At 45.7% G+C, this 60,948-nt stretch overlaps 1 long non-coding RNA gene across 1 annotated transcript; it reads right to left on the bottom strand.

Moving 5' to 3' along the window:
- Nucleotides 1-23,725: 23,725 nt before the first annotated feature.
- On the bottom strand, nucleotides 23,726-36,515 carry LOC125750685 (uncharacterized). Its single transcript, XR_007400396.1, has 6 exons — nucleotides 36,402-36,515; nucleotides 34,923-35,127; nucleotides 33,118-33,297; nucleotides 28,214-28,280; nucleotides 26,094-27,266; nucleotides 23,726-25,634 (listed from the first exon to the last, which is right to left on the bottom strand). It is a non-coding gene; the product is annotated as an uncharacterized LOC125750685 (long non-coding RNA).
- Between the last annotated feature and the right edge of the window lie 24,433 nt (nucleotides 36,516-60,948).

Raw genomic sequence — 60,948 nt, 5'->3', positions numbered from 1 at the left:
CTTCGCCAGCAAACTGCACGCACTGCACGCACTGCACCGCCAATGGAGATGTACTTCACTGCACTTTCAAATTTTTTTAAACCATGCTGCTAAGTATACATTACAAACCTTATTGTTTTTTTTTGTCCACGTGATGAATTATATATGCATCAAACAGAAAGCCTTAGGCCTTTGGGGGGAGTGGGGCAGGGGGACATCTTAACAGCATTTCTTTCCAAATCGGGTCTCTGTGTGGGTCTGTCTCATTCTTAACAAGAGCAGCCTTTCCGGTTTTTTATGTAACCGCTTTGTGTTATGTGACACTACTACTGCACATGTCCCCCTTCAGGCTGGTTTCGGCATTACAAGAGAGGTGCTTTGTAATTAAAGGCTATTATTATTATCGCGATTAGATGTTTATGATAGCTCCTGGTGGCCGTGGGGTGCGGCGGGGGGGGGGGGGGGGGGATGCGTGCTGGCACTGCACTATGGACTGAGGTTCTGCCAGGCTGGAGGACACCAGGGTGACTCGTCTGCCAGGAGAGACCCCCCCCGGTGACATATGGATGCATCGAGGGGTAGAAGGGTAAAGGGTGGGGGGGGGGGGGTGACTGATGAGTGGACACTGGGGCCTGAGGAGGCAGGGTGGGGCGAGGGGGGTGGCGATGGATCGGCGCACTGGGCCGAAACAACATTTGATGGACTGATGGCATTGTCCGGTGTATAACGGACCCCATCTATTAACATAATGGGCTTTCGATGTAAGAAGGATGGAGAAGAAAGCAGAACAAGCAGAGAGAGAGAGAGGGAGCGGGAGAGAGAGACAGAACGAGAGAAAGTGAGCGGGAGAGAGAGAGAGGGAGCGAGAGAAAGAGAGACATTGTGTTTGTTACACGAAGTGCATTTGATCTGGGAACACAAATGTCAACAGAATCATTGGAATTTAAATTTGAAACCGATAAAAAGTAACTCTGTCTGGCAGGAAATAGCATGTGACTTACATGCCAGGCAAGATGATTGGCTGGGAGACGGTATCCAATATGTGAGGTCAGGTGACAATCATGTGACCGCCGCAATCCTCCCCTCTGCTTGAGTACTTCAGGCCCCAGCTGTTAAAAATATATTATAAGGCTGAATTTATCACAGGTGCCCCATCTGTCAAAGGTCAAACTGCAGAGCCTTGGGAACGAGACAATGAAAGGGTGAGCTTTTTCATTTCAAAATCAAGTCCTGCTGGATGGAACGACTCTAAGACTCACATGGTATCCCTTCTGAGAGGTGAGGCTACCTCAGAAGCCGTCAAAGCAGACACTGATGAAACTCCACCCCATGTGACGCTAGCCATGTCCGACAGTGTAAAAGCTCGCCAGATGAATTATTGCTTTACTTTCTTCTGTCAGACACTGTACCGCGAGCTTGTGGCCAGCGGTACTGCAAGTCAGCCACGAAATAGAAAAGCATTAAAATATTCCGAGCGTTGCGGATAGAAAAAACAATAAGGTGAAGATGGTGAAGCAGACAGCGGCGGTGGGAATATTACAGGTTAACAGAGCGAATGTGCGAAGGCGAAGGGTCATGCAGAAGCAGGACAGGGTCCCGGCGTCCCGGCCGAAGATCACCATCACCACGAGTGAGAAGCTACCATCGGCTGGCGTCGCAGGAGACTGTCGCTGCTCCGCCTCCTCTTCCTCCCACGTGGACTCACCTTCTCCATTAACCTTCAGCGCCGTTCCTGGCACAGCCCCCTCGACGGCCGACGATGAATCCCAGTCAGGGGGGAGGGGGGCACGCTCCCACAAGGCCGCGTTTTGTTCTCGGCCCGCCAGGGAGGAGGCCATGTTCCCTCCGTGCTCCTGTTGCCATGGTGTTCGACAAAGGCAGAGGCCTCATTTGGCACCAGGCTCTCCGGCTGGCTACTTTCAGGAACAGCACAGTCTGGACCTGGGCTTATGGAGAACAGGGGAACCGGACCCAGAGTTCATAAGAATAGTCAGGCTAGTAGATCAGTGAAGCATGGTTAGTGTGGAGGGACACCAAGTGACAGAAAGGAACAGGAAGGTGGTAGGTCGCTTGGGGAGGGGGGGGGGGACACTGTTACCTCATACCCCTGAGTTTAGTGGGGGCCAATCCCACCTCTACCTTCCTAAATCATTTATCATGTTTTCAGATGAGTGGTTATCCTAAAATTGTCAACTGATTCACAGCGATGCAGGAGGTGCCGTCTCTTAGCAACCACACATCCAATGGCAGCCCTCTCTTTTCCTTTGCTAGGGTGTGGTCCCTCAACCAGTACTTGGTGAGAACGTGAAATCTCCCTGCAGAAAATCCCCAAATCATGGACAGCATCAAATATGACTCCTCCTTCCTCCTCCTGAGGGGTGGACGTGTGGCTCAGTGGTTTCGGCCTCCATGCCCGTGATCGGAAGGTCTCCAGTTTGAATGCTGTGCTTGACAGAGTAGCCACATCACTGTTGGATCCTTGTGCAAGACCCTTAACTCCCCCGAAAATGCTCCAGGGGAGCTGGATGGACGGCTGACCCCAAGCTTCACTCTCACCACTATATCTGTGGTGTGCCTTTAAAAGGAGAGCATGATGGGATATATGAAAACTAGCATATCCCACTGTATTTGAACATATGGCAAATAAAATGTTGTTTTGTTTCAGACTGGAAATAAGAGGCGTTATTAACTCCCCATGACCTGGCTCACATCCACATTTTGGCCCCAAAGGTGCGCAATGTGAGCATGTCCTGTGGCAGTCTTTCTGTTGTTCGTCATTTACTCTAGACGATGTCGCCTGATGTGAGTCATCGGCGCCCGTTTGGTAGATCCTTTATCATAGCATCATCTTTTCTCATTAAATCGTTTTGGATGTTCTGGGGCGGCGTACAAAAGCTCGACTCATCGTCACAAAGAGAGCTTTGTGTCTCACAGAGTGCAGGCAGACCACGGGCAGGCGTGCTGTGTCCCTGGGTAATCTGTTTAATTCATTGCTCCATTGTTTGTAGTCTAGTACAGCGTTAGGGCCGGGCTACGAAGATGGAGTGAGAAAACCCTCCTGCAATTTCAGGCACAGTTCAGCTATTCAGATGGCACTGACCCTTACTGGGGACTGTTTGTCCCCAAATTGGCCGTCAGATCATCACCGTAACTCCCTCCTCCCTGATGGCTCTCGACTTCTGAAATTATTAATAGAAAACCTGTTTATCTTCTGGTGACTTAGTAATTAGTTTCCACTGCGGTGAGATATCCGTAAATCTTAATCTCCTTCTAGCATTTGCAGAATACCGATGAGACGTTGTCTTGCGCAAAGATCAATGTTTAATATGATCCTCCTTGATGAGGAAAAAACAAGGGTCTTCCGCAGCTATTTGTAATGACCGACTACGGCGCATGCATGCTCAGTGGTCTCTAAGTGACTGTCACAAGCGAAAATGCAAATATGCAAATTCATAAACCTGTGGGACCCCTTAGACTCACAGTAATTTCAGGACTATTTCAGTTTCAACTCCAATACGCCAAAATATGGCACCCTGTCCAGCAGGCTACATCATTACTGGACACAAGTTATGGAAAAGGCCGCTTTGCCCAAGGCTGGTTCACTATGTCTCACCAGAAAATGTAGTCTGAAAATGGCAGGCACTGTGGAAACACAAAGACTCAGTCAGCAACTGTACAGTTACTTAGAGGAACTGCACCCCATCCAAAAAACCTGTAAAAATTTCATCATAAATACATAGAATGCACATGTGATGCTACCGAGGCCAATCTTGACATCTTCTACCAAGACCAAACAGTGCATCTAGTGAAGAAATATGTGGAGTGCTACAGGTCACATGACAGGAAGTCAGGGGTCAAATGTCAGAAGCAGATCTCAAAGGCAGTTCATGAGGTATTTGTAAGGTATATGAGGGTATGTATTAAGGAGCTTAAGGATGTGAAACCCAGGACTTAATTAATCCCCGCCCTTGTGGAAGATGAAACAATTCATGTACTCCTGTTTTCTGTGAGGCGTTTTTGAGGCTGCTGGGATGTCAGGAAGAGTGGCAGCTTGGAGAGGATGGGCCATTACAGATTTTGGGCCGCACAATAGCATATCTTTTAGGGCCCTCACACCAGACCCATCCAATTATGGCCCAAAGTTTTTAGGAAACACCTTAACCTGCCCCTGGGGACAGTTTCAGCACAGCCAGAATGTAGGGTGGGCCTCAGTGTTCAGAAGACCGATGTAAGAAAGTAAAGCTTACAAAGTAAAAATAAAACTAAATCGCAAGATTAAAGTGTGCAAAAGGGATGCACAGAAAGCAGAGTCATTCTTCATTTGCTTTTGGCCAATGACAGTGACTCAGACTCCGACTCCAGGTTTCGAAAAAACATTAATCTCTCTGACTCCCTTTGGCACTCAAAGACATCTTTAGCAGTCACATCTTTTCTTCTAAGTGAAATATTTTTTAGGACTGTGTATTTACCTGCCTCCCCCCCCCCCCCCCGCCCGAGGGCTCAGCTTTAGAGAATGAAAAGAAGCTTGTGATTGACCCATTATTTCACACCCAAGTGGAGCAGTAATCAAGGCCTCGGGCTAATTTCATATTAATGGCAGTCATTTTGCATTTGTAATTGCCACGATGAGCTTGCATTTGCAAAGAAATAAACTGCCATCAAATTTTCCAAATGGGCTGATTAGACACCACAATAACGAGAAAGTCTGAGATAAATATACTGAACAGAAAGGTCAAAGGTCACCTGCAGCGCAGCGGTGAAATGTACCAGGCACTATACTTTAATTTGGTTTGTTTGTTTATTGACATGAAATTATATAAGGTTCATTACAACCACATAGGACTTCTTTAGCCCTCATATCCCAACCTGCTCATCCTTTCTAAGATACACACGCACACACACACACAAAGAGGTACGAGCAAAGCTTGTCCCCAGTGCCATTTGAGCATTTCACTGTGATTAAGGGTCTTGTTCATGTGCTCCATGATGATATGACAATTCTGCTGAGCAAGGGGTTCAAACCTACAACCTTCAGATCGCAGGCAATAGAGGCCTAACCTGCTGAGCAGGCCCTGCTGCCCCTGAATTATTTCACTGATTGCTAATTTAGCCATATGTTCCGCCTTTATCGAACAAGTTGCCATTCAGCAAACTCCCCACAGAGCCGAATGCTTAAGTTGCACGGAGCAAAAGTCAGTTTGGAATGAACCATCGGCGCTGATGAGGAGGGTCAGGGGGGCCCTGCTGATCAGCAATAATCCAGTCACCTTTTCCTCATTCCCAGTATATAATGCGCCAATCGTCTCCTATGTAGCAGCAGAGTGCTATTTGATGCTGACCCCACCCCCTTCCTAAGAAACATGCCCACACCCGTGCATAGGATTCTGTCTGCTGTCCAGCTGAGAGATGCCATCATGCATACACAGAACAATGAGTGTATAACGGCAGCGCACAGCACTGTACTGTAAGACGGGCCAGCGGGGCTGAGGTCAGGCCATCGCTGTCTAAACCCATACACAGTGACGGAAGTGGGTCATCTAAAAATACTGCGAAGGGTAAATTATACTGTCAGGATGCATATAAACTCCTTTGATGGCTTGAGCATGGTCAGCTCTCTCATCCCGACCACCGAAGAATGCAGAGATAATGATAGGCGGTTAAAACACATACTTATAACCGGATGGTTTATGGTTCGTGTACTCAAACTGACTCCAGGTGTACCCACCAGTAAATAGGTCACATGTTATTAGTGAAATAAACAATGATACCGATGACGCCAGCAGTGACTGAGGGGAAGGTTACAGTCCTGGTATTTGCACAAACTCTGGATCCAGCGACTGATTTTACACATTAATGCAGGAGGAGACAAACTGTTCCCATCCTAAGCAGCCACTCTACCTCCCGGCTTTCTGCAGCTTGGCAGAAATGTGCACACTGCTCCTAAACAACGATGGAGGCAGGTCATGATGGGACCAAACTTATTGTGACATCATGCCTCTACCATGACTAATTGGTATAACAGAGAAAATGGCGGAGAGTAGGAAAATTGTTACGTAATGCGGGGAAACAGAAGAAATGGGGAGTAACAGAGTCCTGGGGAGTAATGAGGAGAAACAGGAGACAGGGGGAGGAATGAAGAGTAATAGGGAGAAACTAGAGAAAGAGAGAAAAAGCTGGAAGGAACAGGGGAAATGAGGAGTAACGAGGAGGAACAGGAGAATCTGGGAGACATCTGGGAGAAACCAAAGAAATGGGGAGTAATGAGGAGCAACAGGATAAATAGAAAGCAAACTGGGCAGAACAGGAGAAGCTGAGAGAAATCAGTAGCAGGAGGACTGGGCAGAATCAGGGATCTTTACATTGTTCTCATGGGGGGGGGGGGGTCAAAATGTGAATGAGTCATAAAGGGCCACATTCAGATGTGATCAGGCTGCCGACTGGCTGCAGAAGGAAGCAGAGCCGTGCGGACGGACACCTCTGCGGGATCCTGGGTACGGAGGGCAGGGTCTGCAAGACCAGGAGCTAAGTGAGTTCTGGAGAAGAACAACTACGTTCACCTTCCAAAATTCATCCTTCAGAAGAGTCACTGAAAAAGAGGAAAACGTAAAACAGACCTGTTTGTATTCATATCTTTGTGAGGACCATCCACTCATTTCTATGGGAATAACCCTAATCCCAACATGACAGTCTTCATTTAACCATCTGCATGTTCACTCACATGCTCTTATTAACACCCTGTGATGACACCTGCGTGTCACACGGGCCGCAGACCTCTGGTGAGTGTCGCCCCCCTTTTGGTTGCAGCCCTGCGCCCAGTGGTGGCCTGGTGCCCCAGCAATGTGTAGCTGTGTCTCGCTTTGGTGATGCTTTGTGTCTCAGGCACCCGGGATATTGTTGCCTCCCCTTGCACTTCTTCAGCCTGTTCCTACATCCTTGGTTTGTTTCATTCAGCACTTGCATCTAGCACAAAAGCAGATGCTTATGAGAATGTAAAGTGCTTTATCAGTCTCTGTATAAGTACTATATGTATATATATGCACACACACACACACACACACAAACACGCACAAAGAGTTTACTATATATAAACACAGTGCATTGTGTAACAAGCATTTCTGAAGTGGCTGCTTCCTGTTCATACTACAATCAGAATAAGCAACAAATTCAGATGTCGTTTTACAAGTTCAGCAGCAGATGACCTCTGTACCATGACAAATGCACAGCGAGTTTAATTCCTGTGACTTTAATTCCAGTCTGTCTCATTTCTTACATCCTGTAAAGCAGTGATACACGGGGTATCCGATCGATTATCTGTAACATAGGTCACTGCTGCCATTCATGTCTGGATGAAGGATACCGGGGGTCCGAGGGGATACAGTAAATAGTTCCACTTAAGTGACAGGAAGTCCAGCAGGTCCTGGCTTAATCACTTCATGCATGTGTCTGTTTGCCTCTGCTCCTGCGTTTCTTAATGCTACAGCATCATTGTTTTAGGCTAAGAGTTGGTTTTACTGAAACCAAATGTGTTTTTTTTTTTAATATGAGACAGATTGCTATTACCGGAATTGAAAGCAGAAGACGTGTAATTGCTTTGTGGAAACGTGTTCATTATTAAGCAAGCTGGTTGCTCTGTGGCGAACAGGGTGACAAGGAACCCTTTATTTTGAAAAGAAAATTAAATGGTAATTCAAAGCTAACGTCTGGACCATTTCCTCACTCCCCCCGTGTACCACATCCAGTTATGTTTAACAGGAATATATATATATAAAAAAAAAACAGGATTTATTGATTACTCGGGTTAACAGGTCCCTGTGAAGAAACCTCTAGGTCTTCTTTAAGCACCTCTCGAAGTGCTGGCATGGATTAGCGCCAAAGCTAATTCTCATCTGGGTTGCTAATTAATTTGCGACTGCCGAGAGCCATTAATGGCTTTTAAGTGATAAACGGGGCCACCCCCATCTATGCGTCGTGGGACAAGGGCAGTGAAGTCGAGGTCCGAGTGAGTCGCCCCAATACTGGATGCCGTCAATAAAGTCGCCAATCGCCCCCACCATGGCGGTTCCGGCCCTTTTCATCCGCGGGGTCACGTGACCCAGCCGACTGGCGGCATATCCGATGCTGCCTATTACAGGCCAACCTTGGCAGCAGGCATCCCTTTTAAAATGCACCGCCAGGCCAGAACAACAAACCTCCTTAATCCCCTGCCCTGTTCCTGTTTCTGCCCCCGAGTTGCCCTCTTAACTACTAGAGGAACACCAAAGGCGAGCTCGGAAGAGCTCTGAGGACAGATTTGGAATTCTGCTCATGCAGCTTCCTGTGGTATAAAGCCACACACGCGGCTGGGGGGGGTGGGGTAAAGGGAATAGCAAATGAGGAGGGGCCACACTGTGCCCATGGCTGTCTGATATCAGTCAAACAATGACTCAGGTCTTTTATGGGGCAGTAACAGAAATGTCAGACATTGCATCTGATCCCCACGCTGCCATCTCCACGCCCAGCTACGCGCGTCCATGCTGGTGGCTAGGTGAGCCGTAACGAGCAGCGAGAAGTACCAAACCATGAGGAATCTTCCTGCCCGTTATTAGATGTGGGCCAAGCAAAGTTCTCGCCCACGCACTTCCCTCTGGGCCCTCGGCTTCCCACGGGCCCCCAAACACGCTCCGTAAGATGTAATGTATTTTAAATGTAAATGGCTTCCTATCTTCCAGCCGGAGGGATCCAGGGCAGATCCGGATGCTTAGCAGGATTGGCTGAACCGAGGAGCGGTTCTGTCTTTTACCCTGGGGCTGCTAACAAACAAACTTGTTTTTTTTTTTTCTCTTACTTTTTGTGCTGGAAGATGGGGCAGCAATGGCTTGGGGTAAAGGAGGGTTTTTTTTTTTTTGGGGGGGTATGAGTTTTTCTGAAGTATCTCATTGACACAGCACCTAGGAATTTTTCACCATACTTGGACAATGCAAAGACCATTTCTGTGACTATCAATGTTACTGCGGATGGTGCAGGTAGGATCCCGGGGGGGGGGAGGGGAATTGCCGTGCTTTCGGAACACACTGGAAAGAAAAATCTGCAGTGAGGTTTACTGGTTCTGCTTCTCCTAGATAAAAACAGGACGGATGCAATTCAAGGGCCTGGATTGACTGGAATCTCAAGAGTGGCCTTTTCTCTTTTGGATATAAAAAATAGATCTCTGCAGGGTATTGGAGGAGCCTCGTATTGTTACGACTTCTCATATCACAGAATACCTTGAAATGACTTCAGCAGACCTTTCTTTGATAACGTTCGAAAACCCCATTTAGTCCTAATGCCAAACTGCTATCAGATTTTGAATCTATTTTCTTTTTTCATAATGGTAACGTTAGGGAAAGTACAAAGACACTGTGCAAACTTAAAAGAAACTTTTTACGAGACAGAAGAAATACAACTTTGAAAATCAAAATCTTCCCTTGTATTCTGCTTCATCTTTCCCGATGCATATTTAAAGAGATGAAAGTCAATAAATACATCCATCTAGCAGTATGTCTATCTCATGCATTTCTTTTTAACAGAGCTAGCAGTTAAAAAAAGCCACTATACAGCTTAGTCCTCTGTTAGAAAACTCTCTATCACGGTCTACCCCACAACATCTGATTGTTCCATGTCTGAGACGCCTGAAATCACAATTTAGTCTGTTTCCCTGGCTTGTGTGGCTGGACTGAACATTCACTCATAGCCAGAATACTCCCTGATCCTCAAAAAAACTTCTTCGAACACATCTCTTCAGGCAGAGAATTGGCCTCAAGCTCACGATGATGTTCAGACTGAACGCAATGGGCTGCGCTAACAGAATATCATCTGTTATACTGCATTCACTAATGCAGAGGCTTGTGGATATAATTTAGATGCTGTTTGCGTTTCTGTTCAGGCAACAATCATATTCAATTACCATATCATATGGTTTATAGCACTGTCATACACTGTAAAGTACTGTTATACTGCCCATTTTAGCATCTCACAGAGGAAGTGATGTGAATGTTTACTGCAGCATTTAATAGCCTCACCTCACTCCCTGTTTGTGTGATTTTTGTTTGTTTTTGTTTATTGAGTGTGTCTATAATGTTATTTCTACTCTGCGACTTATCTGTAAATAAGTGCAAATGTGTCATGACTTGAGGGACCAAGGACTCAAAGGCAGGCATTGTTGTTAAACTGAACTTCAACTAAAAAAAATGAATGGAAGAAAAACTCAAATGAACGGAGTTTGGAAACAAACTGGACTGCGAGGGATCAAATCGGGAGGGCTGGGAATTAAGGAGGGCACAGGCAACAAGAAGGTGTGCCGTCAATGACCGAACTGAGGAACACAGCACTGGGAAGCATGTATATACAGGACTAACGAGGGAGCCAATGCGAGGCAGCTGGTAGCGATTAACACGAGGATTAGGAATGGAAGGTAAGACAAGTAACAATTTTTGTTTGTTAGGGTCACACTAAGGAGGATATGATGGGCAGGACGTGACAAAATGCAGATATGATGAATTTCAGATTACAGGCTCTTCTGAAAGAAACAGGCAAGCAAGCAAGCAAACACAAATGAACACTGCATCAAAAATTTGTTCAGGGCTTATTTCCAGAACAGGGGTGGCTGGTATAAATAGACTTGTTGTGGCGAGAAATGCAGGTGTTGTGCCTGACCTGTATCATGGTAAGCAAGGTTACATGTACTCCTGTCCCAATTACATATGTAGTGCAGAAATAACAAAGTGAGAGAGAGAGAGCGAGAGAGAGAGAGAGAGAGAGAGAGAAAATTGTTTATGCATTTCAAATGGAACAGGTAATGAAGCTGTGGGAGATGGCACTTAAAAATCAAGCCAAAACTGTGAAGAGTGACTCTTCTGAGTTTTGACAGCAGCTGAGAAGAACTGCGACAGAACAATGAGTCCACAGAGGGAAAACTTTTAATCACGGCTATTCAACAGTGCTAAAGAGTTTCATCTAATTTCCAAGCGCTACCGGAAAATTCCTTTGACGCGTCTTCCGTCGGTGGGTCCAGGAGAAGAGCATTAAACCCAAAACTGGGACTGAGCCCGTCTTTGGCAAACAAAGAGGACTGAGTAATGGGATCAGAAGGGAGTGTGGCGATGGTTACCATGGGTACCAGAGGCATCTGCCAGGATGGTACAGCAACGTGGAACGCTGACGAAATGGCTGGCAAGCTTCCCAGTCAACCGACGGAGTGTAAGGGATGTGGAAGGATGCTTCTAATCAAACTAACGTCCAACGTCAGAAAACTGGGCCGGAATCAGGACCTCCTGGCCCCCGTTATGGGGGGGGCGGGGGGAGGTCACCCATCTGCTCACCATCTTAGGCTCTTTGAAAGGAGGCAATGGGGGGCATCTTTAAAGTCAACTTTAAAAGGCAAACTTAAACCTCCGTGGGATGTAACATCTGGCGGCATGTCTAGTAGGGTAACGTTTTCTACCCGACGACCATACTAAAATGGCAGAGAGAGCTGTTAGCACTTTTGCCATGATTTATGCTCAATGCTTACTATCCTCTGAGGATGCTGGCTTCATCTAATTAATTACTGGTAGTAAATGTAATTTGGGAATTTCTCCGCACGTGCAGTGCTGATTCGGTTTCCATGACAATATTTTTGCTTTACCAACCCACACACCGTGGCTGCTGCTGTTCACTACTCTCTCCTGAAGCCGTTACCTGATATTAATCATTTTATTGAACCTGCACCTCATGGTTCCACCTTCCCCTCCCCCAGGTCCCATGAGAAACATCCCATGCTCGTCCCTTTGGGATCAACTCAGTACTGAATTAAAACCCATTTCTGGGGTGCCTTTTCCCACCACCTTCCCACAGCATAATAAAATGCACCAAGATAGTGAAAATGTTGTGTAATTAACCAAAGATGAGACCACGGAAGACAGAGAAAATGTGCCGAAATGTTCCAAAAGCTGGAATTTTGGGTCTTAGCTGCACAGAGCAATACCTGTTTAATGGCTGTTCAGTGCTGTGATGACAAACAAAAAGTACAAATGAGAGGTTTCCCAGAGTCCAGGGCAGAAAGCAAGCTGGACTAGGTCATCCTGAGGAAATGCCACCTTTTGGCAGAAATGATTCACAGTTGCAAGGACATTTGCCTTTTTGATTTCAAATAATACACGTCAACAAGCAAATAAATCTCCAACCACTTCTTAAATTTCCGGAAAGGGGTGATAAGACCCGATATTTAGAGAATGATTATTTCAGATACAAAATAACATGGAATTAAGCTAAGCTAATGGCTATGGATTCTCAAACGTAGCATGTAGCATGTAGCGAGTAACTATGTCTGTCCAGAAGGGAAGGTCAGGTGGTCACATGCGCTGCTGGTTACTTATATCAGGCCATTTTTGTTTTTTTCCCTCAGGCGTCCGGTGTATACTGACTTATCGGGAAGCTTCCTGGTCACGAGAAGGGCCCCTTTGCAGGACCCTCGAGAGAGCGGTTAACCTGAATTTGCCCGATAAATAATCCAGGTGTACAAATGGAGCGGTTAGGGTGAAGGCCACAGCTGGGCAGCTAAATAATGGCTGCCGTAGCTTCATATATAATGCTCAGTGTAAAAGCTCTGCCCCAGCCTGTTACCCACACAGCGAGGGGCCAGGCGAGCAAGCAAACCCACAGCTGAACAGAGGCAGCCAAGCCCCACGGCTAGCAGGTCCCCCGCGGGGCTCGGGCCAAACCTCAGAACCATACAGGGGCTACCAGCCGAAATACGTGCGGAAGAACAGCTTTTGGCTCCGACTGATCCAGCAATTATCCCGCTCTTCAGGTACTCCCTGCTAAACGTCCGCTGTGGGGGTCTGACCGGCATGCTGCCCACCACGGGCTCCACTCCCGTCGGAGACGACTGCCGGCAGTAGGGACATGGCCACTTATCACGTTTGTCATTCCAAGCCGGAAAACACAGAGCTACACGCTGTTGCCTTTAGCAGCCGGCCTGCTCCGAACAGCAAGGCGGCTGGCTTTCCCGCCAGCGCCCACCCGCCCTGTCGGAAATAAACAGTCAGGAAGGGTGAGCGGCGCAGAGACAGCAGTGCGGAGCGGGGCACCAGTGAGCCGAGACCACCGCTGGTTAGGACAGCGAGGGGCGGAGTCTTTATGTTATCAGGGAATTTCATCTACGGTATCTACACACACAGCAGGAGAGGAACTGAAATCATCATTATATACAGCAGCAAAAATAACATAATGAATAAGATCATAAACAGCTTCCTCAAACATAAATCAACTAGCTTAACTAAATCACATACCTCAGGCAAACTTTACTCACAGATTTAACTAATCCTGCAAATAAACCTAACAACCGTGCAGCTGGCTTTCATTAAAGGGGCTACCTGTTAGCCTACAGCTGCTGATTGCTTGCCATGTCATCACGGAACCTCAGCAAAACCGCAGCATTCCACGTTACTAGCTGCACACTGCAATGGCTAAAAAGTCATACTGATAGTAAAAAGCAGGGTTACTCAACCCAGTTGCCGGGGACCCCCCAGGGAGTTCATATTTTTGCTGCCTCCTAGCGTGTCTGTACCAGGTATTCAGTGTTCCTGACTGGCTGGGAGCTGGGAGGAAGCAAAAATATGGACTGTCTGGGGGTCCCTCATGAAAGGGTTGAGAAACACTGGAATTAAGTAACATGGGCAGTTCCAAATATACATTATATAAATGCACACAGAATATTCTATTCAATACTGCTATTTGAGGCATGCATTGTTAAATGCATTGCTACTCGTATCGTTGCATGCACCTGTTACACAGTCTGTTACTCTACAACTGTTACTCTATTTGCTTATGCAAAGTATTTTTATTACTGTACATTGCGCTGAATGATACATTGATTACATAAATCACTAAAATAGTGGACTTGTGGTGTCCTGCTTTCGAAAGGCCTGCTTACACGGCGATGGAAACGTCGGTCGCAGGTTCGAACCCAGCCTCAGCACGTCTGCAGGTCCTTGAGCAAGACCCTTAACCCCCAGCTCCCTGGGCGCCGCTACGGGTGGCAGCCCTTCGCGGTCAACTTACTCCACAAAGAGCAAGTTGAGGGAGGCGTAAAGATAATTTCCCTACAAGGGATCAATAAAGTATCAATTATTATTATTATTATTATGTAAATGCAAACAAAGAAAGACGTGAGGATACAAACAATGTAGCTGTGAACAAACAAACACACAAGCAAAGAAAGAAATAAACAAATGTACATGAACAACTTGGGGGTTCGCGCTCTCTGATGGGGGCATTAAGAGCGACACAGCGGCCGATCTCTGTCTTTACCGAGATCCCACTTCCCTCTGGCGCGCTCCGAAGCCTTTGCCGGGTGCGAGGCGGTATTTCTCGCGTGGGTGTGGGTGTCTGACAGAATCGGCCAGCGGCGGAACGAAGCACGAGATGCCGCAGTGAAACGGGTACTGCTGCTGATTTACGAGGCGTATATTATGCCGCCGTTAAATTTTATGACGTACAGCTCCGATTTAAATTGTAAACTAATAATAAATCAACCCGGCTTCAAATATATTTGAATGTAAAAATAATGCAGATTTGGAAATAAGTCATGTTTAAGCGTCCAATAAATCTAATGTGAACAAAGGAATGCTAACAGCGTGAACGACACCTCTATACGATCAAGCCCAACTCTACAGCAAACAGTCACCACAGTCTGTAGTGTAACATCAGGCTGCCCAAAATGTCTTCGCTTGTAGAGAAAAACCATATTCACTCCATGTGGCCTATGAGGTCCCTTTACTTAACGTGATCTACCTGGAATACAGTTTCAGTCTGAAGCAGTATTATAATACTGTGTTGGTATGAAGAATGATTTGTTTTACTTATTGGTTTCTATCCATGATACTGTGTCAGGTTCTTTCTCCAGGGTGGCATTTTCTGTAGCTTAGATTAAAACCCTATCTGTACCCAGAACAGCCTACTGGGGTGCTGTGCGGCTCAGCAGGTTAGGAGCCCATGATCAGTGGGCTACCAGTGTTGGTTTGGGTGACAAAACTGTTGGGCCCCTGATAAGGATCTTAACCCCCAATTACTCCAGTGTTTCCCAGAGGGAGCAAAAATGTGGATCCATGCGGACCGGATTGGGAAACTCTGCTGTATGATTCTTTTGGATAAAGGTTCCTGCTAAATAAATAAATGTAAGAGTGGAGAACCTAAAAAAGGGATTGCAGGAGAGTCGTCAGGCTACTGACTTGCTATATATACGCCCCCCCCCCCTTCTGTTTGCACGGTTTCCTCACTGCACCTCACATCTAACTGTGCTTTGACGTATATCACATGCTTGCAAGCTTTCAATGAGACTTCAGTGTCTATTCATGTTGGAAGAGAGGGGCTCTACTCATGGAGGCGTCTCTTAGAGGCAAGAGGGCCCAGAATCCATATTGTTGCAGAAGCTATAGCTATAGAGGCTGTATGAGCTTGGAGCTGATTGCTTTGTTATCACAGATAATCACTGGGCCAAACCTTAGTGTTCTGGGGCACTATTCAGGTGCTCGTACCACAGAGCAACATGGAGACGTGGAAATTCACCTTTTTTTATTACAGTGAAGAGGGAGAGAGAGCCCACCCACCAGGCTGCGTCGGGAAGAACCGATCTTCTCCTCTGTGGGGAAGATTGGGAGCAGAGTCAAAGGTCACGGCTCGTCATGTATGATTCATGCTCCCACTGAGAACCCCAGGCGATTTTATGGTTCCGTACATGGAGCCACATGAGGTTTTAGGAAACATCAGTTCTAGTATTTCAGAAAATATCTGTATTTATATATAAGATAGTATACAAAATATCACAATATATATGACTTTTTCGATGCAGTAACAATGAAGTTGAATGTTGTTTGTGTGTCTGTACACACATACACTTCTCTTCATCCTTGGGGACAATCGTAGTCAGATTTCTTGTCTCTGTTGATAAGACAGAGCCGCCCCCACCCCACCCCCCCCATCTCCCCAACCAGCATGCAGGTGAACACGATGCATTGAGGCCTTTAAAAAAACATCACACTGTCAAGGACAAAGGGTGTTTTTGTATAGATACTTTTTATACACGTGTCCTATTCACACCTCTCCGCTACACACGCTTTGCGAAATCGCTCCATGCTTTTCCATTTGCACCTTGTAATTTCCATACTTCTGCCTTTATTTTTTTTTATGCCACAGCTTGAAGGGGGTGCTGCAGCAGCATTCGAGAGAATACCGCTGTGAATTAACAGTCAGGCCACACAGGAGATATGGAAAACCGGCAGTGACCTGATGGATTGACCTAGTAGGGTTGCTCCATGCCTTGTGCATACAAGCTCAGGATTCCCCATCACCTTGAATAAGACAAGTGGTTATAGACAATGGATGGATGATTCTCTGTTTATCTATTTGGTGAAAAAATGCACAAATTTAGATACAGTTCCTTGTCTACTGTTTAATTAACAGTCTACCTAGGAGTTTGAATTTGGGTCGTCAGTTTGTACGCAAAAGCTTACACTTTGGCACAGCGTGATGATTGGTCGCGGGGGATTCCTACCAGTAAGGACATATATCAAACCATCCGGACGTTTCTGGAAGAAGCTGGAGGAGTTTCCCAGGAGTCATGCTGGCGGCAGGACTGTGTCTGGGCTTTGAGCCGTTCATTGTTCTCAGCAGGGAAGTCTGTTCAGTCCAGCGTTTCACACACGGATTAAAAAAATAACGACATGAAAAGTAAAGCAGAGCATTGAGCTGACAACTCAGCTAACGACACACAAGTGTAATACAGTCGTAATGGTGGCAGAAAGCAGATGTCTACATTTTTTAAATCTTTTTTTTTTTCTCCTTGATTTTTCCCCTGATCCAGGTTTTTATCACCCCCATGGGCTGTCCCACGATGCACCTCGGCAGGAGCGCGTCCTCAGCCACCTGCTTGGCGCCTGACTTCCCTCTAAGCACCACAGGCTTCATTTAGGGACACGACACGCCTGAGGAGGGCGCCGTTTGCCTGATTGCACCCTGGGTGCTGTGTACATGTACGCGCGGTCGTCGTTACCCAGCTGTCGAACTCAGGCAGCGGGGCTAACTCAGCATAGCGCCAATCCAGGTGCCTGGGGGGGGGGGGGGGGGGGGGGCTTTGTGCATTTCAAGAGCTTTACTGCGAAGGAAACTGTGAATGTCATGTGCTAGTTGGACAGAAACAAACAGATGTAGAAAACTCTCATTCCCGTAACAAAAAATATCTGCCTGCTGTAGTTTGTCTCACTCAGGGGTCTAGCAGAAATCCGGTGATGAAGCAGACAGTGTCGGTAAACACGGACCATACGTATAGTGACACGAAACACAACCAATCCTAGCCCATCTTTCCACGCCCTGCAGGTTCTGGGTGAATTTGGATGGCGACCTGCCCTTTGTGGCTTAAATTTATGTACGTGTGGGTCAAATTATCATGGCTGGGGGTGATATTGAGAAGTTACTGTCATAAATGTGCGATAGTTTAGCGGCGGAATTGATTCCGAAGTGTCTTTACAGTCTGCGGTAATTACGTATTCATCTTTATTAAACACCTGAGTGTGAAGAGCTCACAGATGGCTGTACTCTCACAGAGCAGGGAGGCGGTGAGCTGGACCCAAACTGCCCAATCCGTGCTTTTACCGCTGAAACGTGAAAAGCATCCTACACGTTAACACTGCATTTCCAGCTTTGTGCCAAGTCAATACTTTCATTAATTTAAAATGATTTATCTTTTATCACCAAGGGAAATGTCTGTTGAAGTGGTCCAGCGTTGTTTGCCATACAAAGGGAACTTTGGTTATAAATGGTTGTAAATATAAATTCTACAGCACGTTTTTCTTTATTTTTTTTCAGAAGAGGTTCATATAATGGACTTTGTTTACCTGCTCTTAAGTTTTTATTATTTTTTTTTTTGTATTCAGTTTTGAATGCAAGACAAGACATATTTCATATACATAATCACTGAGGCTGGCAGAACAGATGCTACAGCAAGCAACACACCTTACAGTTGGGGTTTAAATTTGAGCGCTGCAGCATATTTTCGCTGGGTAAACAACACTGAGACGCATCACATATGTGTACGCTGGTGAATGACACTGATCAGAATTGTGTCAGCTCTCCAAATTGTTATTTGCAGGGGAAAATAAAACTTTCAAACAAATCCATGACTTGCCAACACAATCCTTGCGGAATGTTTTTTCCCACAGGAGCAAAACAATGGAGGAAACTAATCTCTGTTTATAGACTGTTTTTCAAGCTACAATTAAATGAGATTCATGGCACAAGGGCCGCAGTCTGTTGACACTGTGACGATGATGTAATTCTAGCTCACATTTCCCTGGTTGCCTGTAGCAAGCCATTGTGGACAGTAGAGGTCTCTTTCCCAAATAACCAAGGTCCGTTCCCATTGAGGAACTTGTAATTCCCAGCGTTTCAGAAGCTGAGTTGGTCTCCATTTAAACAAATCTGGTCCCATTACCGACATCTTTTGGAAAAATGCTACAGGATTTCAGAATCCCCATTAATTCATCTCCAGTCCTTTTCGGATTTCCTTCCACTTCAGGCAGCATCTCCGGGAGACCTTAAATTTATTTGCCGTATGAAAAGGCTGTAATTCTCTGAGGGGATGGAGGTTCATTTCACATTTTATGAGGCCCATAAGTTGAAAATAACTCTTTAGTTGTGATGGACGAGACCTCATAAACCTTGAAGGACACAGGCCACGGTGGACAGTGAGTGGTCAGAGAGCCCTTTCAATCTTCATTGCAGTACGTTGCTTTGCAGACTGTCATCCATCGGTTAGCAGGCAGTGCTCTGCCGAATCAGGCTGCCTTCAGCCTACTGGATAAAGAACTGTGTTTACTAGGTCTTCCCATAGCACGTGGCCAGTGCTAAACCTTTAGCCTACTAAATAAAGGACCCTGTCTACATACTGTCTGCCCTTAGTGTGTGGCTAATGGTAATTCTTTGGCCTACTGCTGAAATGATCCTGTGAACACACTATCTGCCCTTAGCATGTGGCTAATGTCAACGCTTTGGCCAACTGGATAAAAGACCCTGTTCACATGCTGTCGGCCTATAGCGTGTGGCTAATGCTAATGCTTCGACCTACTAGCTAAAGGACACTTTTTACATGCTGTCTGCCCTTTACATAGCGTGCCTTTAGGGCATGTGTTAATGCTTTGGCATACTAGAGAAAGGAACCTGGTCTAAATAGTGTGCACAAAGTGCACAGCTAATATTAATGCTTCTTCCTACTAGCTAAAGGACACTGTTTACTGTACATGCTGTCTGCCCTTAGCATGTGGCTAATGATAATGCTTTAGCCAACTGGCTAAAGGACCATATTTACACACTGTCTGCCCTTAGTGCATGGCTAGTCTTACTCTTGAATGATGGGGTCAGTTAACGGGCTCTTTCTCAGGCAGACCAACCCTCTGAGGTGATTGTCGTTTCTCACTGTTTCCACCGGTGCGTGACAGAGTGCTACTACATGGTGCACAGCCAGGAAGGCAGCATATTTACTGCTAAGCAAGAGCGTGACGTCCCAAAGGGGAGGCGGACCAGGGCACGGGGACAAGCACCTGTGGGATGGATGTCAAAAAAGCGTGCGGGCAAATCGATGAGAAGCCACTGTGAACGATCCCTCGAACTCGGGAGCGAGCTAAATCCAGCTATTCAACCGAAATATTACATTTCTGAGTGGCATGAAAAGTCTCCCAAGACTGACTAATCAAACGCGGTGTCAGATTATGGTCTGTGGCGGAGAAATGAATAAATAAACTGGAAGCACTGCGCTCCGGCATTCACGCAGCTACAGACAAGCGGCTCGCTCTAAAGGTACTACTGAATTTATTTTGCAACAAGAGCAGTGAAAGAAAAGAGATGAGTAGAATAAGTTTAAACTGTGACCCCCCTCCCCCATCCCTTCGTGTTACAAAAATAATGTGGGAACACGGACCGCCAGAGCCGGTTTTTGGCTATTGGACCAAACCAATGATGTTTCGCTTTAAAGCAACCTGTGACTCTTTTCGTCGTGCACTACGGAGAAACAGCGAACCTTCATTAGCATAAATAATTTACAGATGCAGGCTGCTCTGGTCTGGTGTTTGTGTTAAGAGCCTTCGTTCGATGTGTCAAACTCAAGCCTGATTGGCTAAGGAGCTGCCGGACAGTGATCAGTACAGTGATTCCAGCTCTACAGCTGGAAACCCAAACCCTCACTGGAGAGAACGACTGTTGCTCTCCGTGCCACAAGATCCAAGCTGACTCCTTTTAACGCTCCAAAGGTCGACAGAGTCTGCATTCTCCTCCACGCTGTCGTTCTACTGGCGTCTTTATAGGAGTCGCCCGCGTCATCAATTACTCTTTGACGATTGATTAGACCGAACTTGCAATTAGTCTGGTTTGTTTTAAATAACGACCCTTCCTTTGCTGCTTAGCTGACCCTGCATTATATTAATTAGCTAATAGATCTCTCCGTATATAAAGTACATCTATCATTTGACAAATGAAGTTACATTATCCTCCCAGCCCCTGCAAATGCCCTGTAACCCCTTTCTGCCTCATCCAAAACAGGCACATGCATTTTATTTGAATGGACATTTCATTTTTTATTTGAATAGTAGCTTTGGGTGGGTGGGGGGGGGGGGGGTTGTCAGTCCTTGTTGTGGAAACACAAGATATGATGAGTTTTGTGGCAGCTGACCTTTTTCAGTTCTAGATGGCGCTGTTCCACAGTGAAACCTGTCGTTCTCGCTGCATCAAGAACAGAACAACCCGTTCATGTTCTTTCATTTCCTTTTGTCCCTTGTCTCTTAACCCAAGCAAGGCTCTCCAAGCATCATGACCACGATTTATGACATTTTTCCCATACTGCACTGCTGTAGCCATATTCCAGCTCTCTCTATCTCTCTCTCTCTCTCTCTCTCTCTCTCTCTCTCACACACACACACACACACACAAAGACACACACCAGCGTTTTTTTAGCTGACAGTTCAATACAAGTACCCATGCTTTCGTAACCCTATTTCATTCCCGATTTCACGCGGCGCCTCACAGAATGACTCACTATTCACTGCGGAGTCATTAGGAGGAGCTGTCAGGCTTTCCTGAAGTTAACAAACGTGTCTCTGAATTAAACCTGTGAATTAATTTGGCTCCCCTTTGAAGAAGAACATGGCCTTCTTAATGTGACCCATATGCTGAGATGATTTTGCAGGATTTACAAGATGCCAGGCACCGGTTGGTGGTTTATTCTGCACCTACAGTGAGACCATTCCGGGCATCAGCCAGAAGGTTGAAAATCATGTAGCAACTGCATCTTCAGTGATCTAATATGTGCGGTTTCAAAGATACCTGACTATGCAAAAACTGAAGAATTCACACTAATGCAGCTCATGCAGTCATCTAAATGGTGTGTGATTCTCCCTAATGCGGCATAAGTGTCTTCCAGCTTCATGAAATGGAGTGAGTCGCACCGGCTGTTTCTCTCAGACTTTAATTAACTGACAGCATCCCTCTCTATCTCCCTTAACCTTTCAAACTGCCGAGATATGATACACGGGACCCAGGAAACAGAACATAAATTATGGGAAAGTCTGTTTAGCATGATATTAAAGTTCCCATGTGACTTAGCTGCACTGTGCACACAGGAAACAACATCCACCCTGACATGCGCCTTTCAGTACAGCTATTGCCTCCCACACCCAGTGAGGGGCTTATCCAAGCAAGACTGGGACAGTGCCGAGTTGCTATGGAAATTTGTAGAACTGGACGACTGATCAAAAAATATGTTCCGGTGCCTCCAAGACAATCAGCACCTTCCCACAAGAGACATGATGCTTGTTTATAGATTTTGTTCCACTGTCGTGCAACAGAAGTTGCACAACAGTGACATTCTTCCCACACCGTGCATCCTTCCAGCTTTACGCACAGAGCCAGGGTGCAGCAGGCAGGCATCACCAGTGTATTTATCATGATGTTTGTAGATTTGCTTCTGCATACAGCGACCGAGACAGGCAAATGTGTGCCTAAGCCAGAGGGAAGAACGCCTTGTTACGGAGAGCATCCGACTCGACCCACCGATCCATGCACCTCTGCTTTTCTTCATGAGGGTCATGCTAAAAATAATTCTATTTACCATAAAAGATTGTTTGCGAAGTATTCATTTTAAGCTGTTTACTGGTGGTAGTTGATTTTTTGAATGTGATGCATCAACAGATATATTTACAAAAAAAAAAAGTAAAGAATACTCCTCCCAGATTTCTTGGTCTCTTAACCCCTTTTCCTCCCATTGACTTCCCAATCTCTTCACCACTCTTCCTCCCCCTTGACATCCTGATATCTTCACCACACCCAGCCTCATCCTCATTTCTTTCTTCTTGACTTCCTGGGGGATATTCTACAAAGGGGAATTTCCCACTAAGCTGGATTACTTAAGCCCAATGTGGGAACAGTCCAACAGGAGCAGAGGGAAGGGAATGCTTTTCTTCTTGACTTCCTGGGGGGTATTCTACAAAGGGGAATTTCCCACTAAGCTGGATAACTTAAGCCCAATGTGGGAACTGTCCAATAGGAGCAGAGGCAAGTGACCTGCCTATTGGACAAATCATACATTTTGATTAAGTTATCTGGCTAATGGAGAAATCCTGTTTTGTGGAGCATCCCCCTGGTTTCTTCACCTTTCTTGATAATCTCATGTCGTCTTCACATCGGAACTGAATTTCTGTCCTGGAGACCTCACCCAGCCAACCTGCTTGCCTCTTCATAAACCTCGTTGATTCTTCATCTCACATGTGTGGTGACCATTGGCTTCTTCTTATCGCTCAGTGCAAAGACACTCAGTGATGTTTTCTCCTCTGTGGCTCGACCTCTGCCCTCGGAAGCCAGCCGGTCATCTCCTTAATGTTGGCTTGTACTTTAATGCTTAATGCACTGCTCCCATCTGAACTGTACTCATTTACTTCCTACTTTGATTGTACCTTTAACCTCCTCCTCCATACAGCTAGGATGCATCATGCCTGCTAACACACTAATGCATTACATGATTAATGAGGAAATTACTAATACCGTGGCTCTCCTGGGCACCTCTGTTCACACGCATTGTGTTTTGCCTTAACGCCTGTGGACACGGGCCTCTGATAAATGAATTCTTGTAAATGCAAACCATAAACAGGTAACGGGAAATGCAAATGAGCATACGCGGTTTTTAGTAAACATGTCCACTGCACAGCTAAGCAATCGATTAACATAATAATTAGGGATCATTTTTATGGCAGGGGGAAATGCGTTTGATGTACATGCTATAACCGCAGGGGAATCAGCTTATGCAATTCAACACGAAGACAGGAACACATCGGATCACGTCCGGAGAGTATCTGTGGGGTCCAGCTGCGTAGATGAGGAGTGGAACTTTAGAGCTGAAGGACTAAGCGGAGCAACGAGAAGCAGCCCCGGGGCTGCTTGGGCTCAGCCAGCCGAAGAGGGCTGGCCGTCAAATTGCCCGTAAACAAGTAAATAGATCGACCCATCTCCCCGCTGGAGCGAATAACCAAGCGGTACGCCTGACAGATGCAGCCCCGGCTGCTGCTCCCGCTGTCCGAGCTTTCAGCGCTGACTTTGTGCTGCTTCGGGCTGCGTGGTGGTGCGGATCACGGACAGAAACACGATAGCTGATTCCTCACGTTTCTGCGAGTGAGTCGGCGTCCACAGGGGCTTGGGGGCGGGGGGCGGGCTTAGCATCGGCTGGTCATTAGGCCAGGCCCTGTCAGTCGTAGCAGTTTGTCTCAAACAGCTGGGCTAGAGTCTGTTTGAGGTCCAGTATGGCTTCCGAGGAAGAAGTGGGCTCACAGCAGACTTGGGGTGTGGGAGGGGTGGGGCTGGGCTCCTGCTCAACATGGAAAAGTCAGTTCAGCTAATCCACAGTGAAGCTGTCAGGGCCAGTGAGTGTGTGTGTGTGTGTGTGTGGTTCTATACTGTCTGTGCGAGTGTTATGCATTAATTCAGCTAAGTATATCAGATTCAGCCTCTTGAAGCTGTACTATGGCAACATTCAAGCTATGAGTCCATCACCGTAACCCTGTAACCTAAGCCTAAAAGTCTGTGTCCTGCACTCAATTAATAATAAAGTAATTAAGTCTAAAAAGAACAGATTGTAAACTGTTAATTGGAACGATTAATCCAAGTAGGTGTGTTAGCTGGGAGCAGTAATTTCACTACCCAACCCCCGGACTACAGTCATCCATTTTATTAAGGCCTACCTTTGGATGAAAAGGGAGTTATAATGGGAACTCCAAAGGTGTGCGGATACCCAGCGAGTAAAGTAGGGACAGGTTATGGTGCAGCAGGACCCCTGCCATGATCCCCCAGTGCACTGGCCCTCCTGCCTCAATGCGTGACCCCAGTGGCAGCACAGGGAAAACTCATTAACTCTCCTGCTGGTTTCCCTGACAAACCAGCCACTTCCGAGGCTGATAAGCTCACAGTGTGCGGGATTATGTCGGCGAACGGAACCAGAAATACATTCATTAATTGAATAATCCGATCAATAACGACGGCATTGGAAAGCAGGGGGCGCCATTATCTTGATGTTCTGCCAAATGGGATTTAAGGCATGGAAACACTGATAAAGCATCGATTTTTGCTTCGCTCCGGTCCTGTCTCAGTTCATTCCCTCTCTCTCTCCTTCTCCCTCTCCTTCCCTTTCTCCCCTCCCCCCAGCCTCCCCATTCAATCATAAACGTTCCGTATTTCTCCCAGGTAGTACGCTGCCTAGTCATGTGCTTTCTGCGTATTGTTTGGCACCCGCCCTACTGTAGAGACTCATTTTTCATCTATCCCACTGTACCAGGATTCATATCATTACCAGAATTCTCACAGGCTCCTTGGAGGTGATTGCTTCTCAACCAGGACTCATATTATTACCAGAATCCTCACAGGCTCCATGGAGGTGATTGCTTCTCAAGCAGGACTCATATCATTACCAGAATCCTCACAGGTTCCATGGAGGTGATTGCTTCTCAAGCAGGACTCATATCATTACCAGAATCCTCACAGGCTCCTTGGAGGTGATTGCTTCTCAACCAGGACTGGTTGAGAATTGCTTCTCAAGTGTATCAAAACACGAAATGGAGATCTTCAGGCCTCCAACACCTGCCAGGTGATAGTCTTGCCCCATCCTGGGGGGGGGGGTTCCTCCAAGCTCCAGGGGGGTGAACAGGGTCACAACCTATAGATTTCATGCGCAGCCTTGTAGGGCCTCCTTCAAAAGTGCAAGTCTGACGTGATAGAAAATACATGGTGGCTCCGAAGGCAATGATGCATGCAGAACTGCACAAGTGTGGCACCTGCACGTTCTTGGACGCGTTTCTGACATCCATGACCAACCATGAGCGTCTCATTTCCGCGTGCGCACACATGTGGCACCCGGGTCCATAAGCAGGACAGAAAGCACTAGTGATTAACAGGAGCCTTATTCTTTTCTCGTGATTGCTGTTGTCTTCTATTTTCAGATTTTCAGTCTGTAAGATTCATCTTGTGACTGCGATTGTGAGCTTGCGAAGAACAGATGTTCCACTGAACTCCGCCTGGGTCAGGCTGTTCTGGAACAAGTGGATGGTGACAGCAAGTTCTTTGTGAAACAATACAGTCTGTCAGCAGGAAAAAAAAATCAGATTTTTAGTACTGATTATTAGCAGACAAAGTTATTAAGATGTGAAATGATCGAGTAAACAGTGAGACTGAGAACACAAATGTTTAAGTGCACTGTGGCATACACAAATATTTCTGTTTATGCCTCATTTGTATTACGATTCATACCCTCATATATGCAAATTAATTTGCACATTTTTCTCTGTTCATCGCATAGACATTTCTGAATTTTGAACTGATAATGTATCTGTAAATGTTCTCCAGTGAGACTCAATACCCTCACAGGACAAGCTCAGATGACCTTTGACCCATTACTTCATGTGCATGCTTACTGGTGAGTACACTACAAGTTTAGCTCTGCATGTATTTAAATCCTGACATATAATCTGATATCGAGGGCCGAAATGTGTCTTTTGGTGGTATTCAGAAAGGTGAGATTGTGGTGACCAGCATCACACCTGCTGAACTGGCATCCCAGATGACCTTCAGTGTCCCCTTCAGTAGCATTCTCATTGGCCATTATCTAGTGACATGATAACATAGCCACATCATTCAAGACGTTACTCGGCATCGGCAGTGGTGGTGTGTGGGGGGGGGGGGCAGAGATGTACGGATCATTAAGCGTCATTCCCATGTCACGTCGATAAATTACTTACTTTTTCAACAGTAAAATTCAATATTCTGCAGTGTAGCTGCGCACACCTACCCATTGTCATGCTTCATACATTAACTGTGTTTGATTTTTTCAGAAGCTCAGAATGTATTATTTACGTTCTACACAATCAAGTATCAGATAAACCTGTAAGTGACGTGAATATATAAAGCTGTGTCACTGTTAACTATCCAGGTACCTCCTGGCTGAAAAATCCCCATGTTTCTCATCAAGTGGGAACCTCAGGCCTACGCATGCGGAGTGGGAAATGCAGGCAAGGAGCACTTTGCTCCGTAAGCTATATTATATCTTCATGCTTTGACGTGGGGTCATATTCATTGTACGACGCGGTGAATTTAAAGCGTTTCATGCCCATCCCTCAGGATTGCAGGGTTTTCCTGAAAGGTGGCAGTCTACGCTTTGCTCAGATCACTAGGGCGTCTATGATCAGGATGATTAAAAGAATACAAATGCTTGTTTCACAGATGCCTGTGACTCAAAAAGAAATGAATTTATAATTAACTTAACTTTAGTGTTTCTTTTCAATGGAATATCATCACTTTAGGAAAGTGACTAATTTAAATATTTCTCTATTTGTCGAATTTCTCCCTAAAAATGGCCTTTTATGCGTAGCACGACAATGCAGGGCCTGCATGTCCTTGCATATACCTCACAATGCCCTCATCTCTAGGGCACGAGTTAGATGCTATTATGCCATTAGAGTTTTATTAGGAACCATCTGCTACGCCAAGTTGGGCACGAAGGAAGCGGCAGGCTGCACTGGCCAGCAAAGTGAAGTGCTTTATTAATGCCTAACGGAGAAGTGAGGGGGGTGCATGTAGGGGTGAGCGAGCATGAGTCCCGAACTGGGCTACTTCCTGCTGGAGGCTTTTCCCAACTATCCAGGAAGATGACGACATCAAGGTGCGATGGATGGTAGGCTGTTGACAGGTAGGGGGTTTCTGATTCAATATGAACTCTGCAGGGTGCAGATGTGGAGAGAAGGACACAACAAAGGAATGTAATTCAACAAATTCGTCGAAACAGTCAAACTAAACAAATTAGCCAAGCAAATGTAACTAAATTAACTAGCCAAACAGGCTACTCAAACTACACAGGCGTAGTATAAGTGGAGCTTAGTGCTTGGTCCAGGACAGAGATCAAGATTAGGTTCTGCTTCGTTCATGGAATGCAGGTTACTCACTATACAACATTCCACTAGAAATTTCCACCAAGGTTTTCAGGTTCTCCAAAGTGGGGTTCATTGTCGAGTCCATTCATCTTCTTGTTGGTTGTTCCTTCTTTTTTTATATTCAGCTTTTCCGAGAATGATGGTGTTTTCCAGTGAACTGGGTCTGTTCATTTCTGCCCAAATTCTCAGAATTGTGCTTGAAGTAACAGTATAAGTTCAGGCTTGGTTTGACCAAGAGGTCACTTGTTTGTTTTTCATGTGATCTTTGAACGGCTTCTCTTAATGTTCAAAGGCAAATCTGCCTGTCCAGCTTTCACACCCATAAAGAGACATGAAACGCTGCATTCTGACCAGTTAAGGTCTGATGTTTCAGTACTTTTGAAGATATTTTTGAAGTTATGGTTCTGTCAAGTACAAGTACGTAGCATGTTTCTGTACAGCTGGACACTTTACTGTTGATTGTTCCAAGGAGGCAAAAGCTGTCTATAACATTTTAACCTTGTTCTTCTGCAGATTTACTCATATCTTTCTACTCTGTCATACACTTGTACCCTACATGTATCGTTAGATCTGTATATTCCCCTATAAATGAGTGGTGTCATTAGCTTATTGTTGGATGCTGGTCGTTCTTCCATCGACCTTGAGTCCACAGTTGCCTTCGCCGATTGCAGATTTTTTCAACAAATGCTTTGCAAACTAGTTGAATAGTATATATCCTGGTCTAGCTCTCTTACCTCTTAAAATCTAGTACCACTCCATTTCTGCAGTCTTCACTATGTCGGCAATATTCAGAAGTTCACCCTGGGGATAAATAAGGGTTTGGGGTACGGCACAGGTGCAGAAGCACTTAAAAACAAGGACAAACAGCATAGACGTCGCAAAAGTAGTTTGCTGAGACATTTGTGGACCAGTGCAAAGTGCGAAGCGGTGCTGCAAAGATTCTGTGAATATTGTTGAAAACCAGGCACTGTGTCCCAAAGGAAAAAGGCTTAAGCAGGTCACATAAAAGACAGCGATGAAATCACTGAAACCACGATTAGTCCTGATGAATAGCAAATCCTCCAGAAGGATTCCAGTGTCTCTTTTGGCACCCTCTAGTGGACACTATGGGTGCGGCACTAAGCGGTGACACACTGTGGCTTTGTGTCCAATGTAGAGATTCTTGCGTGAGGACAATAAAATACCCCACTATATCATTTCCCTAAGAACATTCCACAGTTTGACATTGTCTGCTTAGTCAAAAACTTTGTTGTAATCATTAATGCTGATATTGGCCGACTTCTGGTATTATCATTTGACTTTTTTGATTATCCATCATACGTTGACAATGTCTCCTATTGTTGCCTGGCCTTTCCTGAATCCAGCTTGCGGATCAGGCAATTTCCTTTCTATGCAGGGTCCTAATCTGCACTGAATGATCTTTAACATAATCAGACTGGAGTGTAATATTGGGAAAATGTACCATATGTTCACACTCTGTCATGTCTCCCTTCTTTGCTATTGGAAAATAAAAGAATCTCTTTTAATCTGTAGTCCATTGAATTGTTTTTCATAATTGTTGGCATACTTTGATGCAAACATTTCTATTACATTTCATATTACTATTGGGATGGCATCTATCCTTGTTACTTTCCTGTTTGGTAGTGATCTCACAGCTAATATGACATCCTCTCCCATTACAGAAGGTGTATAGCTTTATTAAATATATATTGCCTCTCGTTGTCTTATCTGCAGAGGTCTTCTCTTTAATCCATATCTACTTGATCTTTGTTATTATTTTTTATTATTTGCCCATTGATGTCCTTCAGCACACCAGCTCAAGGCTGGAACATCTCACAAATCTTCTGAAAAGCGACCCTTCTTTGTTGATTCATCCTTCGATGACTTTGCAGCTGTTGTTCTAAAATTGCTTCATTTTCTTTGCTGGAATTCATGATTTGGTACGTGCAAGATCTTTGTCTTTCCCGATTTTGGATTCCTTTCTTCTTTTTGCACTTTCATGTACTGTCTGTCTTCTGGCAGACACTTTATGTAGCTTGTTTGTTTGACCAAACGTCTTCCCAGATTCTTCTTGGATGAGGTCTTTGAATTCCCTCCCAGGTTCCTCCGGGACTCTACCAAGTAGGTCCAGCATCTCCAGTCAGTTCCTGACTTTTTCCTAGGAGACAATGGGTATTTTCTCCAGGTCATTTCAGATGGCCTCGTTTCTTTTCAGCCTCACTTGGAGCTCCCACATAAGCATGACCGTGATTGCTTCCGCCATCTGCTCCAGGCCACGTCTTTGCTATATGAATGAGCTATTCAATTGTTTTGGCGCTGACAATATTGTCTAATTTATTTGATGAGGCTTCGGTTGCTTGAAGAATGTATTGGCAGTGAAGAAGTCACTGGAATCGTAGAAGCTGATTGTTTGCTCTCAAAATTTGTTTCTGTTTCCAAGTCCAAACTGACCAACTGCTTTTCCTACCTTCTCATTTCCAATTCTGGCAGTCCATTCTCTAGTCACCAGAGATAAATCTTGTTTGTATGTTTCAGCGTGCATCTTCTCAGTTTGCTGGGGTGTTATAGCTTTATAACCGCCATGTATAAATCGGTGTCAACAAAAAAAGCCCATAGTATGGAAATGTTGGATGGGCCACAGAATTATCTGATGGTGCTTTTCCACAACCACCGAGAACTGGGCCATACCTGAGCCGTACTGCGAACTGACGGATTTCCTTTGTGAATAATCTCAGCCGTGGCCAAACTGAATCCACGCTCACTAGCTTACCAGCAGGGCCAAAAGCCTCACCTCACTGAGCTGGGTGCATCATCACCATTTGACTGGTCGAAATGCAAGGAGATACCGGTGTTCTGCATCAATATGCATGGATTATTTGTAGGAAAAAGGGCATATTCTATCTATTATTCATTATTAGTAGTATCGCACATCATTCTGTATTGATGCATTCCCGATGACTCAGAACTTGAAGTTTTTCAACCAGCTACTTAAAAACGTATTACAGAACAGTTCAATAGAAGGGATTCATAATGCAAATATGCAAATTCATGCAAGTGAATGCTAATTCCACTAGCGTTTGATGCTAACATAAGACTGTGACTCTCACAGACTTGCTAGCGGAGATGGCTCACTAGCTATTTCTTTAGTTTTTGAAATATCTGGGTCGGGGTGGAGGGGGGACCAAAAAGTGCCTTTTTGAGAGGGACTCCAGAAACAACAAATTCACCCCCCACCTAAGACGTCCGCCACATCCAGCTTTGCTTTCTAAGAGTCACCCTCTCTTTTACAAATTGAGATTTGCTTTTCCAATATGGCAGCATCGGCAATTGGACATCCAGAAGGCCTTCACCCAACCGTGTCATATATGAGAGCCACACACCAAAGTACTGCTTGCCAAGGGGTCCCCTCACAGGGGATGGATACTCCATGCAGGCAACAAAGATCTTAACGTCTCTGATGCACACAACCTCCCTGCCCTATAACTGATCTTCTTTAAATAAGAAACATCAGATCTGTGTACTTTATAATATGGTAATATGTACATAAAATATAATATGTGCATAATATTTACATAACAAATAGACTTTCTTAACCTTGTGTCGCTGACATGATCCTTAAATGCTGGCCATCAAAGGCTGCTCAACTTTTAATTAACCATTAATTTGATACTTAATATCGTGGCTAAAAATGCCTATATTATTTTTTTCTCACCCTTTGTAGCTTGAAATTGTCACTTACATGTTCGTGATTGAAAAATCAGCTTCTTCGGATGTATTTCCCTAAAGCTTGTACACTTGGCCATTTCTCTTTGTCCGGTTGGTCGTAATCAGCACATACTCCTGTGCCTGCAAACACGCTTCTCCCTTCCGTGTAGCATGCGTGAGTACGCGGCTCCACGTGTTCAAACCTTTCCCTGAGAACCAGCCCCGGCTACGCTAATTTGTAAATTTAAAGCTTTGCTAACACTTACCCTTGATCGCTTTGCATTTTCACTAAGCTCTCGTGAATGCCTAATTTGCACTAATGGATTTGGATCCTCTGGGATCCAGGTGGTATATTGGAAGAATAATGTTTTCCCCGTCTGAACATTGTCTAGGAAGGGAGTTAATTACGGTTCGTGTGTGTGTCTCACGCGGGTGCCGTTAAGCTTAGCAGTTAGATCATTTATTCATCTCAAATCACGCAGTGTAGGTGAATAGTTCATTCCGAGGAGGCCATGCGGTTGCCCTGGAGCGGACCAGCATCCTGTCAAAGGCTGTCGATACCATCACTCAAACCATGCATTTCTATGGGTCCCCTGAGGGTTGGAATGGACCCCTCTTGGCAACAAACAGTAACTACACTAAACATTGAATGAATGGGAGATGCTTCTGCTAACCAGCCAGCTGGCTATGATCTCCTGACTCTGATCGCTAACAATTAATATAGTTTTCAGGAACATCTGACTGACATTTTGAGTGGGACCCCAGAGATAGCCTCTTTTATTGGGTCTAATGGTTTTCATAATGGGTTCTGGGTCAGCACGCCTTATATTGCATAAGCGGTTACTTAAAATGGAGGGGTATGTGTATGGAGTTTACCAGAACAGTATATGGTAGTTGTGGCATCTCTACAGATTAGACCTCTGTCCCATGCAGAACAAGCTTCTCAGTGCCAAGTTAATGAACTGTGACGATTCTCTTTAATGCCGACGCCTTGTCGGGCTTCTGATATACGTAGCAAAGGCGTTGGAAAAAGCTTGCTTGTGGCTGCAGTACTTCTGGGAAAAGGCAGTAGAACAAGGACTAAGGCGATGAGGAGGAGAGTAAAGTCAAGCATCTGAATGTAGGAGCATTGAGAACAACCAGCGTAGAAGGTTCCAAACATGCCAAATGTATAAATAAGGATTTCAGTGTGGTCAGGAAATGACAGTGCAGAACCTCTCAAATTACTTTGTAATAATAATAATAATAATAATAACAATAATAAATCCTTCTGAAGATGTCCTTCACCACACGATTCTCCTGAAACACACACATCCATGGAGGACCTGCTAATGGTGGTGTTTACCGCCACTCAAAGCACATTTGTGCAGGGCCCCTGAGGTCCGGGGATCCCTGTTGGCCACAAACAGTTACTACACAGGGAGGGGACGGGGGTGGTCTCAGAAACAGCAAACCCCTGGAACCTCGCCTGACGTGAGCACCGGGGTCACTGAGGAGATAATTAGGTGGCGGGTCTATTTCATAGAGGTGATGCCAATATGAACATCAGCCTGATGTAGGTAACTTAATGAACATTTTAAAAGTTTAGGGTTTTGGAGACAAGATCAAATAGCTAATAACCATTAGTCTGTCACCGGGCAATGCTAGATGTGTCTAGCATCCTGGATTACCACGGCAACTAAAATAAATAGGGTATCTATATGCTTACCGTGATCTTCAATGGTTCCAATACATGGGCGGGAATTGCACTCCCCCCGCCCCCCCAACAAGGCTGGATGGCTCATGGATATATGTTGCCGAGAAGGTCGCAATGACAGACGTTACGTGGCTTCGTTTTTGCTTATAGAAAAGGAAGATTTCTTACAATATTTAAACCCCTGTAGGTGTCACCCTATTCCATGCTTTTTTGTGAAGTGCTTTTAAGAAAACCAACCTTCTGTGACAGTTTTCTTTCGTTTTCTTTCCTTACGATGCCCAAGTGAACAAACATGAATATGATACACTGTTCGTCTCGTAGAGCTGAACCTTTACTGTTCATGTCAAGTGCCCATCTGAAGATTCGTGGAGCTGGTATCACGTTATCCTGAACACCATCTTCCTCACCTCAGTCTTCCTGCCGAAACAGAACAGGACGACATCACACATAAAATGACCACAGACATGAAAAACGTCACCGCTATTTCCGGTGTCGTGGAAAAAGGAATGAAGCAGAGGTTACTTGATTGCAAATGACATGAGGTGTATAGCATACCCTTCAAATTGCTCTCTAAAACATTTCTGCTGCTCAAATCCCAGTGAATATGGAATGCAAGTGAATTCTGCTCATCCCAAGTCATCATGAGTCAGAACCGTGACAAGTTTGCAATAGTTTGTCAAGCTGATGCAGTGTTGGTCACTTGTAACACTCCATGAACTCAGTTATCTAGGACGAACATCTGATGCAAGTCGCTCATTCTGCTAATAGTCAAACACCTTAACCTGTCTTAGATGTACAGTAACTGTTTCTACCAATAGCCGTTCAGGTACAAGACCATGATGCAGTGCAACAGAACGTCTGTGAGTCTGGTCTGAAAACGCTGCTTTTGTCCGATTGTTTTTGCGCCAGTTGTCACTCTTTACATTCTCCTACTTACGGACAAAGAGGTTTTCTTGGCATAAATTCTAGCAGGATGTGATCGCTGGAGGACCTGAGCTGAGGGCTCACAAGCTGACAAAAATCCTAGCATAATATAAACCTTCACTTTGTCTTGCCCAGGATGGATCTTCAGAGGCTGAATTCTGGTTCCTATATTCAACTGTTCTTACCTTCAGTTCTCTTAAAAAAAAAAAAAAACGACCAAATCGCAGTTCTGAGTAGAAAGGATCAGCCATTCTTGGAGCATGAGGACTACATGATACACTCTGGCACAGATTCCTCTCCAGATTCCTGTATTTCTCCATGTCTGGTTGCTATGGGGACGTGCCGGCTGTTGTGCTTTGATCCACCTCAGGCTGATTCTCTGCAGGGTCTTGCACAGGTTTGTCGCCGTGTTCAAATGGGCCACTATCAGTCGCTGTACCCGTGGTCCCGTCTGCTCCAAATTCAATCAGTGCTTAACGGCAGCAGTCAGAACAAGAAAGTGCACCCCCCTCCTTCATCTCAGCCCCCCTCCCTTTATCATACAAAATCTGGTTATTGATGATCTCTATACAGGCCTGCAGGCAGAAAAAAAACAACCCCTACGATTATGCAGCCAATTACGTGGAGGCTGGGATGTCACGTTCCGTGTTGCAGTGATGTGTAATTCATGGGGTGGTGCATGGGGGGGGGGGCACCCATTGTTATGTGCTGGGGGCCATGGCCGAAAAGCAACTTCAGAACTTCAAAAACAGGGAAAGGATAACCAGCAGGTGCTGGATGTGCATATACAGTACGAAGCCTTTTCTTGCAATGGGCGCCTTGATACGACGGAACCATAAGAACACAATGGAGATAGTGAATCATTCACAACTAACTGTGTGCTTACTGGCAGTTACTCCTAGTTGGCAAACTGCAAAATTTTACAAGATAATGACTTGTGACCAAAGGGTTGCCAGTTTCCAGATGGGGACAACTGATGTACTCGAAGGTGCTTAAGTGGAATAGCTTCACTAATATCTGTTTCGACAAATAAAAATAAACGGTTAAAGGCCTTTTCTAAGAAACAAACATGCATAATTAAACAGCATGAATAATGACGAAGAGACGAACAGCCTAACCTTTTTTGAGGTTGCCAGAGTCATCTGATTTGGTGCCAAACGCATCAAGCTTCTCTTTAGCACCTGTTCTCCCTCGGCTGCTTTCATCTCCTGGAGCAGACCCTCTCGGGGCCATTTCTGGGGCCCGATTCTTGGTCCTGAGTCAGCATGGCCCCCACCGAATGCCACGGCTCACCGGGGTCACCGGCGCCGCGGCCCACAGATCCTGTCAAGAAATACTTCATCTGATAGTGCAATAAATACGCAACGTTAAGGATCCGAGATTTTCAGAAACACAAGACAATGAAGCCGCTGAGGTGGACTAGATGGGCCGAGGAGAACAAACAAAACAAGCTTGTAACATCCTTCGGGTTTAATTAATAATTTGCGTAAGTGATCCTCTGGGTTTCTGTGTGGAAAAACTTGTGGGAATAATCCTCTGGGTTTTGTGTGAATACTTTGGGACTCCCGAAACATGAGAGAGCGATTTCCTCCAAGTCCCAGAGAGACTACGATAGTAGGTTTCATTACAAATTGACCAGAGAACAGGCTCTTAAGTCACTTGCGTATGTGAAAGCAGTTACTGCTTGCTGTTCAAAGAGGCCACGCTCAGCCTTTGTGTCTCGTGCCATGTTTTCTTTTCCAAACAAGAACAAAATGAAAAGAAAATAAATAGGAGTGAATTCTGAACGCCAAAGTTTTTTGGGGGAGTTTGGAAACCCCCCTTTTGTCTGTCATTGGCTGACAGCCTCAAAGTGAAGCCTTCTCAGCTAGTTCCACCCCAGGCCTCCGGTGTCATGGGACTGGGGTGCCAGGAATCACACACGTACACGCTCTGCTCCTGTTGCCCGTGGCCTGACTGTCACTCTGCCTGTCAGTCTTCCGATATGCTGTCATTCCCTTCAGATGTTCCTAGTCTCATTGAAAAATAGAGCAAAATCAAGAAACGGAGACAGACAACTTTAGAATTTAGCTCTAACTGTTAGTACTGTTAGCACAATACAGACGACAGTGTCCCATTGGGAGACGCCACTCAGGAAGCCATCGTCACGACGCCAGGAGGCTTCCTGATGGGGCCATCCCGTCTTCCTGTATGTGGAACATGCTCTTCCAGGCAATCCCAGCTTTGTGTGTCCTTCCTTTGCCCACATTTGTCCCACCATGTATCGGCAGCGTCATTAGTCGACCATTTGCGGCACATCGCATGTTTGATATTGACCCAGCCTCGGCTCTTCCCCCCCTTCGCAGCCCCCGCTCTGACGGAAGAGCTTCGCAATCCCACAACCCCCCTGGAACTGGCACTGAAGCATCTGTCTTAGAGTTGTTCTGCTGTACTCTAGTCTACTCATTGGCCTGTCGAGATGTTCCTCATCGCAGCCAAGGACTTTCCTGTGGGGAGACTCTCATGAATCTGTGTGCACAGTGCTCGTTTTGTGTTTTTAAAACGCTTCCCAGCCCGACTCCCTCGGCAGACACCTGACGCCTGACGCATCGGCTCACCTGACACGCGATCTCTCCCCTTTTCGGTTTGGAATCGGTTACGATGCAGCGCTCCTGCATGCAATATGCTCGCTTCTCCCTGTTGGATGGGAGCGACTCGTTTTGGAACGCGCCGATTCCGAGGAGCTTTCAGACTGACGGAGCAGCAGATGGAACGCCGCGTTACTCCGTGTGGGAGTGTGTGCGACTGCCTCCCAAGGTCAGCCTGAGCTTGCAAAACACTCGCGCACACATTAGCTATTCCCATGACGCCCTAATCGCTTAATAGAGCAGGAGGTTTGGACGTTTTATTTGTTTGCAAATGTGCAGCATATGATATTAAAGAACAAGAACAATAAAAATTACAGAGAAATGAGCAACTCCAAAGCTTTCAAAGGAAACTGTAAGTGTTTTAAAGGTTCCTAACTGAGTGATTTATTCCGCTCCCTTACCACTGGAGTACAGACAATAAAGCCAGCTCTGGAAAAATTCTCCAACGGACTGTTAAACTTGTTATCAATCAAAATTAAAGCGCCGTGGTGGAAAGCTGAGGCCACGGACTGTTCTGGAGTGTGGGAGAGAACTCACCCATCTGTTACTGTCATTTTAAGTGAAACTCAGTTTCGTCCCTGGGTGGCGTTGGGGTGGAGAGGTGCTGTGACTGGAGCAGAGGGTGTAACATTAGGGATTCTGAGGTGTCTGGTGATGGGGGGGGGCGTGTTTCACATCCTGTTGTATGTCTAGGGATGTTAAAAAGATGCCAGAATAATCCCAAGCCAAATGCTCTCAGACGGTATTTAAGTCAGATGGATCAGATAGTTTACATGCATACTAGGTCCACTTGTTTGACTGCCTCTGACAACCCGGTGAGACTCACTCTGAATGGAATGCGGGGGGGGGGGGGGGGGGGGAGGTCATAAGATTGCGACACAGAGATGGAAGGAATTACTTTATCTGCACGAGGGGGTGTGGGTCAGTGCGGTAGGACACTGTGTGATCCTGAAGGTCACACGTTCAAATCCCATGGTGGGCAGAGTGATGGGCCTATCTTGTAGGGCCTTTGCTTTCTCCAAGAACAGACTGATCCTGCGTTCTCAATTGTGTGCGACTCTGGATAAAAGCACAAACTATATGAATGCAACGTAAGATTTACAGAAAATAAATAAAAAAGGAAATAAGGGTCTTGAGAAGGAGTGTGGTGAGTGGCATCAGCATCTGGGTAGCTGAAGGTGAAAAGCAGGCTCAGGTTCTGTTTGATCAGTAATAAGACAGAAGTCGAATGAAAAGACTTAACACCTGACTTGAGTCATGGGAGTTCTACTTACACAAGCATGTTCTGAGGGTACAAAGAAACAACGATTGGTTCAGAGAGATAACCAATCAGACTGTAGATGAGGTCGGACCAATCAATCAATTGGACCGACCTCCTGTACAATCTGATTGGTTATCTCTCTGAACCAATCATTTTTCTTTCTGCCCTCAGAACATTTTTGTGCATGTAAAACTCCCCTGAGCCCTGACTTCACCCTACCCCTGGGTAATGATGTCCTGAAAACTGAGGTTTACATCATAGTATTTTATGGAATGTGCTGTTATTGCAGGCACATATAAAGAATAACAAGCCACTCAAGCATTTCAAACTTTCCAGCTATTAAAACAGACAGTTGTATTGAGAGCAGCACCAGTTGTTTCCAATGCATGCTGGGAAGGGATGGCTGATTAAATGGGGGCGCGCACCCGGCACGGCCATGTTGGATATGCTTAGTGATAAAAAATGGCCAGCTAGGCTGACTCAAGAGACAGCAACATCTTGCAACAAAAGCCTGCTCTCCCTGTACTGGCAATGGCTGCCTGTATGCTGGTGTGTCTCTCAGTACTGATGCTTTGATTTGCATCTGGTCCCTGATTCTTACTCGGGCTGAACTCTTAATCAGTCCCCTCTGATTTCCTGTGGTATGCGTGACCAGCCGGTAACATCCCGGTTACATCCCGCCTATGATGTTTTGGGCTGTATCTATCCGGAACAGCGTAAAAGGCTGTTATGGAGCCGCAAAGCATGATTCCTGTGGACTGATTTGCATTCAGGGAGTAGACAGCACGCATGCTGATTTCAGCCTGACTCACAAACATGCAGGCCTGAAGTGCCGAAATTACAAAGAGGAAAGGAGGCCCTGAATGTGTTATTACACCACATAAAACTGCGGTTCCACATCCTCTGGGTGGAATATCTAGGCTGCTATTGCGACATACACATAGCAAACACGTCCAAACAGAAGATGTGTTCAATAACTGCCAGAACATTAAACGATGGCTCTATGCAAATACGATATTAACCATATCAAAGCAGTAGTCTTGCGGTGTCCAGAACCCACACATGGCATGGATGTCACATGCTATACTGTTCAGGGGGATATTCCTATTTTTGGAATTTGGTGTAACTGCTAGGAAATCAGTGACAGTCTCCCAAAATTAAGGAGCAGTAAGTTCACACTCATGGTAGTTTTACTTACGCAAAAATGTTCTGAGGGCAGAACAAAATATGATTGGTCCAGAGAGATAACTAATCAGACGGTAGTGGAGGTGGGTCCAACCAATCCGAAGTTTTTTCCCACCTTCTGTAGTTGCTCGGACCTACCTCCTCTACAATCTGATTGGTTATCTCTCTGAACCAATCATTTTTCGTTCTGCTCTCAGAACATTTTTTTGTGCAAGTAAAATTCCCTAGCTAGATTCTCTGTAACCGAGGACGTCAAATATTCGCTTTGTCTGATTACCACGGGCTCAGAAGCCCGTCCATCTAACTTTGCAGGACGTGGAATTATTCATTTGCCGGCCCCTGCTTTCTCCAGCATGTCTCTATGGCTTTGACAGGCCCTTGGAGTAAGGTCTGCCTCACAAATTGGAGCTGGGTTTCGCATCAGTAAACAGAGGGAGAATCCAGAACCCAGAACGACTGCTTCATCCGGGGATACATCTCCGCAGAACTGGGAAGCACCTGCTTTCTGATTAGCCGCAGGAGCTGTTTGCGTCCCTCAGTCTCAGTCAGCCAAATATGTATATAAGATAATGCATTTCACAAGCCCGGTGTTGTGATGTGCCATTTTCCGTGTTTCCCTGAGGGAAATAAAAACAAAGGAAATCATTTTCGAATACTGGGCCTGGTGAAAATTATTCCCTGACCCCTGATCAGGTAGCGAACACATATGCAAAGCAGTACAAAGTAATGTACCAGTGTCTCTTTCCGCTCCTTCCTTCGCCAAGATAGAATCATCTCAGGCAGCATATGGGAGTCTTACAGAAATGAATAAATCCTTAACTTAATGAGACAGCCGAGCTTCAGTGTGGACTGCCAGATATATTTGAGCTCCTTTGTGAGTGAAAATATAACATATATATATATATATATATATATATATATATATATATAGGTCCATACATTTGAAGTTGTGAAAGTTTGGCCATTTAAAATGGAAAGACAGCCTCAGATGGTTCACTGAGACAAAGGCTCGTCCTCCATGGGGAGGCTGCGTCTGTCCGCTTTAACAATAGCAGGGCTGTCATTAAGACAATAGTGAATGTTGGCTCCGACTTATGGAACTCTGGATTCAGACATGCCAGTGTTGGCAGAGATCCCATAACCTGCTGGTGACAAAATGGAAGGTGGCAACGGTGCCATGCAATACCAGGTGAGTACAAACACAACCCACACCCCCCCCACCTTGACCCAGCCACCTCATTCATCCGATGGGTCTCTGAAGCGCCCAATAGCAGAGAGGACCCCCATATACCTCCCCAGGCAGCTGGCGTCACTTCAGCCTAATTACCATATTGATCCATTAAGATGTGCAGTGAAGCGGGTGTTGTGGGGGGGGGGGGGCGCTTTCCACACTGATTGTCGGGAAGGGGTCGACGTTTTGATGTCGCCTGCAGCAGGTAGGGCTTCCAGAAGCACTGGTTTGATTTGGCCATTGCAGAATCTGGGTTCTGTCTCCCAGTCTGAGTAGCTCCTTACATTCATGCATCTGTATGGGGGCCCCCTAATGGTCACAAACTGTCACTACACTCAAGTTCTCAAAGTGACTTTTTCAGTAAAAAAAAAACACACAAACACATGCCTGCCGACTCCGGCCTGAGTGACGCGGGGCCCCAAAATCCACCTTAAAGTCATCTTCATCTCGGACGGTGGCTGTCATAGCTTGTTTAACACCGTGGAACATTCTAGCAGTCAGAAAAGGTGTCTGTCTGCCACTTCCAGGACATGAAGAAAATCAGAAATATCTCAGCTGATATTTAAAAAAGGACCTTCTGGTCTGGAAAAGAAAAATTATTTTCCTTCTATGTGGATTCCACAATGGTAGGTAGGAAGTATAATGTATTTATAGTAAGAAACGCTTTCCACAGAATCGCCTACAGTTTTAAGAACCTGACACATAGAAACGTTACACAGGAGCATTACTAAAAGTTAAATGGGTCTTTTTTTTCGGAGCCAGTCCCGCTCCTCTTTAATCCCACAGCCAAAACATTGCCAGACTTTCAGACCTTAAAAGTGAACCCCAACCTGCTCTCCTGTCAGAGTTTAGATGTTTCACCGTTCAGCCTGACTTACGGTGATCCTTTTCATCTCCTACCGGCTTGCGGTCGCAGGCTTTATGTTAATTTTGATCATTTTTAGATTTTCCAGGAGCCTTACCTCTGAGTTTAACTTTAATTTAGCTGCATTCACAGTTTTTGATCTTTGATTGTCAGTTTCAAAGCAATCAGTAAAATATAAGCTTCTTCCATATGTGTGTTCTGTAAGCTTATAAAAATTTAAAGAGACATTTTCTTTTCTTCTGCAGTTTCTGCAGGCAATCTCTTTTATGGGTGCTTTATATAAAACACAATATCATCCTCATCATAGGCTGTAGATGTACGGATCAAGGTCTGAATAAAAGAATACCCTTGTGGCCTGTACAATGTCGAGCCACAATTTTCAGTTTCAGTCAAAACTGTATTTTCACGATGCAAAAATATTACCAATAAACCAGCAATATTTTTTTCTTCAAATTTCATTGTAAAACAAAGCTGCATGTGTCAGCTGTGTTATCACACGACCTCTAATGAAACCTTCAGTCAAAGCAACAACAGGCATCAGTTAATCTAACTGTGTCTCTGTTCTTCTATAAACATTCCCTCCATGCTGTGTGCTTTTTGTGATATAAAAAGCTTTAATTGTCATTCTACTCTTGCTAAGCATATAATTATAACATAATCCATCCCACAAACCATACACCCATCTTCAGATCTTCAGACTGCTTCTTATGCTGACTGTAATTCCATGGCATTTTCAGGCATTTCCATGACATGTTCAGCCATTCCCACAGCATTCCCATGGCATTTTCAGGAATTCCTACAGCATTCCCATGCAATTCCCACAGCATTTCCATGGCATTTTCAGGCATTTCCGCAGCATTCCCATGGCATTCTCAGGTATTCCCACAGCATTCCCATGCCATTCCCAGGCATTCCCATGGCATTCTCAGGCATTCAAACAGCATTCCAACAGGGTTCCCATGGCATTCCCACAGCATTTCCAGGCATTTCCATAGCATTATCAGACATTCCAATGGCATTCCCACAGCATTCCAATGGCATTCTCAGGCATTCCCACAACATTCCCGTGGCATTCTCAGGTATTTCCACAGCATTACCATAGCATTTCCCTGGCATTTTCAGACATTCCAACAGCATTTCCATGGCATTTTCAGGCATTCCTACAGCATTCGCATAGCATTATCAGACATTCCCACAGTATTCCCACGGCATTTCCATGGCATTCTCAGACATTGCCACAGCATTTCCATGGAATTTTCAGGCATTACCACAGCATTCCCATGGCATTCTCAGGCATTCCTACAGCATTCCCATGGAATTCCCACTGCATTTACATGGCATTCTCAGGCATTCCCACAACATTCTCAGGCATTCCGATGGCATTCTCAGGTATTCACACAGCATTCCCAGGCATTCCCATGGCATTATCATACATTCCAAAGGCATTCCCAAAGCATTCTCATGGCATTCCCATGGAATTCTCAGGTATTCCCACTGCATTCCCACAGCATTTCCAAGCATTCACATAGTATTACCATGGCATTCTCACAGCATTCTCAGGAATTCCAACAGCATATCCATGACATTGCCACAGCATTTCCATGGCATTCCCACAGCATTCCCATGGCATTCTCAGGCTTTGCCACAGAATTTCCATGGAATTTTCAGGCATTACCACAGCATTCCCATGGCATTCTCAGGCATTCCTACAGCATTCTCATGGAATTCCCAGAGCATTCCCAGGCATTCCCATGGTATTCTCAAGCATTCAAACAGCGTTCAAACATCATTCCAACAGGATTCCCATGGCATTCCCATAGTACTTACAGGCATTCCCATGGCATTATCAGACATTCCAATGGCATTCCCACAGCATTCCCATGGCATTCTCAGGTATTCCCACAGAATTCCCACAACATTCCCACAGCATTTCCAAGCATTCCCATAGCATTACCATGGCATTTCCACAGCATTCTCAGGAATTCCAACAGCATATCCATGACATTCCCACAGCATTTCCATGGCATTCCCACAGCATTTCCATGGAATTTTCATGCATTACCACAGCATTCCCATGGAATTCTCAGGCATTCCTACAGCATTCCTATGGAATTCCCACTGCATTTCCATGGCATTCTCAGGCATTCCTACAGCATTCTCATGGCATTCACACAGCATTCCCAGGCATTCCCATGGAATTCTCAAGCATTCAAACAGCATTAAAACATCATTCCAACAGGATTCCAATGGCATTCCCACAGTACTTCCAGGCATTCCCATGGCATTATCAGACATTCCAATGGCATTCCCCACAGCATTCCCATGGCATTCTCAGACATTGCCACAGCATTTCCATGGAATTTTCAGGCATTACCACAGCATTCCCATGGCATTCTCAGGCATTCGTACATCATTCACATGGAATTCCCACTGCATTTCTATGGCATTCTCGGGCATTCCTACAGCATTCTCATGGCATTCCCACAGCATTCCCAGGCATTCCCATGGTATTCTCAGTCATTCAAACAGTATTCAAACATCATTCCAACAGGATTCCCATGGCATTCCCACAGTACTTACAGGCATTCCCATGGCATTATCAGACATTCCAATGGCATTTCCACAGCATTCTCATGGCATTCTCATGGCATTCTCAGGTATTCCCACAGAATTGCCATGACATTCCCATGGCATTCTCAGGTATTCCCACAGAATTCCCATGGCATTCCCATGGCATTCTCAGGCATTACAATAGCCTTCCCATGACATTCCCACAGCATTTACAGGTATTCCCACGGCATTCCAAAGCATTCCTACAGCATTTGGGAGAAATAAAATGTAAGGAACACATCAGCATGCTAACCTCTCATTGATTCCAATGTACGTAAACTCCTTCACCAAGGTTAGACTCTCTACTGTCACCTGAAAGCAGCGATCCTCTATCGTTTGGTGACTAGGAGCTGAATCACATGACATGCCTTTGTGGATCAAACTCCTCACCCATGCTAAGGTCACAGAGGGGATAGCATATTTCACACCCCCCCCCCCACACACACACAGTCATGTAATCATATCTTTTTGGGAACCACTCATTCATTTCTATGGGAAAAATGCTAATGCTGACTATGACAACCTTAACCTTCTAGTCAGCCCTAACCATAAGCGTAAGTAACCAAACAAAATACAAGAATTTTTGCATTTTTATTTTTTTCATTGCCGTCACAGATTTTTTTATAAAATAGAGTTTTACCATAAACATTTGGTCCCCACAAGGTAAGGTATACCCGGACCACACACACACGCATACACACATACACTGTTACTTCAATAATTTGCTAACCACTGATTCTTTATTTAGTTATTGGTCATTGTTATTCCATGAACATTAAAAAGATGCATGATACAAGATATTAGTGAATGCTGAAAGGAGGACAGGTCTATCCGTAAATGTGATTAAAGTGGCAAAGTAACTGCGCAAACCTGATGTGTTCACTGCGTCAACATCAGCTCTTTTATTAATATCTAGTCATATTATTAGACGCACCTTTATAGATACATACATTCACAACTGTAGTTCATTGCGTCAGCTGTCAGGAATATAAAATCCATCCGTCAGCAGGGGATTCCAGCTGCACGCATCCAGTCTGGGAATTGTCTTAATGAGGCCTATTCCAAAAAAAGAGCCACACAGAAACACAAACGGCATAAAACTCCTAAGGGACTCGCGGCATCGACAGCTAGTTTCGTTTTCTGATCCAGCCGGGCTGATCCTAGAGACAGCACCTACGAGCGTGTAAACACCACACACGGCTCGACGGAGTTCGGGGGGGCCGTCCGTTTCGTACATCGCGGCCTGCGCCGCAAGCTGCAGTGGTGGGCCAACACCGCGCATGCTGCTCGAATTTAAATAAAGTTTACAAATAAGTTGTCAGGATGCAGTGAGGTGCAATGCCACAGGCCTGTCAGGCGGCTGAGATATGTACTCATTTGAGGGCAGCAGATAAAGGCTCTGGCTTTGAAGTGCTCTGCCAGTTTGGGGCCTGCCTGATGAATCATCCCGTTTTTCCAGAGTTCTGTTTTTATTTATTTGTTTATTTACTTCCTTTCCAAGCCCCTGGCTTGCCTTCCCACACCCCTCCCCCCCCACTGGTGATGAAGAGCAAGCTAAGGCAATATTGTTGAAGCAGCCTCCCGCCGTCTTCTCCCCCATCTCTCTGACAGCTCAATCCATACCTCACAGCCCCACAAGCTCGAGGTAGTTTGATTAGGGCGACTGCTAAAAGCGCAAAGGCACACACTTCCGGGGAACAAAGAATTCCTGTCAGAACAGGCAAACCGGGAATATCGGCGGACACAACATCAGGCAGACGGCTTAGAGGGATTAAAAATAATATTGTGACTGCACCTTCATACAAGTCACTGTTGTCTCCTTTTGTGTAGGAATTTGAAATATACGGTATGCCCTGTTTTGCTTTTTTGTAATAAATTGATGTAGTTACTATGGAAATCCTGTTACAGTGGAAGCTGCTGGATCAGCACATGTCAGTAAGCTGCCTTATAACCCTGAAATCCATTTAAAAGGTTAAACAACAACAGCAGAATGCAATGTCCCCGATTGTCTGTTTGTCAATGAATCGCCCTTTATTGCTGTGAAAGGAGCTGTCACTCAACCTCGGCTCGAATTCCTTCCGGAACCCCCTTATCGCTCTCTTCTGAAGCCGACAAGTTCAGCTTTCACTTTAAAAACTTCACCATTATAGCTGGAGTCAATAGCAGGTACATAAAGAGGGCCTTGGGTGCAGTTAGCATACATCTCCATAAATTTCGCCAGGGAAGAGAGAAGCGAAATTAAAAAAGAAACATGAAAATCCCAGATGGACATGCAGTGGTACCCAGCTGTATCCACGGCCACTGTTGCCCTAGCTACAGTCCTGTCGCCTCCAGCATCACCCGGCTGCCCACTAATACTGTAGCCCTGGTGTGAGCGCCTGGGGGAGTCCTAGGTCAGCTCCTCCCCTGTGTGGCAGTGGTGTTTACAAGATCATGTCAGAGAGAGATTCACTCCTGGTATGCCCCCCCCCCCCCACCATCCTTTAAATCTGCATGCCCTTTTATAAATACTCTGTGCTTTATATTTATTTATTTGATCTAGTCACATGGCAGGGCTTCCAGGCGGCTCACTCGAGGCGGGAGTGGAGCGCCATTGCATAAGCAAATCTTCGCTGCCTTGCCTTTCTGCCCTCCCAGAACCTGCAAAAAATTCCTGTTGCTTCTGTGACATGCTTTTGTGTCGTTCTCCTGTTCTCCTGGACTTCCCTGTCCTCTGAGTGTCTCCTTATAGCAGCAATATCTCTAGCAAATGAGGCCGCTGACCTAGGCTGCAATCCGGCAGATGCTTAGACGGCCGCAATAGTTGATACGGCGGGTCCTATTTGGCATTTAAATAGCAATGCTTGTGATTAGAATCTCAGAAGGGTGTTTGAATAGGGAGTAAACCTATTGGCTGGCTTACTTTCATTAATTTTACAGGTGTATTATTGTTTTAACTGTAGAGACGCACTTGAGTCACGCAGCTGGGTATTTCATTACAGATTTTTAAAGTTGTTTGAGGGACTGTAACTTTTTTCCTTCACAGATGCCGGCTGTGAAACATCCTGCTTGTTAACTATCCTACCAGCTGGAGAAAAGTGCCTCCAAGAGACTCTTTTTTGGCTCTACTGACAGTGGAACCTTCCATGCCCTTTCAAACTTGCAGAGGCCAAAAAGAGAGTTCGGACGAGCAAGTTTTTCCCCCCCTCCCCCCCCCCTCTCCCCCCCCCCCCCACACACACACACACACATTCTCTCAGAGCCTCATCCATACCCGCTGCCTTTCATCACGCGTTCTGTCTAATATATCAGAATGTTCCAGAACGTTCCAGCTGTCGCTCTGTCAGGATTTGACACATTTTTTAAACATCTACTAAAAGGTCTGTCACAGCTATCCAGCTGCTGCTAATTCACCTTAAATGGAAAAATACTCCCACTCCGTTTCTTCGCAAGTTCTACGGGCTGAAAAGAAGGAAATAATGACCAGGGAAGTGCAGCAGAGATTCGGTGTCAGTCTGCTCCAGGGTGTAGGAACCCTTGGGTTTATGTTGGAACGGGACTCGGGCTGATGGACGGAGGGGGGGTGGTGGGGGGGGGGGGGGGTCGAGGGTGCTAGCAGTCGAAGCACAATCTCGCTTCCCATTTTTGTCCATTCCACCATCCTCCAGGAGCCAAGCACTTCAGATGTGGCCCACAGCCCGAGTTGCCGAAGCCACTGGGACGTGTGGCATTTTAGCTGAGATGGTGACATGATGTCGGCCGGTGGCAGTTAGTAGAAAGAGCAGCGAGGTGGTGGGACCTCAGGAGGCAGACTGACATGCCTTGCAGATCTGTTCACCTTCTTATGACAAATACAGGCCCAGAGTCTCCTTAGGGCTACGGGGACTGAGCTTACTGATTCCTCATTTAATTCACAGCCATTACAGGAATGGCAGAGATACCATCTGCAGCATTCTAAACTGGTCCATTCATGATATATTTATAAATGTATAAATAGCCCAGTTATGCATTATTATTTGCATTGTATGGTACACCTGCTGCCTACTTGCCCCCTGGTTAATAAAGCCCCAGTCCGTAGGGCACATGCAGTGTGAAGATCACAAAGGCTTGCACAAAAAGAAATAATCTACCTCTTTGACAGCGGTTTCCATTGGCGACACACACAATGCACCCACATAATATCGTTCCGTCTGGAGAAATAACCGCGGCACTGTCCGTGGCGTCCATCAGGCCCGGACTGGGGGTGTCTCCAAATAGCAGGCTGGTAGGAGATTAGTGCAGAAGGCCGCGATGACCTTCCTGATTACACTGCGTATCTATGTGGGCTTCAGCTGCCAGTTTGGGCCGAACCTTCTACCAAACAACCAGGGGAGCTGCTGTTCCTCTCTGCTTCTGGTATGATTGACACAAACCCATCTTTCATGGCGGCAAAAAGGCCAAACAAAAGCAGGCTTTGTAGACATTACAAACATGCTATTCCTCAGTTACCCTGGGGTTACCAACGGGGAGGACGCGGGCAGAAGCAGCATGCATCAGGACCCGCAAACACCCCCTGCTTCCTCTATTATTTACTCTGTGCCGCTCCAGTAGAGAGCTCCAGCCCTCGACCCTTGTACAATATTTATACCCAGTTGGAGGTGTGAAGTGACCCGGGGAATGCAGGGGGCAGCACCCACTAATAAGATTTGAGGAAAAGAAAGAGCTTCAGAACACTGCTGTGCCTCGAGAATGCCTGGTTTTGGAATATAAAGTCTGCCTCTACTTGACATTTGTGAGTTCACATGTTCTTGCTGTGTAGCGTTGGGTTTGCTTCATGCATGCAGTCAGGCGCAACGGCGACTCCATGATTTGCGAATTGTCCCATGATTTGTGAATGCGCGTGTACATGCCTTGAGATGATGACCTGCTTTGCAGAGGTGCACATTTTCTGACGATACAAACAGCCTCGCCTTGTTATCGGTAGTGGGATGGGCCTCCATAAGGCTGTGAGGCTGGACCTTTCTGATTTCTTATTTAACACTCAACCTTTAGATGTTGAAACATGCAGTCAGGGGAAATGGCATCTCTGAATTGCCCCTGCTTTGTGACAGTGTGTACTGTACGTGCCCTGTGAGATTGTGTAGTTGGAATGTGGACGGACGCATGATTATGATAGGCAGCGCTAAAGTCTCAAACCCACAGGGTTTTGGGTTTGAATCCCACCTGTATGGGTGTAGGTTCCATGCCCCAGTGTTCATGCTTTTCTCTCACAGTTTGTGGACATGAGGTTTAGCTGATTGGCGACCCTGTGTGTATGTGTTTGTACCCTTCTGCTCTACTGGGTATGGGGCAACTTTGTTGTTTGTGAGCCCAAACCCAGGGAGCCAACACAAATGCATGGCTTGAGTGACAGTACAGACGGCTGCTGACTAGGTTCCATGCCTCGCACTCTTCCATTCCCCAGAAAGATTCCGGACTTGCTTACATCAGGTTTAGTTGTTTTGGAAAAATGGATGAAATAACAGCAACAATAATGCTCATTTTATAAACTTAACTGTGTAACATCTGCCCCCTACACTTTCATCCCTTCAAACTCGCCCCGTAAATGAAAAAGGTATCCAGAATTAGTCTGCTAAAATGACCTGCCGCTCTCAACTAATAAAAGCTAGGGTAGGTGGCAACAGGAAATGGGCGCCCTGCTGGAGGTTAATACCCTCTCTTCACCTAGATACGCAATCTGAACCCATATATTTGGCACAAGCCAGTTCTGACCCAAGGGCTGTGTTTCGTGGGAAAGAGACTATTTATCAACTGCCACCTGCCCAAGTTACCTGTGCCCCCCACATGAATAAACTAATTAATAAAATCTCAAGATCCTGCAAGTGCTTTTTTTAATAACACTGACCTGTAATGGTAAATGGACAAACTTTCTAAATTAAGAAAAAGCAATTAATTGACTATTAAAATCCCATCATGTACCAAAAGTAAGATATATCTCTGAAATGACCGTGTCCAGCACTTTGCAGAGCATTTGGAAAGTGATGCATGTTATAATTATGGCACTGAAACTTTCAGTGTGTAATCTGTCAATCTTCCTATCAGAGGTGCATCACATGGTCCTGCAGACCTCACTGGCACTGGGGAAACTCTGGTCGTGACCCAGTGACACCTACGCCTGCATTAGGGTCTTGGCCATCACTCCGGCCCGCCCTGGGACCTCTGTCTCACCAGCTTCATAAATATTTCATAACGGCCACAGTTCATTACCCCTCTCCCTTGCTCCTGATGGGGAATTATTCTGGCTGTAAGCCCCCTGACCTCCCTCTTCAGTTGGCTGCTTCGCTAAACTGCATCAGCTCCTGCTACTTCCTGCCACCCCCCCCAGCTTGACCCCCAACACTGTCACCCAGCCCATGTGTGGCATTGTCCCAGCGGTGGTGGACCTCTCAGCTTCCCCCTTCATCAGAGAGTGGCCATTCATCATTTATGGGATAACCCAGCCAGGTCAGGACCAGCGGCCTGCTAACTGGAGCATGCAGGCAGTAGCTGTATGTTGCATGGTGTTCATCCTACGTCCAGTACACCCTATACCTAACATATGCTGTACACCCTACGCCCAATGCATCCTACATCCTGTACACCCTACACCTAATTCATCTTACCTTCTGTACACCATCCATCCATCCATTTTCAAAACTGCTTATCTTACTGGGTCACGGGGGGTCCGGAGCCTATCCCGGAAGCAATGGGCACGAGGCAGGGAACAACCCAGGATGGGGGGCCAGCCCATCGCAGGGCACACTCACACACCATTCACTCACACATGCACACCTACATTCACTCACACATGCACACATTACACTCACACACCATTCACTCACACATGCACACCTACGGGCAATTTAGCAACTCCAATTAGCCTCAGCATGTTTTTGGACTGTGGGAGGGAAACCGGAGTACCCGGAGGAAACCCCACGACGACATGGGGAGAACATGCAAACTCCGCACACATGTGACCCAGGCGGAGACTCGAACCTGGGACCCAGAGGTGTGAGGCAACAGTGCTAACCACTGCATCACCATGTCGCTCCCCTTTCTGTACACCCTACACCCAATAAATCTTACCTCCGGTACACCCTGCACCCAAATCATCTAACATTGTATGTACCCATTTTACAGTATATCTTGTATATCATGCCCACCCTACATCTTTGGTAGTATATGTGTTTCTAAAGGGATTGGTAGATTGCTTTTAAATGAATGATTACAATTAACCCTATGCAGAAATTGTATTGGAGATGGTATGTTATACTTATATATGCAAATGTTGTTTTCCTGAAATAATTACCTTTCTGTAATTCTGTCAAGTTTGGATTCACAGTGCTTATAATTTCCTGTTGTTCTATTATTATTATGTTTTGCATTATTGTTTCTAGTTATAAGTTTAATTTGCAAAAGGCCTTTATTTTCCCCGTCTCCTTCCTTCCTCCTATTACTTCACATTATTCTCATTTTCTTTCTGTTATTGGGCTCATTATTTTTTTTTTCTCGTCCTGTTTCATTAGATACTTCTTACTTTTTGCTGTTATCTGAAATATTTTAATTTTACATTTTGCAATGTGGATAAAAATAATTCAGTCATCGCTTTAGAGGAAACATTGGGGGGGCGAAAATCTGATTTAATCACGGAGAATAACATCAAAGATTTCCCGGCTCTCCAAGGAGCGTCTGCCATTCAGATGCAGAGGAGGATCTCCGTGACGATGGAGCCCCCGGAAGCCACCCGGTACCCAGGGTTCCTGCGAGCTGGTGCTGAATGCGAGAAGCGCGGAGCCCCCACCTTCTCCCGCTGTACTTCCATTGACCTCCCTGATTGTACTACCTGTTAAAATGCTTCCGGAACATGCCTGAGGTCATGTGATACCCCGGAGCTGGGGTGGGGGTTACCATGAAAGAACCCCCCCCCGCCCCCCCCCCATGTTAAGTGGCAGGAGGACATCTTTTTCAAAACTCTGTTTTGCCTCACTGATGCTATCTGAAAACGGCCAATTTAAACAAAAAAAAATAAAAAAATCAGGACAGCAAGAAACTTTGGGTAATTGGACGCGTTTAAAGTGTCTCTGGCGGCATGGAAACGTGGCCCCACATCAGAGCCGTCTCTGAGTCTGACTGCCGGCCCCCAGCCTCATTAGACTGGACAGCGCTGCCTCTCTTACGCACGCTGGCTGCAGGGAGGAGGGGGAGGAGGCCCGCCATGGATCAACCCGAAACCGGTGCCGACCCCCGGCTGCTCATTAACGGCCGGGCGGTCCGCCGGCCCGGGAATCGGTGAACGCTTTGCGCCCTCTGTTACACAAACGCGCACCGTCTTCATCCCGTGAGCTAATTATGTGCTGTGATGAGGTAGCAGGCGTGTCCAAAACGCACGTAAACATCGTGCGCTGAAACTGTGAAGCTGACATTAATTTAGAGAGTCTGGGATTCCCTTGGCACCCCAATCATGTGGGGGGGAGGGGAGGGGGGGGGGGGTTCAGTACCAGTGCCAGAAAGCTGTAGTAGTTATACTAGCTTCTGTCCTGGAATTGTGAGCAGATTTAAGCCCCAGTACCCCTGAAATGGGCAATGCAACGCGGTTCTACCAGCTTCTGTCAAACTCCTAGATATCATAAGCTGCACAGATCACAGAGTATCAGTGTGAGAAAGATTACAGTATGGGGGGGTCATTAACATCATCGTTAAGATGCTCACCCGGATGGCAAACATGCAATATTACGTTATTTGACATTGTAAGTGTGGAATTTTCACTCATTTAAAGATAAATGTGACCCATCATTGTAAAGCTGAACATTAGCACTTCATATAGTATTTAAAGGTTATGTTGACTCAATGAGGCCCATGATTCAAAGTGTGGTTGTTGTTCAGTAGTGTTAAATACCCACATGGGTATAATACCTACATGGGGAACAGGTACCCTACAAAAAAGGCACTTATTTGTGCTGTTATTTGTGTATATATATATATATCAACAAAATCAATATCCCAATTAGTTCAAAGTCGAACAACAGTAGTGCTGCAGAAGACTCCTGCTTCTGCGAAAGACCTTTTCCTGTTTGTACCCAAATGCAATGACCTTTAGCACCCGCCGAAGAAATAAACACGTCTCCTTGTTAAAAATGTAGAAAGCCGTGCCGCGTTTTCAGTAATGAGGATCCACGTGTTACCTTTATTTGATCATTTTTGAAACAAATGAGACGGAATAAATTAGCGTCATGCTTTGATGTGCGCGAGCGGAGCGGCTTCTGTCTTCTGTGGCAGCATATTAGCCCCCCTCCTCACGGAACGAAGCTCAGACACATCAAACCTACAGCCTTGGGTATTGTGCTTTTCTACTGGCATTCAGGAACGGAGCCATTCCCGAGGCTAGTTACGGCACGATTCCAGCTCGCTTTGGTCTTCCACAGCAGAAGGGTTGGCTAGGTAACGGCGTTATCGGGTTTGGAGAGCAGCAGTTACGTAATACCGTAAATGACCTTATTTACTTTACTTAGTTCACATGATATATATCATGATATACTATGCGATAATTTCTGCTGGCAGGGCCTTAATAATCACCGTCTTATGTTAGCATAAAATGCTAGTGGAGTAAGTGGTCGTTTGCGTAAATTTGCATAATGAATCCATTCCGTTCAGCCGTTCTATAGCACTTTTTCAAGTAAGAGGTTGGAAATTTTATAATTCTGAGTTATCGGAAATGCATAAATACACTGGGATGTGCAATGCTACCCATAATGAATAATAATAGAATATGCCCTTTGTTCCTTCTGATAGGCCATGCATGCTGATAAAGATCAGCGGTATCTCTGTGTATTTCGACCAATCAGATGGCGGTGACGCAACCAGCTAAGTCACGCTTACAGCCCTGCTAGTAAACAGGACCATGTCAACGCAGGTACAACTCGCATAATTTACAATGGACAAGCGTCTTTTCGCGGACTGGCTTGGTTTTTGGTGGCCGTGGAAAATCGCTATTAGTGATAAACGGGGCCAACTGCGGGGAAGAAGGTGGGCAGTAAGAGGCTGTGAGCTTCCTTCACTAGGATGTTTCACTTTCATCGTACCTTAATTCCCCAGATTCACAAGGAGGTAGCTTCCATTTTACCCAGCTGCTTGTTTTCACGACAGGCCTCTGTTTGCAAGACCCCGTCTATGGAGCACTCCCCGGCCATCTTTACGTCCATGCAAGCAATCGCGGTAGCTTGCAGCCAAGCTTTCATTTTCCTTATTTCTCATCAGGGAGATTATTGAAATTGTGGAAAATTACAGCAAGTCCTCAATCGGCATGTTTCTCCTAATGTAATTTGGAATTAATTAGGCTAAAAATTTAATTAAGGCTAAGAGATCTTCTCAGCGGGAGGGAGAAACAGGCAGAATGGACCAGAATGGAGGAACCCGAGTTGAGCTTGTGTGTTTTGGTATCACACAGTCAGAGAGCATTGGCAGGTTCGCTAAGTTGTCCCTTGGGCAGCTGTGCCTGAATTTGAGGGTCCCCTTCTCTGCTGAGAAATGTTGGCAAGATGACCGACAAGAGGGTCCTTAGGAGGATGTGTGGAGCTTCCCGCGTATCGGGGTCGTTTACATGACACAGACAGATAAGAAGAAAAAATGATTTAAATGTTAATTTCCTCAAAGCTTATTAAAAACGAACTGACTCTGCCTGCAGGTTTTGCAGAAACCCAAAATAACACTAAACGATCGGTATGTGAGTAGGTGTCGCAGTGCCTGGGCGCAGCGGGAGGCTGGCACGATTCGGGCACACACAAACAGAGACACGCGCAGACACACATGCACAGAAATGCTGCCGGGCTCCTGAGGAGCGACTCAGAAGTGTAGGGGATGTCGCAGGGAAAAAGGAGGCTGTGCACGTAAGCAGGGACGAGTCGGATCACGTCCGTGGGGTGAACTGGATCGGCACCAAGCTCCACATGTTAGCGATCGATAGGGAGAAGGCCTTCATTGTGCATCCCTGGCCAAGGCAGCTGTCTCCAACAACGAGGTAGGCAGGTCCAATCAGGGCTGTCTGGGCCTACCTCAGCCCCCCATGGCATTTGCACTACACCTACACTCAGTTCTGCAAACATAACCCTAATACTAACACTGGTGTTAAAAAGTTACTGTAGCAAAAATACATGATGCATGACACATGGTTTAAAATAAGTTTCACATATGTGTGTATGTAGAAGTGTGGGTACTACTCCATACAACGCTGTTATGCAGGTTGTAAAAAAGACCAGCTGTGATGTGGAAATTAATATAAATTGAACAGATGGAGCACATTTCCAAAGGAGAAATGATTCTAGCAAGTACTGTATACTCCGTAAGTGCTGTATACTCTGTAAGTGCTGTATACACTGTAAGTGCTATATACTCTGTAAGTGCTGTATACTCTGAAAATACTGTATACTCTGTAAATACTATATACTCTGTAAATACTGTATACTCTGTAAATACTATAAGTGCCGTATATATGACATGTGCCTTCATATTCACATTCACTGCATTTAATATCCGTCTTTTACATCTATATACTATACATACTTCCATAAGTAATCATAATCCACCCATCCATTTATATACATACAGTACACACACACACACACAGGTTTGTAATTACATCTTTGTGGGGACTCTCCATTCATTTCTATGTGGTAAAGGCTAATCCCAACATGACGACCTTAACTGTGACGCTACCCTAACCTTAAGTTAACCAAATAACCAATAAGTTAACCAATAAGTAACCAAACAAAATATGAAACTTCTGGCATTTTTCGTTTTATTGATTGCATTCAGAGATCTTTGTGGGGACCTGAATAATGGTCTCCAGAACATCAAAAAAAAATTGTGGGGGACATTTGGTCCTCACTATATACTATGAACCCAATCGACACACACATACTGTAAACACACATACAGGCATGGATACAAAAAAGAATGCATGTAGATGGATTGCATGGGATATAGATAATATAATCTAGTCATGGTTATACTTAGATGTTCATAAAGGCTGTCATGCTTGTCCAGTGTCCCTACCATGTCCCTCCTGTCACTATAACGTGGCATTAGCCCCACCAATGACTAGGATGTACCTGATGAATGATGTTTCATTCATAGACGTGTAACTGGTCCCACTCAGACATGGCCGTCAGTCAGTCAGTGAAGATGATCACATTTCAAACCGTGGACATTTGTGGGACCGCTGAGGTTTGCGGGCCTCCTTTTGGCTACAAAGAGTAACTATACTAAATATAGAATAAACATTTTTTTTATTTAGTTATTCTATCCATCTAGCTATGATCTTCTGACTCTGCTGGCTAGACATTGGGGGGGGGGGTCCCAGAAGTAACTATTTGAGTAGGACCCCAGTAAGAACAAACTAGTCCCTGGAAAGACATTAGACAGAGCTTGTGACCTCACTCCTCGTCGCAGGGGTTACCACTGACCCCACGGCCTCTCTGGATGACAGTCTGCTCTTCCAGCACTGCAGCAGAAGCACCCAGCCAGCTGGCCAAACTGTCTCAGGCCTTGGGCTTCTCCAGCAACAACATGAGGTCCTCTGTCTGTGGCCCTATGGCTTGGCGCAGACCGGGTCCTCTCCCAGAACATCACAGCGCCTCTAATTAATAAAAGCCCGCAGATGCAATGCGTCACTGTATCTGAAATGTGGACAATGTCACGCTAATGCCCCCCCCCCCTCTTTCGCAGCGGATTGGCCAATCTTTACAGGGAGGCGGGCCATTCACTAGTATCCTTGCTGAGAGAGTTTCCGGCATAATGCGAAGCTCTCCTAATGACATTTATCTGCAGGCTATTTTGAGAATGGGTTGAAGCGCTGTAAATCCCCGCCGCTTGATGCGGGGGTCAGTCGCGGATGTGCTTCACTCTCTATTCATCACCCGCGGCACCCTGGCGGCCGAGGGCAGGAGGCGGGGTCCCTTAAGCGATGACGAGGCACGTGGCTAATGACCGTAATTACAGGGGTAATATTTCCACAGCGCCTGCGGCCTGTGGGATGGCTGTCAGCCCGCCCAGAGTCAGCTGCTCATCACTCAGGGCCGGTTTCCGCCGCCGACAGCCTGTCAGCACAAAGCGAGTGGGTGTCGAGCTGTAGTCCGCTATTTATATCGACGAAAGGTTTCAAGGTTGTTTTTTTTGCACTCTCTTCCTTGTGTTTTGCTTGATGGGGGCCTGTTTATCAAAGGCGGCCTGAGGATGGCCACAGGGAACCTTTGCTGTCTGGCCCGTTTGGGAGGAACGAAACCAGACACTGTGGCCACTGCTGGAATTTTAAATTAGACCCCCCCAGCAGAAAATAAACCCCGAATCAGCTACGACCGATAGCTGATAATTCCTCCTTCCTTCTGTTTCGATTGCCAGCACAAACTTTCCATGACTAAGAATAAGAATGCCACAAAAAAAATTAAATTAGAAACACTACACAGAGATTTCATTCACCCAAGGAAAAGGCTGACATTTTCCTCTGAAGCGTCAGGGTTTAGGGTGAAAACATCCAAGCTCTCCGGCACTCGGGAGGAGATGTCCAATGACGCGGAGCAACTATAAATTTCACGAAGGGGCGATGAGGCGTTTGGTTAAGCCGCCGCCTTCGAGGGGGAGAAGAGGAGACAGAAAGGCACCGGTGACATTCTCAATTAGCGGTGGGGACGGCGAGATGGTGACAGCAAAGTTGTTCGCCACAGCTGTTAAGCAGAGCTTTCATTGACCTGGAGTTATGCTCCGATCTCGGGAACATGTCCCTTGCAGAGCACGGGGGTGGGGGGGGGAAGAGCCCACTAATTATCCCTGTACAAATTAGCTTCTTCTTTTTGTTTTTATTTAGTTTCAGTGGCAGTTGATTCCCACAGTCCAGAAGCTATTTTGTGTGGCCCAGTGCTGCTCTCATGCCTCACCAGGTCAAACAAAACAAATGCGCAGAATTGTATGGATATTGTAGTGAATGGAGATGAAAAAGCAATGTGAGATATCCCAACTTACATCAGGATGCTATGCATCTCCCTCACCTCCCATCCCAGAGGTGGGCTTATTGTTCCTCTGGTCCTACATCATCCACATCAGACTGATGTTCACATTTGTGCTGAACCTTTTTCGTCCTGTAGCCATCCTCATATCTGCATTTGGTATCACCTCAATGAAACAGACCTGCCACCTAAGTATCTCCTCAGTGAACCCAGTGCTCACATCAGAGGATGTTCTGGGGGGGGGGGGGTTGTTTCTGGGACCAGCCCCGTCCCCCCTAGCGTAGTGATTGTTTGCAGCCAACAGGGGCCCCATGCAAATGCAAGGTTTGAGTGTTGGTAAACACTGCTGTTGCCCATTCCTGCCTGTTTCCCTGATGATTTTGTTTTGGGTACTTTAGAGGATGGATCAAAGAATTTGCAGCAATTTCAAGACCTTGTTTTTTTCAAAATCTCAGAGTGCGAAAGCAAAAAGGCTTTGGAGCGTAAGCACTCATCAAAACAGTGAAAAGACAAGAAGTTGATCAGTTAAACAATTCCCTGAAAGCAATTCTGGTGTTTTACAGACTCCTCCTCAAAACCCAAAAGAGGTTACAGCCCCATCTTTGCCAATCACCGTGGGGAACTTGTTACAGAAACGTACCATTACTCGAGCTTGACATATCATATCCAAACGCAAAGACATGCAGAGAAAATCGCTTTTAATCGAGCATATTTTATGACACCCAAGATCTGTGAGATGTAAACAGGACATTTTCTCAGTTAAGCTCTAAGTCAAAGGCACTGCAGTATTGTCACTGCCCTCAGATCTCAGCCCTGGACGAGAGTGCCAGAGGACATGTTGTAAGATGGGAGGAATTCTGCTCCAATCGATTCCTCAAATAAAATGCAGGTCCCCAGTGAAAGAAATATGAAAGCAAATCTTGTGTGAGACAGGTCCCTTGGGTTTGAGCACCAACTGGTCGGGGGCAAATAAAAAAGCTTTCTAGGCGAATTGGGGGTAAAATCACCCCCTGGCTTTTGCGGGCACGTCCCGGATCTTGTTGCAGGCTCCCCGAGGTGTTCTGAGCGTACAAATCAGCACCATTTCCCCAGTTATCCAACATCAGTGATCCAGACATCACCACTGTAATTGAAACTCCCATACGACGCACAGCTTTGGTGCTGCCGCTCACATATTCACCCCAATCACGGTTCTTTGGAGACCGCAGGACCTGATTTAAACAGTTCCCTCTCTTCAGCCACCCCCCCCCCACTCTTATATTATTTACAATTCAGACTCTGCTTCATTTAATGCTACAGCCGTTACTTTATTCTGAGGCCAACTAAATTATTTAAGCTGGAATATACTTTAATTTGAGCAAGCTTCTTGCTTCCACATGAGGCGTCCTTCGTGCTGTTTTCGCTTCGTGTTGCAGTTCTGGTAGGATCCATTTCTCACCTTGAGGTGACATCTCTCGACTCAGGGTTTCCCAGTTCTCCCTCTGGCTGGATCTTGTTAGCGACTGAGTTGTGAAGGTGGCGGAAAGCGACGGATGTTTACTTATTAAAGGTTTCAGATTGCCACTGAGTCATAAGGTCACATGGGTCAGAGATAACAAAATAATTGCCCAGAATGCCGCTTCCTGTTGCCTGAATGTACACTTTCGTGTGAAGGTGTAATGTAGCTCTGCTGTTAGTCAGTGACAAAAGGCAAGCTAATCGGGCATTCTTTGAAGTGGTATCACAGGTGGGATGTCATCATGGTTGACATTCTTAGGAAGTAAAAGAGAAATCCATATGAGACAAGTTTGATATCGTTGATATCTTTCGATATCTTCAATGTAGATTTCAGAAAGTTTTCCATCAGCACAACTGGGCAAAGAGACCCAAACTAGATTTGTGAGCTCCTGCCATGTCCTGCTTCATCAGTCAGAAGTGGTGGCTAATCTGCATTTGACGTCAACATTGTACTTCGGCATTACCTTCCCCCAGTGGTGCCAGCGCATGGTAGTCAGTAAACGAGTGTCGCCTAACACTCTGCCAAGGATGCCACGTGGAAACGAGGAAATCCAGACTCTAATCCCCATGGGCATCATTCCCAGTTCTGATTGCTAATCCAGTATATTGAGGTTTGCTTTTCAAATTAAATTGAAAGTTATGTGCTTCTGGCTCCCATGAGTCCTTGGCTCAGCCATTGACAACAAACTTGGAGGATGTTGGATCTGTCAAACTTCTGTCAAACACATCTTAACAAAGCCACAAAGTGAAATTTGCGGATGTGGTTTGGAGGGGCTTTGTAGTCGGGTGGTGGGCTATGATCTTCTTCAGGTCTTCCTGATCCTTCAGAAGAGCCCAATGATGCAATCAAGTGAGAATGGGGTTTACCGGAAAGGAATCCATTCTCATTTATCGTTGGCACACATCGGTATTCAGGAATGACCCCTCAAAGACACTTTTTATTACTGTGAAGGTGAAATGTAAAATGGGATAAATGAAAACTAGATTTTCCATTGCCAAGATATCATTTACATCCCATTCACATTCTGAGTCTTCATAAGCTACTTTTATTTCATATTTCTTCCTAAGATGAGAGAGGGAGTCAATCTACCTTAGCACTCCTAGCTCATCTGTTTTTTCGAAAGCCGCACGGGGATGTTTACAATGCCTTGATGCCTGCTTCCTCAAAGCATTTTTTAAGAGCTGCATGGATTCTGAGACAGAACGAAATCACACTGAGGCTTGGAGCTCAAAGGACATCTCCCCGCCATGCTGTGAAGACACATGCAGTCTCGCAGCCTGGTTTGTTTATGAATCTTCCCTGACTAACAACATCACGGTGAATCTTCCATATAATACGTGTATCTAGCAGATCTTTGGTGAAGCAGAATTACATTAAGCATGGAATCATCTATGTGGTGTTGTTAGAAGAGACAGATCTCCTCTGCAGGCTAGCGGAAGCCCCTATCTGATCATCTCTTCGTTAATTTTTACAACAAATAATTGAGAATGATGGAAGAGTGGAAAAAAAACCTGTGTAGGTCAGAGCTTTGGTGGAGGGGGGGTCACAGAAGGCTTTTAGAAAACTGAAGTCCTTCTGGAAAGCAGAGGCTGACTAAATGCTCATGTGTGTGCAGGACACGCCGGTCAAGTCGAGGTGAAACTGCCCCGTTTACGAGTTGCCTCTGAGGGTCACTCCCGTTATGAGTTTGCATCAGCTGCAGACATTTTTACGGGACCCAATTGGCAGCGGGTGCCGCGGAGATTAAAGAAATGGATTTCCAAGTAAAAGGATATGATAGACAGGAAGGGGCTGCTAAACCATTAAATGATGACACCCCCATGCGTCCATTTGGATAAAAGCATCATATAATTCATTAAACATGACAAATATTTGA

This window comes from Brienomyrus brachyistius, chromosome 10 (assembly GCF_023856365.1).
Source record: "Brienomyrus brachyistius isolate T26 chromosome 10, BBRACH_0.4, whole genome shotgun sequence".
Taxonomy (NCBI): Eukaryota; Metazoa; Chordata; class Actinopteri; order Osteoglossiformes; family Mormyridae; genus Brienomyrus; species Brienomyrus brachyistius.
The sequence above is the reverse complement of the archived record's forward strand: the minus strand, read 5'-3'. Positions and strand labels throughout refer to the sequence as shown.